The sequence below is a fragment of the Bos mutus genome, chromosome 4, assembly GCF_027580195.1.
Source record: "Bos mutus isolate GX-2022 chromosome 4, NWIPB_WYAK_1.1, whole genome shotgun sequence".
Taxonomy (NCBI): Eukaryota; Metazoa; Chordata; class Mammalia; order Artiodactyla; family Bovidae; genus Bos; species Bos mutus.
This window is the reverse complement of record NC_091620.1, coordinates 36,308,602-36,369,549: the sequence shown is the minus strand read 5'-3', so window position 1 is coordinate 36,369,549 and position 60,948 is coordinate 36,308,602. Positions and strand designations below refer to the sequence as shown.

General features: G+C 37.9%; 2 protein-coding genes across 7 annotated transcripts; both read left to right on the top strand.

The window, feature by feature from the left end:
• Positions 1 to 347: 347 nt before the first annotated feature.
• LSM8 (LSM8 homolog, U6 small nuclear RNA associated) lies at positions 348 to 37,812 on the top strand. Of its 6 annotated transcripts, XM_070369329.1 has the most exons (7): positions 348 to 483; positions 1,664 to 1,704; positions 4,663 to 4,790; positions 14,867 to 14,935; positions 26,751 to 26,879; positions 35,218 to 35,355; positions 36,376 to 37,812. In XM_070369329.1, the coding sequence occupies exons 1-6, from the start codon at positions 453 to 455 to the stop codon at positions 35,339 to 35,341; spliced, it is 522 nt and encodes a 173-aa protein (XP_070225430.1). In that variant the 5' UTR covers positions 348 to 452; the 3' UTR covers positions 35,342 to 35,355; positions 36,376 to 37,812. The 6 variants fall into 6 exon arrangements, with proteins under 6 accessions (XP_070225430.1, XP_070225431.1, XP_070225432.1 ...); XM_070369330.1 differs by lacking the exon at positions 35,218 to 35,355 and having other exon boundaries at positions 36,491 to 37,811; XM_070369331.1 differs by lacking the exon at positions 35,218 to 35,355 and having other exon boundaries at positions 36,376 to 37,811.
• On the top strand, positions 14,942 to 26,732 carry ANKRD7 (ankyrin repeat domain 7). Its single transcript, XM_070369335.1, has 4 exons — positions 14,942 to 16,928; positions 23,979 to 24,097; positions 24,258 to 24,427; positions 25,648 to 26,732. The coding sequence occupies exons 1-4, from the start codon at positions 16,696 to 16,698 to the stop codon at positions 25,762 to 25,764; spliced, it is 639 nt and encodes a 212-aa protein (XP_070225436.1). The 5' UTR covers positions 14,942 to 16,695; the 3' UTR covers positions 25,765 to 26,732.
• Positions 37,813 to 60,948: the final 23,136 nt, after the last annotated feature.

Here is a 60,948-nt window from a genome sequence, read left to right as displayed (position 1 = left end):
GCACTCATCTCTCTACTTCACTTGTGACAACAACACCTTATTCGGTTTTCTCCTGCCGTCCCCATCTTCTCTCAACATTTCCCCATAGTAACTTCTGCCACTAAAGCCTTCCATTCAGCTATGAAGCGCGCTCGCCCACCTTCTCCCCATCTTCAGGGAGCTTCTTTCTTTCTTCCACTGCCCACTCTCTTTAGTTCTCTCCGGCTTCCAATTCCACCCGCAAGAAAGACTGCAGAAACATACTGCACACGCGCATTAAGGTCGTCGTCGCTTTGCATCTCGGGAATGCTTGGCGGGTTTCTATCAGTCTCTGATTCGTGGAGCCTCCCTGCGGTAGTTCTCGCGGTATTTGCTGCCGCCAGTCTGCGGGAGAGGTTGCTGTTTCCTGGCGGTCCTTTCTAGCTCATCTGGTCGCCGCGGCTGTAGTGTTTCCAGTTGCCAGGTCGCGTATCATGACGTCCGCCTTGGAGAACTACATCAACCGTATCCTTCAGCCGGCTGCCGCGGGCATTAGCAAAGGCCTTGGTGAGGCCCACGTCTGCCCGGAGTGGACCAGTGCTGGAAAAGCCAGGGTTCGGGATCGGCGGAAGGTTGGGGCACCGGGCCACTGACGGGCTTGGGGCCCAGGGTGGGGATACAGAGATTAAGGATCTGAGACCCATCAGGCTCACCCCCGGGACTGGAACTCGCAGCTCCTGCGGGCCCAAGGCGTCTTTTAACTTGAGAGAAAAACCGAGCAAAACCGACATGATTATTCCGAACTTTTCCGTGTCTCTAGAAATCAATTATTGATTCACCCTTTCCATTTCCCTCGGGCCTATACGTTCACGTTTGGGAATAAGATAAACAGTTTTACCAGCTGCGGCGGTGGACTCGTAATCTATGTGTTTGTTTTATTCATAGGCTTTGCTCAGTCTTCGAGGATAGCAAAAACTTTACAGATAATGCAAAAATTGAATATCTGCCCCTTTACCAGTTGAAATCTCAACTTTATTGTTGATGGAATTAAACTAATGCTTGCTGTTGTAATAGTTCGCCTTATGGGGCAAATAACTTTAAAAAGCCCCTGTAATAGTACTGTATGCACCATTTTAAAGTCTCGGGACAGAAACATTACGTTGTGCTCTCATGTACAAATTTGGGACAAAAGTGGAATGCTAAAGCTTTTTCTTTTTAAATGATGCAAGCATTATTGGTACTTCTGACATTGATTATAGTTTCTTTTGAATTCCAGAAGGCAGGTCCTGGAAGACAGTGTCTTAACGTACATTAAATCATTTGACATGGAATAGTTTAGCACTGATCCAATTTTCGTTTCAGAGATGAATAAACAGGATTAAGAAAAGGAAAAATATCTTGCGCAGTTTTCATATTTGCAATATTCCCCCATTAAAAATGAGTACCAAACATCCCAGCTGTTTTAAGATAGAATACACTGTTCTCATAAAAAGGATGTTCTTTTTCTATTTTTCCTTTTTTTAGATTGTGTAGTTGTCACAGAGAATTAAGAACATACAGTTTTATGTTGTAAATGTTGCTGTGTTAAATAGTTGTATTTTAATTCTGTCACCTTTTTTCCTAGTAATTTAAACCATTTCCTTACCAGATTTTAAGTTTTCAGTTTGCATTCCCTCAGAAATGCTTTCCTTGATTCAGTTGTCAGGAACTGTTGCTGTCATTACTTCTGATGGGAGAATGATTGTGGTAAGTATTTGGCGTATTCATTCTCTGCTTTCTTTTAGGCTTTTCTGCCTGCAATGCTCAGTTGTCCCAGACTTTTTTGTGACCTCATGAAGTGTAGCCCGCCAGGCTCCTCTGTCCATGAACTTTTCCAGGCAAGAATACTGGAGTGGGTTGCCATTTCCTACTCCAGAGGATTGTCCCAACTCAGAGATCAAACCCGGATCTTCTGCGTCTCTTGCATTGGCAGGTGGATTCTTGACTGTGGTGCCAACTGGGAAGCCCACTCTTTTAGGCTTATTGGTTGTAAATTTTTATGTACAACCTCTGATCTTCAGTGCCTAGGCATCAGAGTACACCTGCATTGCAGTTTTCTTATGATTCAACTCTTTATCTCTTTGATAAATAGCTGCCAATCCGTTTTTGTTTTTTTTTTCATTAATAAACATTGACTGTAAGTTACATACAAGGCTTCTTCTGGAAGCTGGGATGAATAACAGAATCTGCCCTCAGAGAACTTCTGGTCTAGTCTGCAGATATCTGTCTATATTTTGTATTTATCTTCCTTCATCTTTTATTTCCTTCCCCATTCAGTGCTCTGACATCTACTACATGAATCATACGATTTTTTTTTTTTTAATTGTGTGTGTGTGCTTCATGGAAACTTTTTTTAAAGATTTAGGTACTACCTCTATAAAATGAACATTTAAGACATGTACAGTGTTAATCTTCAGATATTCTTAGGTTGTAGTATCTTGTGCTTCTGTAGAATAAATTATGATGAATATCTAAGTTTATTCATCTCATTTTTCCTTTTATCACTGTATCCCATTTTAATTCCAGGAAAGTCTTGGATTTTATTCCATGATTTTTGGCTGCTTAATTTCATTTATATTCATGATTGTTAACTTTCAAAAAAGTTTTAAGGCTGCTAAACTTTATTGTCTTATAGAATTTGTTCTTCTATCTTCCCACTCTGCAATTGCTGTTTTTGTTTTCTTTTTAATCCTTGTGATTTTTCTCGGTGGGTCCTTAAGTGGCAATTACCAAGTGTCAGACTTTGCCATTTATTAAACATATGTCATGTACCACGCATGTCACATGTGTTATATCACTTAATACTAGTACAACTCTGTGAAGAAGAATTAGCCCTGCATTCTAAGCTAAGTACCTGGATCAGAAAAAGAGTCACTTTCCCAAAGTCATATGAATGTATGTGGCAGAACCAAACTGGGATTTAAACTGGATTTGACTCCAAAGCCTAAGGCTAGTGGTCTTGCTTCCTTCTTAATCAATAGAGCTGTCATGGTTTTGTTTATTTTTTTAAGGTACCTCACATTGTATTTTGTCAAATTAAGAGAGTTTGAAATATGTTAATCTCATCTTTGAGAAGCCTATCGCTATTAAGAAATATTTGTAAATAGGTTTTTAGTTTGTGGAATACTCTATTTAAAAATTTTTTTTTTACAGGATAGATGATAAATTGGAAACTTGTTTTAACTTTATAGAAAGAAAGCCATTTAAAAAGAACATTTTGAGAACTAAAGTTCAGCAGTTCTGTATTCCTTTGACACATAGTTCACTTAATAGAATTTGTTGAGTTGCTAAGTTATGTCCGACTCTTTGTGACCCCATGGACTGTAGCCCACCAGGCTCCTCTGTCCATGGGATTTCCCAGGCAAGAATACTGGAGTAAGCTGCCATTTCCTTCTCCAGGGGATCTCCCCAACCCAGGAATTGAACCCACATATACTGCATTGGCAGGCAAATTCTTTGATGCTGAGCCACCGGGATAGCCCACTTGATAGAACGTGTGTGTCTACTCAGTTGTGTCCAATTCTTTGCAACCCCGTGGATTGTAGTCTACCAGACTCCTCTGTCCATTGAAACTTGATTAAATAGTTACTTGTAAGATGAAGCCAAGAAGCTATGTATGAGTGTGGTAACAACTATTTGCTAACTAGTTTAGTATAGTAAATACTCCACATTTTGCTTCTTTTCCAAATTTTAAGTTAACATTTTCTCTTTATCTTGGTCTAATTTTACATATTTTGAGTTTTAAAACATGAAACTGTAATAAGAGATTTAACCAACCAAAGCCATCAGTATAAGTTGATGTTCTTCAGAAACTGAAATAGCATGAGATACTATGTTGTAATATGCCCATGTCTTCCTTTATTAGGAGCCATGATTCTTCTGTAAAACTCTGACTATTTCCTTCAAGTTGTAGAACTTTCCAGTTGTTGTGATCATATTTGTGTCTACTGTTATTGTGTTATTAGGGGGATTAAATAAGTAAATCCATATGCAGCCCATAGAACACTTTGGCAAGTACTAAGTTCTCATCTAGCCTTAGCTATTACTACTACCAGTTGAAGCTTGTGTATGTTTATGGGATTGATTTGAATCTCTGAAAAGTGGTAAATTATATTTGTTTGTTCATAGTAGTGTAATGTAGAAGTTCAGTGGTCTGGCTTTGAAGCTAGCCTTTCATGGTTTGGATTCTAGCTCTGCTAATACATATAATATCTACTATAAAGGGTAGAGATTGGTTGAGATAATGTGTGTAGCATGTTTACTGGCATGTAACATGTGTGATACTGTTACATTACTATAGCTGTTGTGTATAGGAGTATTTCCCTTAAGTTTTCCTTGTTTTAGTTTGTATCTTTAGAATATTCGCTTCTGGACAGCCTGAAGTTTTATACTACTTCCTTGGAAGTAAACTAGTACATGGGGTCCTTTGTAATTCTCAACAGCTCTGAGCACTAGCAGAAGCTTGGTGCCCCCCTCCCCCTTAAAAAACCAAGAGGTAAGTTTTGTGCCAAGAGTACTCTTGGTCATAAAGAGATATTTTATAGTAAACTTGTATGTATATTTAAAATAGGTCCTCCTATTGGAATACCTGGCAGCTAAAATGGTGTGGTTGAATTTACACATTCAGATAATTTGTTTTTTTTCTCTTGAATATTTTCTTTACAGGGAACACTGAAAGGTTTTGACCAGACCATTAATTTGATACTGGATGAAAGCCATGAACGAGTGTTCAGCTCTTCACAGGGAGTAGAACAAGTGGTACTAGGGTTATACATCGTAAGAGGCGACAATGTGTAAGTAAAATGTCTTTTTTAAGGCAAGTAGCTCAGACTGTAAAAGCATCTACCTGCAATGCAGGAAACCTGGGTTCAATCCCAGAGTCAGGAAGATCCCCTGGAGAAGGAAATGGGAACCCACTCCAGTATTCTTGCCTGGAGAATTCCATGGATAGAGGAGCCTGGTGGGCTATAGCCCATGGGGTCGCAAAGAACTGGACACGACTGAGAGACTAACACACAGCAATATACAATAGATGCACTGCTTTGCTGTATGGAGAAGAGGTTTCTATTTACTGAGATTTGTCCATATTTCTCATAGTTAAATAGCCTGAATAGGGTCCAGAAAGAGCCCTGTCTTAACACTGGATACTTCACTGGAGGACGTTCTTAAAATGTTTTTCTAAAATATCCCTAATTTCAGAGGAACATAAATACACCTCCGGGCTAGAGTTTGAAAATGTCTTTGAAATCTCTTGTGTGAACAGTTTTAAATAATGCTTTATAACATAGCTGAATTTATCCATTTTTTCTTTTAATTGTTAGTGTAATTGGCACACACAAGCTGTCCCATGTTTATGTCGTGGCCTCTGTTAACTTGTGACACTGATAATGGCAGTTTGAGAAGATATATTGTAGTGGTGACAGTATAAGAAAAGTGCAACAGTGTAGAGCAATATTGTCCAGTACAGTTTTAGGGGATGATGGAATGTTACATATCTGTTGTATATCTGTATTGTCCACTGTAGTAGGTACTAACCAAGTGTGTGGCCACTGGGTACTTGAAAAGTAGCTGGTGTGACTGAAGAAATGAATTTTAGGTTTTACTTAATTGTACTTAATTTTAATAGTCACATGTGGCTAGAAGCTGCTGTATTTGTACAGTTATAGAGACTGGAAGATTGTTGAATCACTTTACTAGTGAGGACTGTTTAAAATTAAAACGGCTGGAAGGCAGCGAAAGATATATTAGCATCTCAGATTACTTTGTTGGACAAGTAGAATATGGAAGAAAATCACCTTTAGATGGATAAATTATTTGATCTTTAATCAAAACCAGAGGTTTATAAAATAATCCTATAGAGATAATATTTAGGTGAAGTGAGCTGTAAAGAATGGCAGGTAGAGCCCAGGTCTCCTGACCAGAACACACTGATTGTATTGGGACTCTGCATAATAATTGAGTTTAAGATGATTTCTCTTATTTTAATTTAAAAAAATTTTCCTTTTGAAGTTCATTTTTAAAAAATTTAAAACATTGTTGTAGACCCAGTGATACGCTAGAGCCATCTTATACTGCTCACCAAAGTAAATTTTTATATTTTGGAAAATTTTGCAAGCTGATTGATTGACATCTTGTTGGTAGCTTAAAATTGGTTGTAGTAGGATTATTTTGCACTATGGCTATCAGTCAACACTGTGGATCAGCCTACCCCTTTTCCTTGGAGAACTGGTTTTAAAACATTTTTCAGCACTGTACTCTCCATAAGGATTTTAAATGACACTAGATTTTTAAAGATGGAACTGAGGTCTTGATTTGTTTCATATTGAGGAAACTGAACATATTCTTCTACAGTTTGGTATTTCTCATTTATTAAAGAACTGAAGACTTTATATAGTTTCAAGCAAAATCAGGCAAATTCTGTGTAACATATTTATCTGTAGAACTTACTTTCAGGAAAGCCAGACAAATTTGAACAACCAGTCTCTTATGGAATAATGTTTCAAACACGTCCCCTGGTCTGAATGTAACAATACCTATATCCAGCTAGAGATATTGGTTACCTAGCATGGCATTATGAAATTAATGTTATACGTATTACGTTAGTATTGAATCAAGGAAAAAATTTGCTGACTTTTAACCCTAGTCAGTCACAAGTCATTCATATCAAAAATCATTTGTTAGATACCTAAATATCTGTTTTGTCATCTTTGTGTGCAAGAATTGCACTTCTTTTTATTGTTGGGTTTACACTGAGTAGATTGAGAAACCATGAAAGGGAAACTAATAGATATTATATTGATGGATTTAGTTCATTGAAGTTACTCAAATAATAGACACTTTTATTTGCTTATTTAGTAGTGATTTAGATTTTTGATCCTCCCCCAACCCTACTGCACCTCGCCCATTCCCAGAATAGTCCTTCAGTTCAGTTCAGTCACTCAGTCGTGTCTGACTCTTTGCGACTGCGTGAACTGCAGCATGCCAGGCTTCCGTGTCCATCACCAACTCCTGGAACTTGCTCAAACTCATGTCCATCGAGTCGTTGATGCCATCTAGCCATCTCATCCTCTGTCATCCCCTTCTCCAATAGTCCCTGGATTCAGTGAAAATCAGGATTGAAACTCTGGGGTTTTATACCATTATCTATCCCATATGTGTTTTTTTTTTTTCCTTTAAAGACTTGTGACTTTCCTTTAAAGAACAGTCACACTATGCAGTTCATCCTTTAATCTTCATTCCTGTAACAGTGTTGCCTTCAATTTGAGTTTTGTGACTTAAATATGAAAATGTTTTTTCACTTAACTAGTAGTTCTCTTTATTATCTCCTCTCAGTTTGTCAGAAATGAGATTGTTGTGATTTTTTTTTTTCCTTAACAGTGCAGTCATTGGAGAAATTGATGAAGAGACAGATTCTGCACTTGATTTGGGGAATATTCGAGCAGAACCTTTGAACTCTGTAGCACACTGAGGAAAAACTACATATTTCAGACAGCTGTAAATCTTTGTACAGAAACTGATTATTCTGAGATTGATGGTCAGAATTTTTAGGAATGTGTAATTGTGGATTTTGATTCCATGTTGATTCATTGTAATATGATATGTAAATTAAAATATTTCTACATTTTCTTGAAAAAAACTTTTTTTGGCCTAAATAATACACTTGGTAGCTTGGTTTTTATTTTTTATTAAATATTAATAGTAAAGAAATCAAATGATTATTTTGAGAACTTTTAGAAAAGATATTCTACTATTTTAATATTTATGGAAAATTAGTTGAAAAGAGAAATTCATGTACTATATAAATTAAACATACAAATCAATAGTGAAGGGTACATATTTTTTTCCCTGGTTTTTTAAGTCATGGAAAAGTAAATCTTGTCTTGTGCAGCTATCTGAACCATCCCTATTTATCACACTGCCCTGCTGGTTGCTCTGTAGCACTTTAGAAATGTGGATAAAAGTGTATTTGATTGAGAAAAGGAAAAATGCTAACACAGTTGTGTATATTACCTGACAAAAATTTATTCCATATAGTCTTAAAAACCATCTTACCTTTTGAGAATTGGGGAATTTCTAGTATTAAAGGAAATTTTTTGTTATTTATAAATGTGAGTAAATACATTTTGAGGCAGTGCTTGCTATTATTATCAACAGCTTTTCATGACTCCCTAGTTCCTTAAACCTATTTAAAAAAGATGTAAACATGTTTTCTCCAAGCTTGTCAGGCCTATTCTTTGGTTGATTCTTGGAGTGAGTCAATTAAATTGATAAATGTTCCTTCTTTGCTCAACTGGTTGTGTATACTTTTTAAAGGATCCCTAGAAACAGAGCTATAAGTGGTGTTTAGATACCTAAGCTAGTCTGCAAAAATTCTCAAGACATATGTAGGCCAAAGTGCATAACTTTGTGGTAAGAATAGAAAAGTATTTATTTTCTTGTAATTCAAAATTTCAGTAGTTTCTTTTTAATGAAAGTATTTAAAATAGAAGTTGCCAAGCCTTTTTTGTTAAGATGCAGGTAATATTTTAAGCTTTGAGGGCCATATGGTCTCTGTCACAGTTACTTAAGTTTGTTGTTACAGCATGAAGATAGCCAAAGATAATACATAATAGATGATAGTTGTAGCTGTGTTCCAATGTTTCAACAGAACTTTATTTACGATAACAGGTGGCAAGCTGGATTTGGCCTGTAGGCCACAGTTATTGACCCTTGGCTCAAAATGAAAAATACAGGCTCAATAGGAAGAGATGGTGACTGATTTGTATAAATTCTGGAAAAGGTTTCTGGAATGGATCCTTTCAGAGTTCAGAGGTGGATTTTATTGTATTTATTTTGTAATATTGAAATCCCTACTTATTAAATATGGTAGTTCTTTTGGTTCACAAATAAAACATTTTCCAGAGGAAAATATCTTCACATTTTCACAAAACCAAGACCTGTAAGGAGAGAACTGTTAGATAGTTTTCTTCCTTGGTCATGAAGCACCAATACCCAGAATAACTTGGTTGATGTTCTGATGTTCAGGGCTGTCTCTGGGAGGATTAGAGGAAGGTTAGGTAGTATTGGCTATCCATAGATATTTGGCTTTTGTAGTATAAGGTTTTATAATCAATTTAGTTATAAAATGAAAACAATGCAAAGTGGGTAAAGCAAATAGGCCACTTTAATTAGGGATTGTAAACCAGATGTTCTGTTTAAATATATAACGTATTTTAAATTGGTCAACTAATTCCAAAAGGAAGGAATACAGCTCATTCAATTGCTAAGTAAAATGTATTCTAAGTATAAATAATGTCCAGAATTTGATGCTTTCTCCACAAACTTGACCTAACACAAATAACACACATAATCCCTTTCCCTCATAGTAACAATTTTCCTCTATATGATGTGTCCTGGGGGTAGCAGGGGATAAGATGGTTAGATAGCATTACCGACTCAACATGAATTTGAGCAAACTCTGGGAGATAGTGAAGGATAGAGGAGTCTGGTATGCTGCAGTCTATGGGGTCACAAAGAGTCGGACACAGTGACTGAACAACAACCTTTTGAAATCTAAAATGCCTCATAAAGATGTATTTTCCTAATTGATGCCAGAATAATCATTCCCAAAATATAAATTGAATGTCTTTATTAATGCTTGGTAGGGGAGGTGAATGAAAACACAAAAGTGAAGTGAAGTCGCTCAGTCGTGTCCGACTCTTTGCGACCCCATGGACTGTAGCCTATCAGGCTCCTCCGTCCATGGGATTTTCCAGGCAAGAGTGCTGGAGTGGATTGCCATTTTCTTCTCCAGGGGATCTTTCCAACCCAGGAATCGAACCTGGGTCTCCCACATTGCGGGCAGACGCTTTACCGTCTGAGCCACCAGGGAAGCCCAAAACACAAAAGGGTACACGTAATTCTTCACTCCTGGGTGCACATGGTGGGCCTTTTATGTTCAACAAATTCAAGTTGGATTTCATATTGCATGAACATTGTAAGGGAGCCACAATTATGAGTGCCAACTTGATTAATATGTGGTGTCAAGTCTTACATTCATAAATAGGACTTTATAATTTCTTTATAAAAAGGCTGAAATCAATTTAACCTGCAATTGTCTCTGTGCTTTGACTCAGACTAAGTTGAACTTAATAATGAAACAAGGAAATTCCGGGCAAGATATTTTCACTGAAGTTTTTTGTAAAGGACAATTAACTGCAAAAAGAACTTGTTTTTTAACTGAAAAGATACCAACAGTTTAAAGTATAAAGGTAATCTTATTAATACTTGCTTTACTTAAACATGTATTTAGCACCTTTATAAAATTCTGGATTTTTAATGTGAAGTAGAAGTATGACAAAAACAGCTTATAAGTAGTATTCATTACACAAACGTAGGCTGTCTTTGTCAACATTTTTCTCAGATGTGTAACATGGAAGGTTTACCATGTAGATGAGAGAGTATAGTGTCCCTTTATAATGTGAATGTACTTGTAGTCACAGTTAAGAAGCAATCTGTAACTGGCAATATAGTGTATTCTGGGCCTTCACTTTTGAAATTAGTAGGGAGCATTTACTGAGTGCATAGCATGGACTAGGCATGATACCAAGTGTTTACATTACAGATCATTTTACATGTGGGGAAACAGACTCAACAGGGTTAAGTGTGTGAGGTCATACTTGTAATAGGCTTTTAATTGAAGCAGGTTTTTTGTATTCCTTATATACCCTCTCAGCAGCAAGTATAATCTCCAAGTCTCTGCTGTCTAGTATCTCTCAGAAGCCTGGAGGAAACATAAATATTTTCTGGAGGAAATAGCACCATTTTCATTTGGTTACATGGGATGCTTTAAGTACTCTTGGGCCCTACTCTCGCTGATTGTGGCTCAGTAGATCTGAAATGGGGCAAAAAGGAATACTAAAAAGCTAAATCATGAAATTGTGGTGGAATTAAAAGACCTACCACTTGTCATATGCCAGATGAATCCCCAGTTATACCTCAGAACCCTTACCTTGAAGACAGTGATAATACCTATCTTCCAGGATTGTGACAAGTGAAATTAGACTGCATTTAAAACACTTGGTATGATTTGCTAGCTATAACAGTACACTATTCTAGGTATCCAAAGACCAATGTGGAAAAGTTATAAACATGGGTCATATCACCTTAGTTTTTCAGAGTCCCACTGGCTATCATATCTCTATAAGAGATATCTCAGTATATAAATTAGGATTTCAGGTTTAATAATAATAATGTATAATAAATTTACATTATTTTAACACATATACAGGAAGATTGATTTGTTTTATGAGGAGCCCTATGCCAAAGAAAACCTTTTCCATTTAATTGCATTTTTTGTTTGTTTTTCAAGCCATTTAAAAAGCTATCCATTGATCTTTTATAATAGAATGTTGTAGCGTGACTTAACAGCCTTGAAAATTTAACAGAGGTTAAAGTAAGACAATATAGACATTACTCCCAAAGTAGAAGCATACGAAAATACAGAACACAATATTAAATGTATATTTAGGTAAGAAAAAGACTTTTTAAATACTCCAATATTAGAGCAATATCAGTACACCTAAAAGGCACAAGAATTATTTGTTAAGTTAGCGAATGAAAACTATGTTTTTCTTAGGAAAGGATTTTTGAAAAGCCACAGAAATTATGAGTACCTTGTTGACTAAAACTACATCTATTCCATGCTTCTATTTTTGACATATAATAAAATGCCTCATTTATGTAAGGGCATTTTATAAATTTATAAATTTTTAACTACTAATTTAACCTAATGGTGGCCTCAGGTCATGCATTACACAAGTTACCACCTTTAAGGGGAACCGTTTTCATTGCAGCATTTTTGCTTTTGTGACATATTTTTCTACTTCTATCAAAACTCTGAATTAGGTCCAGAGATGGGCTATTTGTAAACTATTATACAAACATAACTCCTCTGCTTGATGGCAGTTAAGTATCTTGTTCTAACAAAATCAGTAAACATTGTGGACTGGATCAGACACGACTGAGTGACTAAACCACCACCATGGACCGGATGGTGTGTCCCTCCAAAATTCATGTGTTGAAACCCTAATTTCAATGTGATGGTATTTGGAGGTGGGAACTTTGGGAAGTAATTAAATCATAGGAGCCCTCATGAATGGGTTTAGTGCTCTTATATGAAAAGGCCAGAGATAGCTTCCTCTTTCAGCCACATACGGACACAGCAAGTAAACCAGAAAGGGCTCTCACCAAGAACCCGCTCATGCAGATGCTCTGATCTTAGACTTCCAGTCTCTGGAATTGTTCTAACAAATGTTTATTGTTTGAGCTACCTAGTCTATAGTAATTTGTTACAGCAGTCTAAACTGATTAAGTAAATCATGATGATTAGCCAACAAACAGAAGAAAAGTATTTTCTTCTAAGAGGAGCAAAACATTCTCTTCAAATTATGAAAGAAAGATCGATAATAGATTAATATAACCACATATAAAATAACTTGTGATTCTCAAAAAAGAATTGCTTTAATAACATCTATACTGATTTTCAAAAGTAAATTAAAATGTAATATTAGTATACACCATCTAAACCTGACATTTCTTTTGCAGTTCATATAATTTTGTTTAAAGTCCCAGTTTAAAGAGACAGGTGTTTTTTTTACAAATAAATGACTATAAATTTTTATAAATGAGTATCATATAATAATCATTTATTAGAAATAATGTTATAAAAATAATGAACTCATTTTATAATAAATCCAAATTGTAATTATAGAGAAACAAATGACATACTTCTAGTTTGTACAAAGGTACCATATGGGTTTAATGAACTTAGTGAACTTTTGAAAAATATAAATCTCTCTTCAGACATTATTATTTTAGAATTTCAGTTACCTTCTTAAAGAATCACAAATTGTAGAATTTCAAGAAAGAAATGCTAATGACAAAATTTATATATTGATCTTTAAACAGCTCTTTTGTTATCAAAACTTTCATAAGCCCACTCTCTGTATCTTTGGCAGGACCACCAACAGAAAATCCACTATGAAAAGTCTTAACTTGATAGGTACATTTGAGATCAAGGATATTTGGATGTCTTTTATTATTTTTCCTAAGAAATTACATGGGGGTTGTTATATAGAAAAAATGATAAATAACATTGCTATTTTAATACCGATATAGGTACCAACCATGTTACATAATACTCATGTGTCTGATAATAGAAGAGACAGCAGCTCATAACCTATTGATAAAAATTATATAAAATTATATAAAATTCATATCCTTCAAATTTCTGAGCTCTGTTAGCTTTATCTTAACATTTAAGGGAAAAATTGTTCTCAAGTCATCCTGAATTGAAGGGGACACAGCTCATTAAATTAACCAGAGATAGCATGATATGAGAAGTGTCCTGAAGCTTATCAGTTCCTGTCCCAGTTCTAACACAAAGCTTTTTTCCTTGGTCAAGTAATGAAAATGAGAGAGATGATGTTGGCCTGGACTACAGTGATGGCCATGGTCAAATTCTGTATGTATTTGGAAGCACTTCATACAGTTTTTGCTAACTGATCATATGTGGCCTTTGAAAAAGAAGGAAATCAAGGATGACAGTAAAACTTTTGACCTGAGCAACATGAAGAATGGAATTACCTGCCCTTAAGTAAGAAAGACAGTGACAGATTGGAATGTCAGGAGAGCACTTGAAAAATGTTAAGTTTGAGATGCCTATAGAAGCTATAGACAACTGGATATATCAGTCTGGAGTTTAGCAGAGGGAACCAGACTAGAACTCCCAAATTTGGCGTTGACTGTCTAGATATGTTAAAGTTTTGGAACTGAATGAGATCAACCCAGAAGGGGATATAGATGGTGGAAGAAATCAAATGGATTCTGGACATATTGTGTAGTTAGACTTGACAGAATTTGCTGTTAGTTAAATGTAGGTGTAAAAGGTAAGATTCAAGAATGGCTCCAAGGGTTTGGAGGAAAAAAAATGAAGCTATGGATTGACTGATCCTGAGACTCTCCATTATTGGAGATAAAAAGGAATCAGGGAACTAAACAGTAGGACTGGTTAGAAAGGAAGGAATGAAACCAGAAATGGAAAATGTCTTGGAAACCAAGTGAAATGTGTTTTGAAGACTAAGCAATGAATTGACTTGGATTTACATGAAAAGTGAGAAATGACCCTTGGGTTTCATGTGATGAAGATCACAGTCAATCATATTTAAAGTAGTGCAGATTGAGCAAAATTGGAAAACAGGGTAACTATGGCAGTTGCTTTTAAGTGAGAACAGAGGAAGAAAAATTACAGAGATTACAAGATTATAGATGATTCTAAAGCTTTTGCTGTAAATGAGAGAAATGAGGCAATGATTGCAGGGGGACGTGTAGTCAGTTTTTTGTTTTTAGGATGGATACTAGCACGTATTTATGTCAATAATGTCATCAGAGAGAGAAACTAAAGACATGAGAAAGCAGGGGAAAGATTGATGAAGCAATACAGAAGATGGGGTTCTAGAAAATAAGAGAAGTACTGGCCTTTGCTAGAAACATGGACATATTAGCATATGAATAGAAGAGAAGGTAAAATATTTTTTTGGCAAGGTGTAGATAAGTGGATGGGCTTCCCAGGTGACTCAGTGGGATAAGAATCTGCCTGCCAATGCAGGAATCCCAGGAGACACGGGTTTGATCCCAGAGTCAGGAAGATCCCCTAGAGTAGGAAATGGCAACCCACTCCAGTATTCTTGCCAGGATAATTCCATGGACAAAAGAGCCTGGCGGACCACAGTTCACAGCATCACAAAGAGTCAGACACGACTGAGCAACACAGCACAGTGGAGAGATGTCCTGGTAGCCTATAGAATTGCTTTTCTGATTCTTTTCTCAGTGAATCAAAAGCCAGGTCATCAATGAAGAAGTTTGAAGACAGAGAAGATATGAAATATTCAAGGAAAGTGTAAGTATGAATGGGTGAGGGAAATACCTAAGAATTGCTGGGAAGTATAATCCATTTTGGAGAAGTCAATGGCAACCCACTCCAGTACTGTTGCCTGGAAAATCCCATGGATAGAGGAGCCTGGTAGGCTGCAGTCCATGGGGTCGCTAAGAGTCAGACACGACTGAGTGACTTCACTTTCACCTTCCACTTTCATGCATTGGAGAAGGAAATGGCAACCCACTCCAGTGTTCTTGCCTGGAGAATCCCATGGACGGAGAAGCCTGGTAGGCTGCAGTCCATGGGATCGCACAGAGTCGGACACGACTGAAGCAACTTAGCAGCAGCAGCAGCAGCATAATCCATTTCAAGTGAAATCCATTTCAGGGTTTTCATGAACTGAAAATGAGAAAAGACATCACAACCGTGTATTTTCCTTTAGTCACATCCAGTGACTCAGGGCTAGATAAATTTAGATAAGAATTTTACTATTTATTTATGCATGTATTTATGTATTTATTTGACATTAAATTTATGTATTTATTTATTGTTGCAGCATGTGGGATCTTTAGTTGCAGCATGCAGGATTTAATTACATGACCAGGTGTCCAGCCTCAGCTCCTTTCATTGGGAATGCAGAGTCTTAGCCACTGGACCACCAAGGAAGTCCCTAGATGGGAGTTTTGAATGTAACTAGGTCTATGATTCGGAGAAGGCAATGGCACCCCACTCCAGTACTCTTGCCTGGAAAATCCCATGGACAGCAGAGCCTGGTAGGCTGCAGTCCATGGGGTCTCTAGGAGTTGGAAACAACTGAGTGACTTCACTTTCACTTTTCACTTTCATGCATTGGAGAAGGAAATGGCAACTCACTCCAGTGTTCTTGCCTGGAGAATCCCAGGGACGGGGGAGCCTGGTGGGCTGCCGTTTATGGGGTCGCACAGAGTCGGACACGACTGAAGCGACTTAGCAGCAGCAGCAGCAGGTCTGATTTAGGCAGACAAGTAAGAAAAGGAATAGGGGCAAACTTATTGTAGGTGTATGCATGGGAGTGATAATCATTAACTGTGGAATTTAATCTAGTTATGCAGGGAAGTGAGAACACAGAGTGGGGTGGTCAAGGTCACTGAAAGGTGGCAGAATTAATGGGACTGTGGGTGTAAAGAATTAGAAGGATTTTTGGAGTTTTGTGATGAGTGAGTTGAAATGAGAGGTGGTGTTCAAAAGTATGTTTGAAATTGATATTAGGAAGGGATTTCAGTTATTATTAAAGGCTAGTTGTATCATGTGAATCATGTTGGTGAGAGGCAGGGTGTAGGCTGGAGGCAAGGTTTCTGGAGGAGGTTCATCTCCACCAGGAAGAAAGTAAATCTTGGTTTGTAAGAGTTCAAGCCATTAGGGTCTATCTTTCAAGGAAAAGGGATTATTTGTAAGGAAGTTGGTAGATTTCTACCCAAAGGCTCTCGATCTAATAGGAAGACTGGGAGTGTTTCAGTTAATCTAAGATCTTGGGGGAAGAATCTGGATTTGGGGAACACTGGGTGCCAAGGCCCTGCGTGTTGCTAGGCAACTGAGAAAAGCTGCCCAGCCTAGTTCTGGTCTTTGGTGCACTTCCTGCCTATGACACACTTTGGAGCTCTGGTCGCTTTGACTCCAGCGTTGTGGGGGAGGATCTGGCTAGAGGGGTCTGCAAGCCAGAGGCTCAGGGCCCAGAGGTAGGTGGGGAAGTTAGGAGTTCCAGGACTTCCTGGTCCCACTGAAGGGCTGCCTCCGGCACCGCCATGAAGAAGCTTTTTACCTTACCAAGAAGTAAGGATGAGCCCCACTGTTCTTGCTCACCCCTGCTTGTAGGCAGATGGGCCAGTATTGGTCTCTTTGCCCAATCAGGCTACATCCTTCGAGATAAGAATTTAAAGAAACTTGACAGAGCTGCCTCAGTTGGGGATTTAGAGAAGGTAAAGGAGTGTCTTCAGCTCAAGAAGCATGATGTGAACATGCAGGACAGAGAACTCAGGTGATCAGAGTGACTGAAGGGCAGCATGGTGGGGAAGCTGGGGCCACTGGGTCCTCTAACCAGAATCATGGCTTGTCTGGGCCCCCCAGTGCTTGTCACTCCATGTTTCCCACAGCAGAGAGGTCTGGTAACCATTGGCAAAGGGTCACACCCCCAACTTTCAGCTTCTTCTCTTTAGAAAGGCTCTTCTGGATATCTGAGGGCATTTGCTTTAATCTCCACTGCTTACTCCACCCTCTCTCTGACCTACAGTTTGTCCCTGTGGCACATCTTGTCCCTAGCCACTAAGATTTTCCATGTTCCTAACGTACTAATAGAAAAAGAGTAGAGGCAATGTTTCAGAAGAGTAGTTGTTAAGATTTTAAGACTCTGAAAGAGCAAAACTTTTTAATGTAGATATCCTATGAAAAAACTTTTTTTTTTGAGTTATAGAGGATCTTCAAAAAGCTCATCAGCAACCACTTACTGCAAAAACAAAACTAATTTTATAAAGAAATGAAGAAGTTATGTATTTGACATTAATAACAGAAAATGTGTTCTATATGTGCCACCCTTAAATCTTGTGGGGAGTTTTCAGGTCATTGAGTGTGTAAAATGTCATGTTTCATCACTATGGTTAGAGGATTTGTGTTAACTTATGGATAGGTTTACCTCCTCTTTTAATAAAATCAGAGTTATCTAATTTATCTGACTTTTATCCTGTACCACTGCTTTGAATTTCTTTACAAGGTCATGAATAACCTCAGCATGACTTTATTCAGTGGTCAGTTCTCAGTCTTACCTGGTAGGCATCTCAGCCAAGTGTCTTACTTCCTTATCAATAGTATTTGAAATACTGTATTGTCTTGCAGGACAACTGGTTCACCTGGCATTTGTCCTACTTTTGTGTTCAGTTCTTTTTAGACTCTTTTGCTGGTTTTGTTCATCTTCCTGACTGGTAAATATTTGAAGCCTCAGACCTTGAAATGATTCTCTTTCTCTTAATCCTCACTTGACTGGTGAAGAGAGATCATCTGTATCTGATTTCATGCTTCCCAACTTTTTATCTCCAGCTGGGTGTCTCCCTGAACCCTAGACTCAAATATACAAATGCCTACACTATCACTTGGATATCTAATAGACTGTGGTGTGTTTGTAAATGTTAAATAACAGGCTTTTGAGTCGGGGTAGGGGTGAGGAGAAGGGAAGAGAAGCCCTGATTTCAAGCTACAAATGTGATATCAATTGGCTTGAGTAATTCCTGAGAATTTAACAATCAGCTTGTGAGAGCCACTAGCTCCACTCCATCACTGCTTTGGGATCTCACATATCCCCATACTGCACTCCTGTTACTTCTCAGATCTGCTCTTCTCTTCCTATAAATGCCAAATCCTTTCTTTCAGTCGTTTAGACCAGAACCCCTAGAGTCATTCTTGACTAATCTCATTCTTTCACATCCTCCATTTCTTTCGACAGGAAATCTTGGTTTTACTCTCAAAATAGATCTAAAATCTAGCCATTTCTTGCCAGCTTCACAGTTACCACCCTAATCAAAGCCACCATCATACTTCACCACAGTGGCCTCGCAGGTAGTCTTCTGTCTTCTAACATTTCCAGTTTATTCTCCACACATTAGCCAGAATGATCCTCTAAAGTGTAAGTGAAGTGATGCTTTCCTTGCCTATACAACATCCACTGGCTTTTCTTCTCATTAGGGGTAAAAGCCAAAGTCCTTCCCAGGCTCATAAGCCCTACACAACATTCACCCCGACTTCTTGGTATCTCTCTGATCTTGCCTCCCACAACTCTCCCTTTCATTCATCTCCAGTTCCCCCTTGCCTTTTTAGTGTTCCACAGAAATGCCAGACATGTAGTTAGAGCCTTTGGTTCCTTTATCTGGGGTACTTTTCCCTCCCAGATAGTCACATGGCTTGGTCTCACTTCCTTCGGGTTTGTCACCATATCAATGAAGGCTTCCCTGGCTACACTACCTGCAATTGAATGCCCTCTCCATGCTGACATTTTCTGTTCCTCTTCCCTGCCTGATTTTTCCCTTTAGCACTTAATACTGTCTGTTGTACCTTGTATTTTTTTTTGTTGACCTCTTCCACTAGCCAGGTATGATTCATAAGGTCAGGTATTTTTGTTTTGTTTGCTGCTGTGTCTTTATCACCTACAACCTTGCCTAAGCCATAGTAAGTATTTAATAAATATTTTTGATGAATGAATACATATATATATATGTATCTATGCAGATAAATATAACTTAAAGATATTACTCAGCAATAAAATGATATTGATATAAGAAATGAAATTACTGATACATGCAGCAACATGGATGAATCTCAAAAGTGTCATGCTAAGTCAAAGAAATCAGATAATAAAGACTATATATCAAGTGACTCCTTTTCTATGAAATTCTCAAAAGGCAAAAGTATAGCCAAGGAAAGCAAATCAGTAGTTACCAGGTGCTTCATACAGGGACTGGAGGAACGAGATTGATTATAAAGGGATATGAGTGATAGAAATGTTCTTTATCATGTTTATAGTGGCAGTTATATGACTATATATTGGTCAAAACTCATAAAATTGTACATTTAAACTTTTTGTATATTATACCTGAATAATGCTGAAAAAAAGTCTCAAACTAAATATTCTATTTGAATATTTGTGTGTGTGTAGAAAGACTGAGAATGGGATAAAGTATGAGTGGATACATACTAAACTTAAAATCACTATTTCTGAAGAGTAGATGAGATTTGGATAGGGGAAGTAGAGAGAGTAAGAATGGTTATGGGAGACATGCCTTGTGCTGTTCAATTTTTTTAAGTGATTTATAGTTATTTATATAATGCTGCATTAACTCATTTTAGAAGCATGCTAAAGGTCTCTGATGCCTCATGTAGGTATATGTACGTATAAATAATGGCCTTAGGAGGTAATATTCTATATATGTTTTCTCCTAAACATAATGATACTAAAAGTGGAAGTTTCTGGTTAGGAGAGAACAAGAGAAACACCATGACAGTTAATGAGCAGGTTGTTCTGAAGGCCATAGTAACCCAGTAGGAAGAACTTTGTTTTGGGAAAAAAATTCTGAATGTGAAGCCTGTCCTGCGTTTGTATGACCTTGACCCTAAATCTCATCTTGTCAAATCAGAATTATTACTAGATAAGTGTTTTTTAAACCAAGATCTGCAAGCCTTGTTGCAAACTATTTCTTATTAAACCAGAAGAGCTCCTTATGAATGTCCTTTGTTTATTTGGCTTATATTTATGTTTTAATTTTAAAAGCAATGTACCTAATAAGTATAAAAATGAATGGAAGATGTCTAATATCTCTCCCAGCAATAAAATTAAATTACCTTCTGTGTTTTTTTTTTTTTTTTTTTAAAGTCCCTCAGATCTGTAGATAGCCTGGTCAGTGAAGGCTCAATTCCAAATGAACACTTTCTACCATACTACTCAAACCCAGATTAGATCTAAAGTGCTGGTTTACAGTTGAAAGTAGTGATCTAGTGTGAGGTAGCTTCCTTGGTTACTTCTTCACTCACCCTGAATTCTAAGTTATCATCAAGAGCCCAAGTCAGTTGATAAGGGGGGTGTTCTCACGATGACCTAGTTTAAGACAGCAGCTGTATTCTGGTCTTGCACCCTGTGCATCAGGTAGCACTTCTCTTCAGTTTCTGGAATAGTGACTCTTCATACCCATCTGAGTCACTCCTTTTGCTAAAGTTCAGTTAAAGATTTCTGGGATCTGATAATTCTTCATTTGGCCACAATCTCTGCTGACAGTTCTTTCACTGGTATATGAGAGAGTGAGAGACTGGGAGGAAACAAAACTTGAATCAAACAGTAGGATACCAGCTTACCTAAAACCGTAGAAACCAGCACTAGGCCTTGCAGGGATTTAAATTTCTTGTAAGTACCATGAGTTAAAAGGTAACAATATAAATCAGAGTCTTCACTTCGCAATATGGTACACTAATAAGAGTTGTGTATTTTTGAGAAATGGAATAATACACTTGGTTTTAAAGTGTGTAGCTAAGATATTTGTAAATACATGTTTTGCATTCAGCTATTTCAAAAAATAGGATGGTTTTTGACATTAGGTGAAAAAGTATTGATATTGTAGAAGCTCTTGTATGTGTAAACATTTGGTAAATGATCATAACAAAGGCATTACTTGCTGCATATTTCAATATTCCATATTCTTAATTATCTGAAATTAAGACTAGTTAATCTAAAACTTGAAATGGAGGCAATCTGTATATTCTTGAGACTTTTTGTCTTTTCAAGCCAGGATGACTCATTTGAAAGGACTCCAAATATTCTGAGAAAAAAATCTTTTTAAGACTATTTTGAAGGTTGATTAATATTATAACCTTTGTAAGGTTTCATGCCTACTCAGGATAGATTAGTCTTGTTTTCAAATTTTGTGTAGAAGACCATAGGACTATATTTCGCTCAATGCTTCCTTAAGAAACTGAAGCTTTCATAGCTATTTTATTTTATTGACTCTGTGGTTGATTTCCTGTGTTCCTTGGGGCATATAGATGTGCTCTGTGATCTTTATAAAAGTTTCATTGTCATGTAGGGTTTAGACTTAAATTGGAAGAGTGAAATATTCAGCAGGCATGCATCAGCTACTTTTGGAAAACCTACTGGGAATTACCCAAATGCCATTTACTTTTCTCTCAGAGAAAGAGAAATTGGCATTGTTTTTGCTTGTTTTCATGAAAAAAGGAAATCAGAGCTGGAGAGAGAGGTAGATCTAAAGGCTGAGTAAAAAGCACCTAAGTTCCTTGAGACTAAATTTTTGAAATAGGTGTAACAGTAGGTGAAAGAGACAGATCAATATATCTGTTAAGATTTGCTATGCTATCACAAGGAGTTATTTTAGGTCAGCTTAAAGCCTTTTGGCCCTATATATTTGGGTTGAAGACTGGAGAAATTTCCTATTACATAAGAAAGTTTACCATTAAGCCAAATTATGGATGGCAACAAAAAGGCTGATCAGTGCTTTTACTGTTTTGTAATTTCTGAGAAATCAAATTAGTTATCAGAAGTTTGTTTGGTAAGGATGGAATCACAGCAAACAAGGTAGATCATTTTGAGGGATATTTTCATCTAGATCATGACGTCTGAGGAATCATTTTTGTTCTACACAAAAACAAAGTAATCCTTTCCAATGACTGGGAAATGTGGGTTCCTTAAATTCACATTTTCTTTACCATGGAGGATGTTAATCACGAATAACTTCTGGTTTCCGTCTATTACCTAGCTGACTATCCTCTTTCTGATTATAGTCTTTCTTCAGATAGGATAATATAATTGGTTAGGTTTCTGTTCTTTTGTATTATACTTAGTCTTGCCTTCCAGAGATTATATTCAGATAACTTTGATTGGAGTTTGTGTATTTCCAAATTGTTCAAAATTATTTTTATATTTTTTTATTTTCTCCCATAAATGGTAAAGTATAACATCATCTATAGATTTTATGTCTAACTCTTTGGAAGTTACCTTATTTTCAAGTCCTTATGGGCTACCTTTTGCTCCTCTTAGTATAAATACAAGTACTGTTTAGGTACATACCCATAAAGTACTTTTGAGAATCTAAAATAAAGTGGAAAATGGTGTCTAAAATCTTTTGTTTAGGACCTGAGCTATCTATATATAGATTTTATATTATAAAATTATCTTTGCTGCTGCTGCTGCCAAGTCGCTTCAGTTGTGTCAGACTCTGTGCGACCCCATAGACGGCAGCCCACCAGGCTCCCCCGTCCCTGGGATTCTCCAGGCAAGAACACTGGAGTGGGTTGCCATTTCCTTCTCCAATGCATAAAAGTGGAAAGTGAAGTCATTCAGTCATGTTTGACTCTTCGTGACCCCATGGACTATAGCCTACCAGGCTCCTCTCTCCATGGGATTTTCAAGGCAAGAGTACTGGAGTTGGGTGCCATCGCCTTCTCCAAAAAGTACCTTTAGTAAGAATATAATGATATCACCGTCACAAATAAATAAAAGATTATTGACGTCCAGTTCAGGCTAAAAACTACAAATTTTAAAAGGAGTCATTAGTACCTGTTATGTTATACTTCATGAATATGTGCTTGATTTCTTGGAGGCCACATAGAATATGGCTTTTTGAGAAGAAAAAAATATTTTAATAATTAAAAATTAGGCTGAGATCTACAACTTAAAGAGAACCCTTAGGCTTTTCACCTTTGTGTTTACTTCTTAGAGCAAATATCAACTTTAATAGCTAAGCAAAGAGAAATACACACAACTTAGGTGTAGCATGCTGTGGAACAGGGGTTCCAAGCATAGGCAATGTCCCTTCTTCCTATTAGCTGGAACAAATATCTTAGGTTTTAGAGATCATTTCTAGATTTTTTTTGGATATCTAATTTTATCATTCATTCCAAGGCTTAGACTCACTTTGGTGTTTGAAAAAAGCTATTTTTTTTTCAACATAAATTCTCTTGGAAGTGAAACCAGTTAAATAAGTATCTTCAGGGCATTTATATGGGCCTTTTAATTCAGTAAAAATTAATTATAATTAATATGAATTTTATGTAAATATAAGTAAGCATATGAAGCAAATACCTTAACAATATATGATCCAGCATGTTCTTGGGCATAGTAGGTAACTTATCAAACTAAGACTTATCTCTACTTCTGTAAAAAGTAGTTATAATTAATATGAATTTGGTGTAAATATAAGTAAGCATATGAAGCAAATCAGTCAGCTCAGTTGCTAAGTCATGTCCGATTCTTTGCGACCTCATGGACCCCTCACTAGGCCTCCTTGCCAATCACCAACTCCTGGAGCTTGCCCAAGCTCATGTCCATCAAGTTGGTAATGCCATTCAACTATCTCATTCTCTGTCGTCCCTTTCTTCTCCTGCCTTCAGTCTTTCCCAGCATCAGGGTCTTTTCTAGTGAGTCATCTGAATGTATATGAAGCAAATACCTTAACAATATATGATCTGGCATGTTCTTTGGCATAGTAGGTAACTTCTCAAACTAAGCCTTATCTCTAACTTGTGCTTCATTATGTCGATACAGAACACCTTTGCACCTGGTCTGTGCTAATGGATATTCAAATACTGTCTCTCTTTTAACTGAGAAACAGTGCAAAGTAAATGTCTGGGATGGTGAAAACAGATCTCCATTGACTAAGGGGTGTTGATTTTTCTTTTTTGATTGAATTGCATTTGAATTCTTCTCCTAGTTAACCTTTGTTATATTTCATATTTTAAAACATAGTATTAAATATTAGTTTAATATATCAGATCCTAAGTAGTAAATTTGTTGGCCATCTATCGCTTTTGTGTTGACAGGCAGTACCATGTGACAAGGAGAGTTGTGCTACTGTTCTTCTAGAACACAGTGCAGACCCCAATCTGGTGGATTTAGATGGCAACACTGCTCTTCATTATGCTTTCTGTTGTCGAAGTGTCTCATTAGCTGAAAAACTGCTGAAACACAAAGCTAACCTTGAGGCTCAAAATAAGGTAGCCTTCTATTAAAAATGATACATGATATTTTAGAAAGCAGTAAAAGACGATATTCATTGCAGATAATTTATATCAGTTGAGACATATGTTATATAAGGCATGAGTTTTACAAAATGAAATTAGGGAGAAGGGGAGGAAAATGAGATTATCAAATACTGACAAGTTTTCTTTTTATAAAAAACGTTCTCTATTTCATTTTAGATTATAATCCTGACCTCCAAAGCAACATTATGTTTAACAATTAAAATTGTTCAAAGGACCACATCAAATGAGAAATACTTGATTTCACTATAAATGAACATTGATTAGAAATCATAAAGACAATATCTTTTTCTATTTATATGCTCATGAATAATTATAAGAATAGAGTAAAATTAGAAAGGCACTTGTTATACTAAAAGTAATCCAAGTCCCCTATTAAGATATTATGGATAATTGATGAGCATACCTTTTTAAGCTTCCTAACACTTCAGTTCACTGATATTTTATCCTCATGAGAGGCCAAAATAAGTGCCAGCCTTGCAAGTTTAAAAGAAACCCTAGCAAACCAACTGTGTATTGTGAATTAATGTTTTGTAATATTTATATATATTCTAGGTGCTCATTAATTAAATGTTCCATACTGGTCTGCCCACAATTTGAATTAAGCCTGAAGTAGAAACTTTAATTTTATTTTTTAACTGGTTAGCAATATTTTATGTTTTTATTATTTTATTTATTTGTGTGTGTATGTGTTAGTAGCTCAGTTGTGTCTGACTCTTTGCGACCCCATGGACTATAGCCCACCAGGCTCCTCTGTCCATGGAATTCTCCAGGCAAGAATACTAGAGTGGGTTGCCATGCCCTCTTCCAGGGGATCTTTCCAACCCAGGGATCAAACCCACATATTTTACATCTCCCGCATTGGCAGGCAGATTTTTTAGTACTAGTGCTTCTTGAGAAGCCCTGGCATATATATTTATAAATATATTCATGTATGTATGTGTTAGTCCCTCAGTTGTTTCTGACTCTTTGCAACCCATACACTGTAGCCCACCAGACTCCTCTGTCTATGTATATATTCTTTTCTAGATTCTTTTTCATTTTAAGCTTTTCATTATAAGATATGACAGAGGTTTCTTATAAGCACACTAATTTTTTTAAATTGAACTTAAATCTAAAAGGCATGTAATGTTGGTACAGTATTTAAAGTAATCATTTTGAAATAGTTTTTCCAGGATGGGTTTATTCCACTTCTACTTGCCATTACTGAAAATAATGCAGAAATGGTAGAATTTCTTTTGAAGAGTGGGGCAGATGTGAATGCTTCAGATAAGAATCGAAGGTATAATTAATGCTAAATAAGATCATTTAACCATAGTTCAGAGAAGGCAATGGCAAGCCACTCCAGTACTCTTGCCTGGAAAATCTCATGAACAGAGGAGCTTGGTAGGCTGCAGTCCATGGGGTCTCTACGAGTCAGACACAACTGAGGGACTTCACTTTCACTTTTCACTTTCACACATTGGAGGAGGAAATGGCAACCCACTCCAGTGTTCTTGCCTGGAGAATCCCAGGGATGGTGGAGCCTGATGGGCTGCCATCTATGGGGTCGCACAGATTCGGACACGACTGAAGCGACTCAGCAGCAGCAGCAGCAGCAGCAGCAGCAACCATAGTCATCTAATAGGAATACACACACACACACACACACACACACACACGTGTGTGTGTGTGTTAAATGCTAGGTGTTCATTTCTTAAATATACCAGGCTGCTCTTGTCCACAATTTGAATTAAGCCTATATTATATATGTATATATGACATATATCTGATATTGAAAAGATTTGGCCATAGGATTTTGGACAAATTATCTAGATTCCAGGATCTATCTTTCTATCTGTAAAATCATACAGTTGGGCCAGATTTTTAGGTTATTGTTACTCTTTTTTTAAAAAGTAACGTTAGAATCTTCTACAGAAACCCTATCTATAAATCCCATATGCTACAGTTAAATGGAGATGGGGACTCAGAGTCCCAGACACTCCTCTCCATAGAATTTTTGACACATTTTCTGGAAAACATTACAGTTCTCTGGAGCAGGGATTGAAAACCACTAAACTAGTTGCTTCTAGGGACTCTTATTTTCAGACTCCATAATATGTATGGTCTGTGATTACCACACATTTTTGAGAAGATTTGCCCCACATTTTACATTCTTGCCCTCTTTTCCTGATCATACATTTGAACAGTAAATTTAGAAGACTAACTTAAAAAAAAATAAAAAACATTGTTAAGATTCATAAATGGACATATATTTATATCTCTTCCTCCAGAACAGCCCTTATGATTGCTCCAGTGATGAACCCACAAGTTTAGTCAGTCTTCTTCCGCAAGAAGTGGACCTATCTTGCCAAGATATTTATGGATTCATAGCTGAGGAATATGCGTCTTTCAATGGTTTTACTATGTAAGTGATATTGTGTATCTTTTAACAATTGTGTGGAATTTGAGCATAAGGAAAGAAACAGTAGCCCCAAAGTACAAAGCCCACAGTAGGGGTAAACACATGATGAACTCTGGACACAAGCATCCGGGGATGCTTGATTTCCCCATCAGTGTAAGAACCACAGGTTCTTCTATTGAGGGGAATAGAGACTTCTCTCTTAAAGGGCACACACAAAATCTCACACTCTCCAGGACCCAGGGCAGAAGCTGTAACTTGAAAGGAGCTTAAGTCAGACCAACTGCTGTTCTTGGAGAACCTCCAGGAGAGGCAGGAGGCAATCAGAGGTCACCGTGGGGACACAGACACTGGGGCAATCATTTTGGGGAGCTCATTCTATCACCTGGACACTGGTGCTGGCAAGCACCATTTTGGAATTCTCCCTCTGGCTTATTAGCCCCAGGACCAGGGCAGCCCTGGCCCAGTGGTCTGCAGGCACCAGTGCTGGATGCCTCAGGTCAAGCAACTAACTGGGCCGGGACACAGCCCCACCCACACCAGACAGGCTACTTTAAGGCCTCCAGATATATAGATGCAGATATACCATATCGATTACAGTGTATAAGCAAACTCTTCTTTCTTGAGATTTTAACAAAATAACTTATTCATATATTCCTTATGGAATAAATAATTAAAATGAACAAGAGAAAAAAAAAAAAAGCCAAAGACACCCCTGAGCCCACAGCTGCCCCTAGACAGGGCCATGCCCACAGAAAGCACAGACTCAGACCCACACTCCAGTGAATAGGTACTAGACCTGGGATTCTCCAGAGCCCTCCAGCCAGAGATCCTGGGACCCAGCTCCACCCACCAGTGGGTAGACACCAGCTGCAAGACAGCACCAGCCCTGCAGCCTGCAGCCCAGGTCCACCTACTAGCCAGCATGCTCTAGCTTCGGGACAGACCTCACCCATCAGCATGCAGACAACAGCCATAAGACAACCTCAGCCCTGCAGCCTATCAATCTGGCCCCTCTATCTGCAGGTTAACAGAAGCCTGAGGACAACCTGGGCCCTGTGGCCAACTATGTCAGGAAGTGGCCCCACCCACCACCCATCATAAGCCGAGTGATTTAATACCAGCTCTGGGACTCCTGGACCCTGCAACCAGGCCCCAGGATCCAACTCTGCCCACCAGTAGACTGGCACTTGCCCCAGGATCTGGCTTTACCCACCAGCAGGCAGGCAAGAGCCCTGGGGTCTTCTGAACCCTGACTTTACCCGCAGGGCCCCCCAGAGTTCATTAGTCAGCTACCTCATAGCATGGCCCTGCCAACTAATGAGGCAGGGCCTGGCGACTAACCAGGCCAGGAGCCAACCAAGTCCACCAGACTGCCCATAGTAATCAGTCTGCCACAACAGAAGGACCCATACACTCCACATTGGGGGAGGGGCTACCCCTAGAGCATAAGCAGCTCTGGTGCTAAGAGGGGAGTGCACTGCTGGGGTGCACAGGCCTACAAAAGGCCACTTATCAAAAGAAATGTAACCAAACTACCAAATACATAAAAACAAAAACAGCAAGTTATGCAAAATGAGGTAAAGGAACATATTCCAAGTGAAGGAACAGGATAAAACCTCAGAAGAGGAACTACGTGAAGTAGACGGGGAATCTACCTGAGAAAGAGTTCAGGGTAGTGATCGTAACAGTGATCCAAGAACCTAGGAGAAGGATGCATGGACTAGGCAGTTAGAAGTTTTTAACAAGGAGTTAGAAAATACAGAACAACCAAACAGAGCTGAAGAATACAGTGAATAAATTTAAAAATCCAGTAGAAGGAAATAATAGTAGACTAAATGTTGCAGGTCAGTGAGCTGGAAAATAGAGTTGAAGAAATCACTGATTCTGAACAGGAAAAAAAGAGAGAGAGAGAAAAGAAATGACAATTTTAAGAGATCTCTGGGAGAATATTAAGCACACTAATATTCACATTAAAGGGGTGCCAGAAAGAGAAGAGAGAGAGACTAAGAGGCTGAGAACATATTTGAAGACATAATAGCTTAAAACTTACCTAACCTGGGAAAGGAAACAGCATCCAAGTCAAGGAAGGGCAGAGTGTCCCATACAGGATTAACCCAAACAGGAACATACCAAAACAGCTTAGTGAAAATCATTTAGTTGTGTCTGACTCTTTGCGACCCCATGGACTATACAGTCCATGGAATTCTCCAGGCCAGAATACTGGAGTGGGTAGCCTTTCCCTTCTTCAGGGGATCTTCCCAACGCAGGGATCAAACCCAGATCTCCCACATTGCAGGCGGATTCTTTACCAGCTGAGCCACAAGGGAAGCTCCAAGACAGACTATAATTAAAATGGCAAAACTAAAGATAAAGGATAGTGGTGGTTGTTTAGTTGCTAAGTCGTGACTGACTTTTGTAAACCCATAGACTGTAGCCTGCCAGGCTCCTCTGTCCATGGGATTCTCCAGGCAAGAACACTGGAGTGGTTTGCCATTTCCTTCTCCAGGGTATCTTTCTGACCCAGGGATTGAACCTGCATCTCCTGCATTGCAGGTAGATTCTACCTCTGAGCCACCAGGGAAGCCCAAAGATAAAGAATATTTAAAAAACAGCAAGGGAATAGCAACAAATTATATACCAGGGGACTCCCATAAGGTTATCAAATGACTATTCAGCAGAAACTCTGCAGGCCAGAAGGGAGTGGCACAATATATTTAAAGTGATGAAAGGGAAAAATCTACAACCAAGATTACACAGTAAGGCTCTCATTCAGATTTGATGGAGAGATCAAAAGTTTTATAAACAAGCAAAAGGTAGAAGAATTCAGCACCACTAAACAGTTTTACAAGAAATGTTAAAGGAGCTTCTCTAAATGAAAAAAAAGAGGCTGCAACTAGAAACATGAAAACTATGAAAGGAAAAAGAACATCAGTAATTTAAGTGTAAATAAATGACAATGGAATTTTTATCATCTCAATACTACTTTATTATTTTTAGTGTTGAAAATTATAAAAGCATTATATTATTGTTCTTTTTCCAAAAAGGTAAGAGAGGAGAGAGATAACTTCCTAATGACTAAGCAGTTACCTTTAGGATATGAGAACTATCAAAATCTATTAAAAAATGCAAATAACTTTAAACTTCAATCTAATGCCTCTATCCTCTTTTTTGTTTATGCCTTTCTTTTGTGATGGGAACTAAGCTTTTTGTAATTGTGACTTCTGCTGGGTAACAGCTATTGCCTATCTACAGTCTCTGCTTTTTATTATCATTTGTTAGCTCGCTTTCCTGGTATATCAGTTCAGTTCAGTTCACTCGCTCAGTCATGTCTGACTCTTTGCGACCCCATGAACCGCAGCACGCCAGGCCTCCCTGTCCATCACCAACTCCTGCTGCTGCCGATGCTAAGTCGTTTCAGTCATGTCCGACTCTGTGCGACCCTATAGACGGCACCCCACCAGGCTCCCCCGTCCCTGGGATTCTCCAGGCAAGAACACTGGAGTGGGTTGCCATTTCCTTCTCCAATACATGAAGGTGAAAAGTGAAAGTGAAGTCGTTCAGTCGTGTCCGACTCTTAGCAACCTCATGGACTGCAGCCTACCAGGCTCCTCCGTCCATGGGATTTTCCAGGCAAGGGTACTGGAGTGGGGTGCCACCAACTCCTGGGGTCCACCCAAACCCATGTCCATCGAGTTGGTGATGCCATCCAACCATCTTATCCTCTGTCATCCCCTTCTCTGGCCTTCAATCTTTCCTGGTACATAGGGTCTATTATTTGGTAAGAGTGGAAGCCTAGAATAGGCTTTTTAAAAAATAAAGGAAACCATCTCCTTTATCCCTTTATACAAATATAAAGGGAATTATATTTAGATATTTGTTTTACAGTTAGCTTTAACCCATACATTGCCTCATTCCTTTCACTGAAATTCCGAAATCATATGCCTATTAATGAGTGGCTAGAATGGGCTCTTTTCAGGCATGGAGACAATGTTTCTTCTTTGCTAGATATGGTTTATTGGGGTGGGCCCTAATCCTATCTGACTGGTATCCTTATAGAAGGAGATTAGGAATGCAGAGACACACAGAGGACAGTTATCTACTAGCCAAGGAGAGAGGCCTGTAACTGTTACAGCCTTCCTGTGTGGCCCTCAGGAAACCAACCCTGCTGACACCTTGGTCTTGGACTTCCAGTCTCCAGAATTGTGAGAAAATAAATTTCTGTTGTTTAAGCTACCCAGTCTGTGGTATTTTGTTACAACAGCCCTAAAATCTATATACCAACCTATATACCAAGTATAACCTAAAGCCCCTTTTTCTACCTTGTGAGTGTTTTTTTGTGGTTACAGGAATAAAAGAAGTGCCAAGAATGGGAATATCTAAAACAAAAATGGTGTCTATTGATGCAGTTGACTTGAGAGGAGGTTGTGGTCAGCAGTTGAGTGTGTGATGTAATTGGGAAGGCATTATTAGCTAACATCCATGGTTTTCACTTGGGAATTATGTATTATGAATTGAACTGAATATTTATGAACGTTGGAATTCATATATTTAATATATTTTCTCTTTATGGCGAGATATCATCAATTAATTGTTAATAATGAAAAGGAAAAAAAAGTTAAACAGATATCTAACTCTATGAACACAACTTTGGGCACTATATTTGATACAGAAGAGCTGCAGGAAGGTAAGAAAATACAAATTGAACAAGTAGTTTTCCTTGTTGATTTTTATTTGTTTGGTTTTTAGGAAGGGACACTGCTTTTGCAAATAATATATAAATTTGAAATTTTCTCCTATTTTGAAATGCTAAATATTTTAAACACTATCCTTAAGAATATTAGTGATTAAAACATTCTGACACTGTTGAGTGAAATGTAATATAAAAACATACTGAATGATTAAGACATTTTTATTCATTGTCTTGAATAGTTAAAAAAAACACATTTTTGCAGGCAATGGCAACCCACTCCGGTACTCTTGCCTGGAAAATCCCATGGACGGAGAAGCCTTGTAGGCTGTAGTCCACGGGGTCCCTAAGAGTCCGACACGACTGAGCGACTTCACTTTCACTTTTCACTTTCATGCATTGGAGAAGGAAATGGCATCCCACTCCAGTGTTCTTGCTTGGAGAATCCCAGGGACGGGGGAGTCTGGTGGGCTGCCGTCTATGGGATCGCAGAGTCGGACACCACTGAAGCAACTTAGCAGCAGCAGAGATTTCCAAAGATAAAAAACTATTAGTGTATTTTTTATTTTATTCTAAAATTACTTCACATAAATACATTTGCTATCAATTAATGGGATTGCAAGGAGTTTGTCACGACTCAGTGACTAAAATACTACTAATATAACATATCATGAACTCCTTATTGCCAAATTCAGACTGAAATTGAAGAAAGTAGGGAAAACCACTAGACCATTCAGGTATGACCTAAATCAAATCCCTTATGATTATACAGTGGAAGTGAGAAATAGATTTAAGGGACTAGATCTGATAGATAGAGTGCCTGATGAACTATAGATGGCGGTTCGTGACATTGTACAGGAGACAGGGATCAAGACCATTCTCATGGAAAAGAAATGCAAAATAGCAAAATGGCTATCTGGGGAGGCCTTATAAATAGCTGTAAAAAGAAGAGAAGAGAAAAGCAAAGGAGAAAAGGAAAGATATAAGCATCTGAATGCAGAGTTCCAAAGAATAGCAAGAAGAAATAAGAAAGCCTTCTTCAGCGATCAATGCAAAGAAATAGAGGAAAACAACAGAATGGGAAAGACTAGGGATCTCTTCAAGAAAATCAGAGATACCAAAGGAACATTTCATGCAAAGATGAGCTTGATAAAGGACAGAAATGGTATGGACCTAACAGAAGCAGAAGATATTAAGAAGAGGTGGCAAGAATACACAGAAGAACTGTACAAAAAAGATCTTTGTGACCCAGATAATCACGATGGTGTGATCATTCATCTAGAGCCAGACATCCTGGAATGTGAAGTCAAGTGGGCCTTAGAAAGCATCACTATGAACAAAGGTAGTGGAGGTGATGGAATTCCAGTTGAGCTATTCCAAATCCTGAAAGATGATGCTGCGAAATGCTGCACTCAATATGCCAGCAAATTTGGAAAACTCCACAGTGGCCACTGGACTGGAAAAGGTCAGTTTTCATTCCAATCCCAAAGAAAGGCAATGCCAAAGAATGCTCAAACTACTGCACAATTGCACTCATCTCACACACTAGTAAAGTAATGCTCAAAATTCTCCAAGCCAGGCTTCAGCAATACGTGAACTGTGAACTTCCAGATGTTCAAGCTGGTTTTAGAAAACACAGAGGAACCAGTGATCAAATTGCCAACATCTGCTGGATCATGGAAAAAGCAAGAGAGTTCCAGAAAAGCATCTATTTCTGCTTTATTGACTATGCCAAAGCCTTTGACTGTGTGGATCACAATCAACTGTGGAAAATTCTGGAAGAGATGGAATACCAGACCACCTGACCTGCCTCTTGAGAAACCTGTATGCAGGTCAGGAAGCAACAGTTAGAACTGGACGTGGAATAACAGACTGGTTCCAAATAGGAAAAGGAATTCGTCAAGGCTGTATATTGTCACCCTGTTTATTTAACTTATATGCAGAGTACATCATGAGAAACGCTGGACTGGAAGAAGCACAAGCTGGAATCAAGATTGCTGGGAGAAATATCAATAACCTCAGATATGCAGATGACACTACCCTATGGCAGAAAGTGAAGAGGAACTCAAAAGCATCTTGATGAAAGTGAAAGAGGAGATTGAAAAAGTTGGCTTAAAGCTCAGCATTCAGAAAACAAAGATCATGGCATCTGGTCCCATCACTTCATGACAAATAGATGGGGAAACAGTGGAAACAGTGTCAGACTTTATTTTTTGGGGCTCCAAAATCACTGCAGATGGTGAGTACAGCCATGAAATTAAAAGATGGTTACTCATTGGAAGGAAAGTTATGACCAACCTAGAGAGCATATTCAAAAGCAGAGACATTACTTTGCCAACAAAGGTTCGTCTAGTCAAGGCTATGGTTTTTCCAGTAGTCATGTATGGATGTGAAAGTTGGACTGTGAAGAAAGCTGAGTGCCGAAGAATTGATGCTTTTGAAGTGTGGTGTTGGAGAAGACTCTTGAGAGTCCCTTGGACTACAAGGAAATCCAAGCAGTCCATTCTGAAGGAGATCAGCCCTGGATTTCTTTGGAGGCAATGATGCTGAAGCTGAAACTCCAGTACTTTGGCCACCTCATGCGAAGAGCTGACTCATTGGAAAAGACTCTGATGCCGGGAGGGATAGGGGACAGGAGGAAAAAGGGACGACAGAGGATGAGATGGCTGGATGGCATCACTGACCCGATGGACGTGAGTCTGAGTGAACTCCAGGAGTTGGTGATGGACAGGGAGGCCTGGCGTGCTGCGATTCATGGGGTCGCAAAGAGTTGGACAGGACTGAGCAACTGAACTGAACGAACTGAATCATCTTTTTGCGTTTTGTCTAGTCTTCTATTGTTAAAAGAGTTACTTCCTATGCTCATTGATTCCACTCATAGCCCATCTGGTCCTTAGTGTTTCAACTTTTCTTAATACTACATTCCTGAATTACCATCACAGAACACAAACTATAGGAACTTTTGCAAGAATCTTAATCTTAACATTTCTGAACTTGTTTCCTCATCTGAAAAAGTTACTGTGAAAGTAAATGAGAATGAAAGTATTCAGCACAGTAGCTGATAAAGAGTTGTTGCTGATAAAAATGTTAGTTTACTTTCCTTTTACTTTGGGTTGAATAAATAAAGCTGTAACCTTTTTTTTTTTTTTTCCTCCTGCTGCTGGTTTTCATATTTTCCTGGGCTTACTTTTCCAGTTCTGTGCAGACCTTAATATAAAACTCACTATACACTCTGGCTTTCACCAAATTTCATGTGATATCAGATTTTTCATTATTTTCCTACTTTGACTATAGTTCTATAGCATATTATGTAGTAGATTGTAGAGCTTCCCTGGTGGCTCAGTGGTAAAGAATCCGCCTGCCAATACAGGAGACTCACATTTGATTCCGGGTCAGGATCCCTAGAGAAGGGAATGACAACGTAATTCAGTATTCTTGCTTGGGAAATTCCATGGACAGAGGAGCCTGGTGGAATATAGTATGGGGTTGCAAAAAGAGTTGGACACAATTTAGCAACTAAACAAGCAATAGTAGATTGTAATATTGTTCAGCAAATATCCACTGTTTCTCCCTGACCCTATTTCCTTTCAAACTGACTTGGTTTGACCATGTGACTTCCATGGATGGGAATGACAGGTTGCCTTTTTCTTGCAGAAGCCCATCACCCTCTTTCACTCTTATCATCCTCCATCAGAACATCATGATTAGACAGCAGTTACCTCTTCAGCCTGGGTCCCAGCATGAGACACAGTGCGGATCTGCACTAAAGCCTAGCTGATGCCAGGAACCCAGGTAGGCCCAGTAGGGCCACAGCCAACATTCAGAAGTGAGAAATAACTGTTCATTTTTCAGGCCACTGGGACTTTGGGATTATTTATTATCCCAGAAAAAAGTTGACTAATAAACCATAGGGAAAGGGTCATAACATGTAGCTCCTGGCGTTTCATTCACACAGGCCCCAGGACATGTACTCTGTGTCCTATTCCTGGATTCCACATCCCGTCTCCCCCAGTTGTCCCATAGAAACTCAGTCTTGCATCCCCTCATTGATCTCTTTTATTACGCAGGATTATTTTTTCTTGCCAGTGAAACTTGGAAAAGACTTGTTACTTCCACAGTGTATATCCCTAGGAAAGACTGAAGGCACAAAGAGAAGGGGGTGGCAGAGGATGAGATGGTTGGTTGGCATCATCAACTTAATGGGCATGAATTTGAGCAAACTCTGGGAGATAGTGGAGGACAGAGGAGCCTGGTGTGCGGCAGTCCATGGGGTCGCACAGAGTCGGACACGACTTAGTGACTGAACTACAATAGCAATGTGCTTATCCAACTAGGTGTGTGTTGCATGCTAAGTTGCTTCAGTCGTGTTTGACTCTGTGTAACCCTTGGACTGCAGCCTGCCAGGCTCCTCTGTCCATGGGATTCTCCAGGCTAGAGTACTGGAGTGGGTTGTCATGCCCTCCTCTTTCAAGGGATCATGTCAACCCAGGGATCAAACCTGTGTCTTTTACGTCTCCTGCATTGGCAGGCGGGTTCTTTACCCCTCGTGGTCCAGGCCTTTCTCCACAAGCAATTATTTTACCAGTTACAAGGAATTTCCACTATGTGTAACGTCAGATGAATGCTTTTATCTTGCAATCTTTTCTGAGATACAAGTGAATCTTACTCAGGTTTAGGTAATTACCATCTCGCTTTAAAATAAATACCGGACATTTCTTTTCTAAGGAGTTGTATTAATTTCTTATTGTTGCAGCAAATTACCACAAACACAGTGGCTTAAAACACCACAGGTTTTTTTTTTTTGTCCTACAGTTCTGGAGGTCCGAAGTCCAGACGGATTTCACGAGGCTAAAAGCAAGGCAACAGAATGTACTCCTTCCTGGAGGTTTGAGCGGAGAATCTGTTCCCTTGTCTTTCTACCTTTCAGGTGCTGCCCACGTTTCTTGGTTCCTGACTGCCAGAAATCGAATTAATCTGTCCTCTGCTTATATCTCACATCTGACTCTCCTGCCTCCCTGTATGAACCTGTGTATTTGCTTTGGGTCCAGTCTTGTGGAGAACTACTTTTTGATGATAGCCATTCTAACAGTTGTGAAGTGATATCTCATTTTGATCTGCATTTTCCTGATTCTTAATGATATAAAGCCTCTCCTCATGTACCTGATGGCCATTGATATGTTCTTTGAAAAACTGTCTATTCAGTTCTTGTGCCCATTTTTTACTCAGGTTGTTAGGTTTTTTACTGTTGAGTTGGATAAGTTCTTCATCTGTTAACTCATCAGATATATGATTTATAAATATATTGTCCCATTCATTTTGTCGATCATTTATTTTGCTGTGCAGAAGATTTTTCGTTTGGTGCATTCCCACTTGTTTATTGATTTGCATGAATATCTGAAATATGAAGACCACTGACTGATTATTTGTCACTGTATTGCATATATGCAGAGTATGCAGATACTTTTAATTTGTTTCAATGGATCTTATGTCAGTGATTCTTTGTAGTAATTGACTCTACCCCTAATAATATATTAATCCTTCACTGAACTATTGTTATTTGAATATTTCCTCTTATGATCATTGATATTTCCCCTGTATGCAAAGTTTTTACTTATAAAGTAATTCTAGTGTTTTAAAATCTAGACAATTTTACTCATAGCGGGGCTCATGTACATTTCTATTTTATTTATTACTACTTCAAAGATTAATAATTATGAACTTATTGCTTAGTCCCCATGACTGGGAAACATTTCCTTTATATAACCATTCTATTTATTTTTGTTTGTTTCTGATTCATAAATAATTATAAGGGAATAGGAATTTGGAAGGATTTTTTTCCTGGATAAAAATTTTAGGTGGTTTTAGGATATTTTATTTTGTACTTACTTCATTTTTAAGACACAGAAACTCTGTCTTTTGTTTATAATAAGATATATAATTTTAAAGGAAATCAACCCTGAATATTCATTGAAAGGACTGATGCTAAAGCTAAAGTTCCAACACTTTGGCCAGGTGATGCAAAGAGCCAACTCACTGGAAAAGACCTTGATGCTGGGAAAGACTGAAAGCAAAAGGAGAAGGCTGCAGGAGAGGATGAGATGGTTAAATAGCATAATCAACACGAGGGACATGAATCTGAGCAAACACCAGGAGATAGTGAAGGACAGGGGAGCCTGGTGTGCTGCAGTCCATGGGTTCACAAAGAGTCCGACAAGACAATGACTGAAAACAACAATAAAGATAATTTTATAAAATCTGTTTTCTGTTGTCTATCTCTTCATAAAATTGTTTGCCATCTAGTGGACAATCTAAATACTGCTTAGTTTTGTAAGACAGGATTCTATGTAGAGTATCTAGAGAGAGAGAGAAGGAAATTAATCAGAGGTATTCTGTGGCAAAATCTCAATAAATGAAAAGATGTAATATGTTTATAGATGGAAAGACTCAACATAGTAAAAATGAAAGTTCTCTTGAAGTAGATGCAGGTTTAGTGCAATCTAAGCAATATCCAAGTGAGGTTTTTTTTTGTTTTTTGTTTTTTTAATTTTTTTAATTCTCTTTATTATTTTTTAAAAAAAAAATCACATGCTCCCCATCCTGAACCCTCCTCCCTCCCAACCTCCCATACCATCCCCTGGGCCTTCCCAGCGCACCAGCCCCAAGCATCCAGCATCGTGCACTGAACCTGGACTGGCATCTCGTTTTTTACATGACATTTCACATGTTTCAATGACATTCTCCCAAATCTTCCCACCCTCTCCCACAGAGTCCATAAGACTGTTCTATACATCAGTGTCTCTTTTGCTGTCTCGTACACAGGGTTATCGTTACCATCTTTCTAAATTCCATATACATGCGTTAGTATACTGTATTTATGTTTTTCCTTCTGGCTTACTTCACTCTGTATAATAGTCTCCAGTTTCATCCACCTCATTAGAACTGATTCAAATGTATTCTTTTTAATGGCTGAGTAATACTCCATTGTGTATATGTACCACAGCTTTCTTATCCATTCATCTGCTGATGGGCATCTAGGTTGCTTCCATGTCCTGGCTATTATAAACAGTGCTGCGATGAACATTGGGGTACACGTGTCTCTTTCCCTTCTGGTTTCCTCAGTGTGTATGCCCAGCAGTGGGATTGCTGGATCATAAGGCAGTTCTATTTCCAGTTTTTTAAGGAATCTCCACACTGTTCTCCATAGTGGCTGTACTAATTTGCATTCCCACCAACAGTGTAAGAGGGTTCCCTTTTCTCCACACCCTCTCCAGCATTTATTATTTGTAGACTTTTGGATCAAAGAGCCATTCTGACTGGTGTGAAATGGTACTCATAGTGGTTTTGATTTGCATTTCTCTGATAAAGAGTGATGTTGAACATCTTTTCAAGTGTTTGTTAGCCATCTGTATGTCTTCTTTGGAGAAATGTCTATTTAAATCTTTGGCCCATTTTTTGATTGGGTCATTTATTTTTCTGGAGTTGAGCTGTAGGAGTTGCTTGTATATTTTTGAGATTAGTTGTTTGTCGGTTGCTTCATTTGCTATTATTTTCTCCCATTCTGAAGGCTGTCTTTTCACCTTGCTAATAGTTTCCTTTGATGTGCAGAAGCTTTTAAGTTTAATTAGGTCCCATTTGTTTATTTTTGCTTTTATTTCCAATATTCTGGGAGGTGGGTCATAGAGGATCCTGCTGTGATGTATGTCAGAGAGTGTTTTGCCTATGTTCTCCTCTAGGAGTTTTATAGTTTCTGGTCTTATGTTGAGATCTTTAATCCATTTTGAGTTTATTTTTGTATATGGTGTTAGAAAGTGTTCTAGTTTCATTCTTTTACAAGTGGTTGACCAGATTTCCCAGCACCACTTGTTAAAGAGATTGTCTTTAATCCACTGTATATTCTTGCCTCCTTTGTCAAAGATAAGGTGTCCATATGTGGTGGATTTATCTCTGGGCTTTTGGACAAATTCTTAGAAAAGTACAACTTTATCTCTGGGCTTTTGACAAATTCTTAGAAAAGTACAACTTTCCAAAACTCGACCAGGAAGAAATAGAAAACCTTAACAGACCCATCACAAGCATGGAAATTGAAACTGTAATCAAAAATCTTCCAGCAAACAAAAGCCCAGGTCCAGACGGCTTCACAGCTGAATTCTACCAAAAATTTAGAGAAGAGCTAACACCTATCCTGCTCAAACTCTTCCAGAAAATTGCAGAGGAAGGTAAACTTCCAAACTCATTCTATGAGGCCACCATCACCCTAATACCAAAACCTGACAAAGATGCCACAAAAAAGAAAACTATAGGCCAATATCACTGATGAACATAGATGCAAAAATCCTAAACAAAATTCTAGCAATCAGAATCCAACAACACATTAAAAAGATCATACACCATGACCAAGTGGGCTTTATCCCAGGGATGCAAGGATTCTTCAATATCCGCAAATCAATCAATGTAATACACCACATTAACAAATTGAAAACAAAAACCATATGATTATCTCAATAGATGCAGAGAAAGCCTTTGACAAAATTCAACACCCATTTATGATAAAAACTCTCCAGAAAGCAGGAATAGAAGGAACATACCTCAACATAATAAAAGCTATATATGACAAACCCACAGCAAACATTATCCTCAATGGTGAAAAATTGAAAGCTTTTCCTCTAAAGTCAGGAACAAAACAAGGGTGCCCACTTTCACCATTACTATTCAACATAGTTTTGGAAGTTTTGGCTACAGCAATCAGAGCAGAAAAAGAAATAAAAGGAATCCAAATTGGAAAAGAAGAAGTAAAACTTTCACTATTTGCAGATGACATGATCCTCTACATAGAAAACCCTAAAGACTCCACCAGAAAATTACTAGAACTAATCAATGATTATAGTAAAGTTGCAGGATATAAAATCAACACACAGAAATCCCTTGCATTCCTATACACTAATAATGAGAAAACAGAAAGAGAAATTAAGGAAACAATTCCATTCACCATTGCAACGAAGAGAATAAAATACTTAGGAATATATCTACCTAAAGAAACTAAAGACCTATATATAAAAACTATAAAACACTGGTGAAAGAAATCAAAGAGGACACTAATAGATGGAGAAATATACCATGTTCATGGATTGGAAGAATCAATATAGTGAAAATGAGTATACTACCCAAAGCAATTTATAGATTCAATGCAATCCCTATCAAGCTACCAACAGTATTCTTCACAGAGCTAGAACAAATAATTTCACAATTTGTATGGAAATACAAAAAAACCTCGAATAGCCAAAGAGATCTTGAGAAAGAAAAATGGAACTGGAGGAATCAACCTACCTGACTTCAGGCTCTACTACAAAGCCACAGTTATCAAGACAGTATGGTACTGGCACAAAGACAGAAATATAGATCAATGGAACAAAATAGAAAGCCCAAGTGAGGTTTTTTTATAGGTATAGACAAGATTCTAAAATTTATATGGAAAGGCAAAGGAAGTAGAATAGCTAAAACAATTTTTCCAGAAGAATAAAATGTGAAGAATCAGTCCACCTGATTTAAGGACTTTTTATATAGCTACAGTAATCAAGAATCTGTGGTACTGATGGAGAGAGAAATACAGAGCAATGGAAGAGAAGAGAGAACAGAAATATAGACCCACACGAATATGGTTGACTTTTGACAAAGTTGTAAAAGCAATGCAATGGATAACCTTTTAAAAAAATGGTACTGGAGCAACTGGACATCCATAGGCAAAAAAATAAATACTGCCTTAAGTTTCACACTTTATATGAAAATAAACTAAAAAATAGGTAATGGATTAAATATAAGATGTAAAGCATAAACATTTTAGGAGAAAAAAAAAAGAGGAGAAAAACTTTGTTCTCTAGGACTAGATAGAATTCTTAGACCTGACACCAAAAGCATGGTATATAAAAGGAAAAATTGATAAATTAGACTTCGTAAAAGTTTCAAACTTTTGCTCTGTGTAAGACTCTTCTTTAATCTCTGTTTAGGACTAAAGTAAGCTACGATCTGGAGGAAAATATTTACAAACTTCATATCTGACAAAACACTATTGTGTCTAGAATTTATATAGAACTCCTATATCTCTACAGTTTTTTTTTTAAGAAAAGCAATTCAGTCAGAAAAAGGATGAAATACATGAAAAAAAAAAAAAACTCACTAAAGAGGAGATACAGATGGGAAGTAAACACATGAAAATATTTTCGACATTGTTGCTGCTGCTGCTGCTAAGTCACTTCAGTCGTGTCCGACTCTGTGTGACCCCATAGACGGCAGCCCACCAGGCTCCCCCGTCCCTGGGATTCTCCAGGCAAGATCACTGGAGTGGGTTGCCATTTCCTTCTTCAATGCATGAAAGTGAAAAGTGTTAGGGAAATGCAAATTTAAACTACAATGAGATACCATTACACATGTATCCGAATGGCTAAAATAAAAAACAGTCAATGTCAAGCGCTGGTTAGGATACAGAGAAATTGGATCACTCATACATTGCTACTGGGAATGTAGAATGGAAGAGCCATTCTGGAAAATAACTTAGTTGTTTCCTTAAATACTAAACATGTAACTACTATACAAACCAGCAATAGCACTCCTGGGCATTTATCCCAGAGAAGTTGAAACTTATGTTCACACCAAAATCTGTACACAAATGTTCATACAGCTTTATTTGTGATAGCTCCAAACTGGGAACAACCTAGGTGTCCTTCAAGGGGTAGGGTGAATGGTTAAATAAATTGTGATACATCCATATCAAGGGATACTATTCAGTGGTAAAACAGAATGAACTGTTGACATATGTATATACTACAATCTGGGTGAATTTCCAGAGAATTATGCTGACTGAAAAAGCCAGTCCTCCAAGATTGCATACTGTATGATTCCATTTATATAACATTCTTTAAATGCAAACTTATACAAATAAAGAACAGGTTGCAAGAAGTTAAGGAGATACTGGGGGCATGTGAAGAAAGTGGGTGTGGATTTTTATAGTCACATTTTTATATGCTACATAAGGTATCTGTGATGATGAAAATGTTTTATACCTTGCTGATATCAATGTCTTGGTTATTAAAGTATAGTTTTGCATGTGGGAAACCAGAGTACAGGATAAATAAGACCTCTCTATTATTTTTTACAACTGCATTATTTTTTATGAATGATGATGATCTGCAAATTAAAAGTTTAATTAAAATATATACATATAAAAATAATTCCTAGGGCAAAATGCACTATTTTGAAGGTATGAGTACTTAAGGAATCATTGTTTATTTCTTAAGGAATCAAGATCTCTTCTTATCTCATATAAATTTGATTCACTGAAGTTTTTATGTCCTTGAAACCTCTAACTATTCTATACACTTGAAGAGTTGGGCTCTGTTCAGTATGTACAATATTCACATTTCTCCACAGACATATAATTGTTACTAACATAATATCCTTAGTCAGAATAGAATTCTGACAAAGATGTATTTATTTTTCTAAACAATAGGTGGCATATGAGTTTTGCAAATAAAACTGATGATTCATCCTCTTCTAGCAGGAAATGTAATTTTATCTTTCAAACTAATTTAAGTTTAATTTACACACAGGTACACCTCAGAGATATTGGGGATTCAGTTCCAGACCACCTCAACAAAGCAAATATTGCAATTAAGCAAATCACACAACTTAATTTCCCAGTATAGAAAAAATTAAATTTATACTTTACTCTATGAAGAGTACAATAGCATTATGTCTAAAAAAATGTATGTACCTTAATTTAAAAAATAATTTATTGCTAAAAAAAATGCTAACCATCATCTGAGCCTTCAGTACATCAAAGACCACTGATCACAGGTCACGATAATGAGTAAAATGATAATGAAAAAGCTTGAAATATTGTGAGAATTACCTAAATGTGATGCAGATACATGAAGTGAGCAAATGTTGTTGGAAAAATGGTTCCAATAGATTTGACAGAGGGTTGACATAAACCTTTCATTTAAAAAATGAATCATCTGCAAAGTATAAGAAAAGAGGTATCCCCCAAATATGCTAAAAAATCACTAATTATTAGAGAAATACAAATCAAAACTACAATGAGGTATCACCTCACACTGGTCAGAATCAGTATAGTTCAGTTGACTCTTTGCAACCCCATGGACTGCAGCATGCCAGGCTTTCCTGTCCATCACCAACTCCTGGAGCTTGTTCAAACCAATGTCCATTGAGTGCATGATGCCACCCAACCATCTTGTCCTCTGTTGTCCCCTTCTCCTCCTGCCTTCAATCTTTCCCAGTATCAGGGTCTTTTCCAATGAGTCAGCCTTTCACATCAGGTGGCAAAAATATTGGAGCTTCAGCATCAATATTTCCAATGAATATTCAGGACTGATTTCCTTTAGGATTGACTGGTTTGATCTCCTTGCTGTCCAGAGGACTCTCAAGAGTCTTCTCCAACACCACACTTCAAAAGCATCAATTCTTCTGTGCTCAGCTTTCTTTATGATCCACCTCTCATGTCCAAACATGACTACTGGAAAAAACATAACTTTGACTAGATGGAACTTTGTCAGCAAAGTAATGTCTCTGCTTTTTAATATGCTGTCTAGGTCATAACTTTTCTTTCAAGGAGCAAGTGTCTTTTAAATTCATGGCTGCAGTCACCATATGAAGTAATTTTGGAGACCAAGAAAAAGTCTGTCACTGTTTCCATTGTTTCTCCATCTATTTGCCATGAAGTGATGGGACCAGATGCCATGATCTTTGTTTTTTGAATGTTGAGTTTTAATCCAGCTTTTTCTCTCTCCTCTTTCACTTTCATCAAGAGGCTCTTTAGTTCTTCTTTGCTTTCTGTCATAAGGATGGTGTCATCTGCATATCTAAGGTTATTTATATTTCTCCTGGCAATCTTGATTGCAGCTTGTGCTTCATCCACTCCAGAATTTCACATGATGTAATCTGCATACAAGTTAAATAAACAGGGTGACAATATACAGCTTTGGTGTACTCCTTTCCCAGGTTGGAACCAGTTTGTTGTTCCATGTCCAGTTCTAACTGCTGCTTCTTGACCTGCATACAGATTTCTCAGGAGGCAGGTAAGGTGGTCTGGCATTCCCATCTCTTTAGGAATTTTCCACAGTTTGTTGTGATCCACACAGTCAAAGGCTTTAGTGTAGTCAGTGAAACAGATGTTTTTCTGGAATGCTCTTGCTGTTTCTATGATCTAAATAGTCGGAATGGCCATCATCAAAAATCTACAAACAATAAATACTGGATAGGGTATGAAGAAAAGGGAACCCTCCTATGCCTATTGGTTGGAATGCTAACTGGCACAGTCACTATGGAGAACATAGTGGAGGTTCCTTAAACAACTAAGAATAGAAGTACCATATTATCCAGCAATTCCATTTCTGAGCATATACCTGGAGAAAAGCATAATTAAAAAGGATACATGCACCCCAATATTCTTGCAGCACTATTTACAATGGCCAGGACATGAAAGCAATCTAAATGTCCACTGATAGATGATTGACTAAAGAAGATGTGGTACATATATACAGTGGAATATTATTCAGCCATAAAAAGAAGGAAATAATACCTTTTGCAGCAACATGAATGGATATGGAGATTATCATACTGAGTGAAGTAAGTCAGACAAAGGCAAATATCATATGGTATCACTTATATGTGGAATCCAATAAAAGGGTACAAATGACCTTCTCTATAAAGCAGAAATAGTTACAGATGTAGAAAATCACAAACATGGGGGTAAGCAGGTGGACAGAGGAAGGGATAAATTGAAACATTGGGATTGACATACACTATTATATATAAAATTAATAACTAATAATGACCTACTGTATAGCACAGGGAATCTACTCAATACTCTGTAATGGTGTCTATGGGAAAAGAATCTTAAAAAAAGAGTGGATATATGAATATGCATAGCTGATTAACTTTGCTATACACTTGAAACTAACACTACATTGTAAATCAACTACACTCCAATAACATTTTTTTTTAGATTGCTAAAAGCACAATAAAAAATGGGTATGCTAGTACATAGTTCTCCTCATAGCTTATAATACACTTAAAAATATCAGTTAACTGACTGAAAGAAGACACCTATTTTTTCCAAAATTAATTCTGGGAATTTTGCTACTTCTTTGGGGAAAAATATGAAAATAACCTCTAGACTTCATAATGCAATATTCTGTTCCTTTGAATATATTATAGTTTATACATTGTATGAGAATACTCTTTTTCTCTCAAAATCATACTGGAAGTTTTAACTAAAGTCTAGTAAATTCTAATGCATATCAAATGTTAACTTTTCTAATTGTAGTTAATATTATTCAGATATATAGAAAAATTTCAAGCAAGTATTCAATATATGAATAATACATCAATTTATTTTCTAATAAAATTTACATTATGAACTTTGACTACTTTGTTATATCGTAGGCAGCAAATGTTTTCTTCCCTTAGGAGTTGAAACTTACTTGGGGGCTATTTTAAGCCTGAGGAACCACTGGTAGGTGAGATTAATCATTTCCTACTGCTTTCAGGTGTTCAGTATTCGGCTACTTATACTCCAGTTAAAAAAAAAGCCTAGCGGCCTCTTTGTTATTTGTTAGCTATAAACTCACAGATGTATTGAGAGCTGTCAACTTTATTCTTTCCTAAGAACCCCAGCCTATATTGTTCTAAATATATTTGTATTTTATGTTGTCATTCTTTCATGGTACGTGCTTGCACATAACCATTCATGGGAGGCCACGGAGAAAGTCACCTTCCAGCCTCACCATGAGTATTTGGGTCCTGGCCTTCAGCATAACAGGATAAAAGCCTAAACCCTGACAATGAGAGGTAGAAGCGATCTGAGGTTTTCCACTGAGAGACTGGGTTTAAATGCATGTCCTTCCATTTTTGAGCTCTGAAACCAAGATTAGGTCTCTAAAGCTAAGCCTCAATTTCATCTACAACAAGATCTGTTGTAAGAATTAAAGTTAAGTAACATATACATAAGCTATTCTATAACAGGAGCCTTATTTTTTGATGTTCATTAGAAAATAAAAAATTTTTAAATGAATTCAACTTATAAACTCAAGCTATTTATAGAGGAGTATTAACTATAAATTTATAGTAATATGTAGCTAGCAGTTGTCAATTACAGGAAATTTAAAAAGAACGGCACAAAAAAGGTGGAAGAAAAAAATTTTTTTTCCCACTTTAGAAGTTAGTGCTCCAGGTAGAACATGTTCTGTATTGTCACCCTGCCTGATCCAAATATTGCTGTAAGATCTCTGAGTTGCGAAAAGCAGAGGCTGTCATGAAGAGGGCTTATTTTCCCAAGAGAAGGTGGAGACAGACTTCAGGAGAGATAAGCAGTGATGGAAGGGCTTTGGCATTCTGGGCAGTGTGTTGAGGGAGAGGGCCTATCAATACTTCAAGGATGTGAATGCATGACTTAAAAAGTTAAACTGAGACATCATCTCACAGCAATACACTATCATATCATAGTCAAATAGTGTCAGTTATTTAATCATTTTTGAGGGGTTATATGAATACATCATATCTCTGGAAGGACAGCTTTTTGAATAGTGGTGTTTTATATTTTAATGTCTCATAGAGTCTCTAGTACTATAACATAAAATATGATTCTATAATAGGTAATATATAATGACTGAAACTAGCCTTCTCATCTGTAAAAATAAATTCTTAAACTATGCATCTAGATTACAAAATGGTTTTTATTTAACTCTGAAGTTCTATTTTATTTCAGGTTTTACTTTTATGTCCTTTAAGAATTTATTGTCACTAAAACTTTTATCGAGTTATTTGTTTTCTATAAATTCAATGCAGTATAATACAAAGATAGGGAGACCCCTAACTGTATTTTCTACTTGAGGTGGCTGGTATCTTTAAGATATATTTGTAGAGGGGGTGGTCCCAAGATGGCGGAGTAATAGGACGGGGAGACCACTTTCTCCCCCACAAATTCATCAAAAGATCATTTGAATGCTAAGCAACTTCCACAAAACAACTTCTGAACACTGGCAGAGGACACTAGGCACCCAGTACTATAGCCCATTCTCTTTGAAAGGAGGTAGGACAAAATATAAAAGACAAAAAGAGAGACAAAAGAATTAGGGATGGAGTCCCATCCTGGGAAGGGAGTCGTGAAGGAGGAGAAGTTTCTAAACAGCAGGAAACCCTCTCACTGGCAGGTCTGTGGAGAGGTTTGGAATCTCAGAGGGCAACATAACCAGGGGTGGGGGTGTGGGGGTGTGGTGTGGAAACCCACAGAATATGTGCCTAACTGCAACCCCTAGTGGAGAAGTAGCCCAGACACTCATGTCTGCCACCAGGGGATGGACAGAGAGGCGAGAGAGAACTTTCCTGCAAAAGGTTCTAACCTAACATGTAGCCTGGCCTGCTCACAGAACAAAGGATTGAAAGAAAACCAAAGGAGAACTAACTGGCTGCATACAGGGCCCTCCCCCGCACTGGAGGCAGAGAGGCATGCATGCGACAGCCAGAGATGGCAGGCAAGGGGCAATCTCAGCCCCAGAGACTGGCATCCTCCACCAAACTGTGAGCAGGCTCCCAGTTGCTAACCTCATCTTCCTGGGATCCTGGCTGGTCAGCCTGAGATCAGCTCCCTAGAGGAGACACAAGGTACACCTGAGACGGTGCTCTCGTGGCCTCCTGGGAAACTGAACAGCCAGGATTGGGGAGGTGATTAAGACACACGGTCCACCTGGGACCGTGCGCTTGCCAAGCACCTGGTCGCCTGAGCTGGGAAGGACACAAAACGCATGCCCCACTTAGTCTGTGCCCCATGAGGAGTGCCTGAGAACATGAACGTGAGCACCTTAGAACCGGGAAGTGCACAAAATGCAGGGCCCACTTTGGACAGTACCCCTACAGAACAACCTGGAGTCTGAGCAGTGTAGATATGGAAAGCACATGCTGCTGTGAGCTGGGGCAAACCCAGTGTGGACCATACACTGTGAGCACTCCCCGCACATGCCAGTGATATTTGCTTGCAGTATTCCTTCTGCCCCACAACATAACTGAACAAGTGAGTCTAAATAAGTGACTACCTTTGCCCCTTTTTGTGAGGGCAGAAATTAGACACTAGAGAGACTTGCAAACAGAGGAAGCCAAAATTAACAAAGAAGAGGAAATGTTCTGGAAGTGACAAGTGCAACAGATTAAAACCCTGTAGTTAACATTGACTAAGCATTTGAAGGGGCTTATAGACCTTGAGAAGAAGTACAAGCTGGAACAAGGAACTATCTGAAACTAAACTGACCCCACACTGCCCACAACAGCTCCAGAGAAATTCCTAGATATATCTTTAGTATTATCATTTTAAATTTTTAAAAGTTCTTTATTACTCCTTTAATTTTCATTTTTATAACCTATTATTACCTTGCAAAAAAAAAAAGACCCTATTTTTAAAGCAAATTTCACATATATACTTTTTATAATTTTTGTGATTGATTTTGTTTTGTATTTTTAGTATTGTATTTTTGAGAGTCAAACCTCTACTCTAGATTTTTAATCTTTGCTTTTTGGTATTTTGTTATCAATTTTGTACCTTTAAGAATCTAATCTTCAGTATCCATGTTCACTTAGGTGTGTGATTACTGGCTTGATTGCTCTCTCCCCTTTTGACTCCCCCTCTTCTCCTTCTGGTAACCTCTATCTCCCTCCTCCCTCTTTTCTTCTCCATGTAACTCTGTGAACCTCTCTGGGTGTCCCACACTGTAGAGAATCTTTTCACCATTAACCTAGATGTTTTATCATCTGTGCTATATGGATGGAGAAGTCTTGAGGCTACTGTAAGGACAAGACTGAAAGCCAGAGGCAGGAAGCTTAAATCCAAAACTTGAGAACACTAGAGAACTCCTGATTCCCGGGAACATTAGTAGACAAGAACTCATCCAAAAGCCTCCATACCTACACGAAACTAAGCTCCATCCAAGAGCCAACAAGTTCCAGAACAAGACATACCATGCTAATTCTCCAGCAATGCAGGAACACAGCCCTGAGCATTAAAATACAGGCTGCCCAAAGCCATAGAAAACTCATAGACACCTCAAAACTCATTACTGGACATTTCATTGCACTCCAGAGAGAAAAGATCCAGCTCCACACACCAGAACACAAATGCAAGCTTGCCTAACCAGGAAACCTTGACATGCCACTAATACAACCCCACCCACAGGAAGCAAGCTCCACAATAAAAAGGATTCACAAACTTCCAGCCTACAGAAAGACCACCCCAAACACAGCAATCAAACAAAATGAAAAGGCAGAGAAATATTCAGCAGGTAATGGAACATGATAAATGCCCATCAAACCAAACAAAAGAGGTGGATATAGGGAGTTTACCTGAAAAATAATTCAGAATAATGATAGTAAAGATGATCCAAAATCTTGAAAACAAATTGGAGTTACAGATAAATAAACTAGAGACAAGGATTGAGAAGATGCAAGAAATGTTTAACAAGGACCTAGAAGAAATAAAAAGGAGTCAATCAATCATGAATAATGCAATAAATGAGATCAAAAACACTCCGGAGGGAACCAACAGTACAATAACTGAGGCAGAAGATAGGATAAGTGAGGTGGGAGATAGAATGGTGGAAATAAATGAAGCAGAGAGGGAAAAAGAAACACGAATGAAAGGAAATGAGGACAACATCAGAGACCTTTGGGACAATGTTAAATGCCCCCAACATTCGGATCATAGGAGTCCCAGAAGACAAAAGAAAGGGCATGAGAACATATTTGAGGAGATAATAGTTAAAAACTTCCCTATAATGGGGAAGAAAATAGCCACCCAAGTCCAAGAAACCCAGAGAATCCCAAACAGGATAAACCCAATGTGAAACTCCCCAAGACACATATTAATCAAATTAATGAAGATCAAACACAAATGACAAATATTAAAAACAGCAAGGGAAAAACAACAAATAACACACAAGGGGATTCCCATAAGGATAACAGCTGATCTTTCAATAGAAACTCTTCAGGCCAGAAGGGAATGGCAGGACATACTTAAAGTGATGAAAGAAAATAACCTACAACCCAGGTTACTATATCCAGCAAGGATCTCATTCAAATATGAAGGAGAAATCAAAAGCTTTATAGACAAGCAAAAGCTGAGAGAATTCAGCACCACCAAACCAGTTCTTCAACAAATGCTAAAGGATCTTCTCTAGACAGGAAACACAGGAAATGTTTATAAACTCAAACCCAAAGCAACAAAGGAAATGGCAATGGGACCATACTTATTAATAATTACCTTAAATGTAAATGGGTTGAATGCCCCAACCAAAAGACATAGACTGGGTGAATGGATAGAAAAACAAGACCCCTATATATGCTGTCTACAAGAGACCCACCTCAAACACAGCAATCAATGTTTAACCAGTGTGGACCATACACTGTGAGCACTCCCCGCACACGCCAGTGATATTTGTTTGCAGTGTTCCTTCTGCCCCACAACATAACTGAACAAGTGAGTCTAAATAAGTGACCACCTTTGCCCCCTTTTGTCAGGGCAGAAATTAGACGCTGAAGAGACTTGCAAACAGAGGAAGCCAAAATTAACAAAGAAGAGGAAATGCAGACTGAAAGTGATGGGCTGGAAAAATATATTTCATGCAAATGGAGACCAGAAGAAAGCAGGAGTACCAATACTCATATCAGATAAAATAGACTTTGAAATAAAGGCTGTGAAAAGAGACAAGAAGGACACTACTTAATGATCAAAGGATCAATTTAAGAAGAAGATATAACAATTTAAAATATATATGCACCCAACATAGGAGCACCTCAATACATAAGGCAAATGCTAACAAGTATGGAAGGGGAAATTAACAGTAACACAATAATAGTGGGAGACTTTAATATCCCACTCACACCTATGGATAGATCAACCAAACAGAAAATTAGCAAGGAAACACAAACTTTAAATGATACAATGGACCAGTTAGACCTAATGATATCTATAGGACATTTCACCCCCAAACAATGAATTTCACCTTTTTCTCAAGTGCATACAGAACGTTCTCCAGGATAGATCACATCCTGGGCCATAAATCTAACCTTGGTAAATTTTAAAAAATTGAAATCATTTCAAGCATCTTTTCTGATCACAATGTGGTAAGATTAGATGTCAACTATTGGAAAAAAAAACTATTAAAAATACAAACATATGGAGGCTAAACAACATGCTTATGAATAATCAACAAATCACAGAAGAAATAAAAAAGGAAATCAAAATATGCATAGAAACAAATGAAAATGAAAACATGACAACCCAAAGCCTATGGGATTCAGTAAAAGCAATGCTAAGGGGAAGGTTCATAGCAATACAAGCTTACCTCAAGAAACAAGAGAAAAATCAAATAAATAACTTTACACCTAAAGCAACTAGAAAAATGAGAAATGAACCCCAGGGTTAGTAGAAGGAAAGAAATCATAAAAACTAGGGCACAAATACATGAAAAAGAAACAAATGAGACTATAGTAAAAATCAACAAAACTAAAACGTGGTTCTTTGAGAAGATAAATAAAATAGACAAACCACAATCAAGACTCATCAAGAAAAAAATTAATGAAAATGGAGAAATCACAACAGATGACACAGAAATACAAAGGATCATAAGAGACTACTATCAGCAACTATATGACAATAAAACGGACAACGTGGAAGAAATGGACGAATTCTTAGAAAAGTATAACCTTCCAAAACTGAACTAGGAAGAAATGTAAAATCTTAACAGACCCATCACAAGCACAGAAATCAGACTGTAATCAAAAATTTCCAACAAACAAAAGCCCAGGACCAGATGACTTCACAGGTGAATTCTACCAAAAATTTAGAGAAGAGCTAAAGCCTATCCTACTCAAACTCTTCCAGAAAATTGCAGAGGAAGGTAAACTACCAAACTCATTCTATGAGGCCACCATCACCTTAATACCAAAACCAAATACCTAATACCAAAAGATGCCACACACACAAAAAAGAAAATTACAGGCCAATATCACTGATGTGGGGGTGAACATAGATGCAAAAATCCTCAATGAAATTCTAGCAAACAGAATCCAACAACATATTAAAAAGACCATACATAATGACCAAGTGGGCTTTATCCCAGGAATGCAGGGATTCTTCAGTATCCACAAATCAATCAATGTGATACACCTCAAGAAACAAGGTTAACAAATTGAAAGATAACAAATTGAAAGACAAAACCAAAAAAAGATATGATTATCTCAATAGATGCAGAGAAAACCTTTGACAAAATTCAACATCCATTCATGATAAAAACCCTCCAGAAAGCAGCCATAGGAGGAACATACCTCAATAGAATCAAAGCCTTATATGATAAACCCACAGTAAACATTATCCTCAATGGTGAAAATGGAAAACACTTCCCCTAAAGTCAGGAACAAGACAAGGGTGCCCACTCTCACCTCTACTATTCAACATAGTTTTGAAGTAATCAGAGAAGACAAAGAAATAAAAGGAATGCAGATTGGAAAAGAAGAAGTAAAAGTTTCACTGTTTGCAGATGACATGATCCTCTACATAGCAAACCCTAAAGACTCCACCAGAAAATTACTAAAGCTAATCAATGAATATAGTAAAGTTGCAAGATACAAAATTAATACATGGAAATCCCTTGCATTCCTATATACTAACAATGAGAAAACAAAGAGAAATTAAGGAAACAATTCCATTCACCATTGCAACGAAAAGAATAAAACACTTAGGAATAAATCTACCTAAAGAAACAAAAGACCTATATATCAGTTCAGTTCAGTCACTCAGTCGTGTCCGACTCTTTGTGACCCCATGAATCACAGCACGCCAGGCCTCCCTGTCCATCAATAACTCCCGGAGTTCACTCAAACTCATGTCCATCGACTCAGTGATGCCATCCAGCCATCTCATCCTCTGTCGTCCCCTTCTCGTCCTGCCCCCAATCCCTCCCAGCATCAGGGTCTTTTCCAATGAGTCAGCTCTTTGCATCAAGTGGCCAAAGTATTGGAGTTTCAGCTTCAGCATCAATCCTTTCAAAGAACACCCAGGACTGATCTCTTAGGATGGAGTGGTTGGATCTCCTTGCAGTCCAAGGGACTCTCAAGAGTCTTCTCCAACACCACAGTTCAAAAGCATCAATTCTTTGCTGCTCCAATTTCTTCACAGTCCAACTCTCACATCCATACCTATATATAGAAAACTATAAAACACTGATGAAAGAAATCAAAGATGACACAAATAGTTGGAGAAATATACTGTGTTCATGGATCAGAAGAATCAATATAGTGAAAATGAGTATACTACCCAAAGAAATATATAGATTCAATGCAATCCCTTTCAAGCTACTAACGGTATTTTTCATAGAACTAGAACAAATAATTTCACAGTTTGTATAGAAATAAAAAAACCTCGAATAGCCAAAGCAATCTTGAGAAAGAAGAATGGAACTGGAGGAATCAACCTGCTTGACTTCAGACTATACTACAAAGCTACAGTCATCAAGACAGTATGGTACTGGCACAAAGACAGAAATATAGATCAATGAAACAAAATAGAAAGCCCAGAGATAACTACATGAACCTATAGACACTTTATCTTTGACAAAGGAAGCAAGAATATACAATAGAGAAAAGATAATCTCTTTAACAAATGGTGCTGGGAAAACTGGTCAACCACGAGTAAAAGAATGAAACTAGAACACTTTATAACACCATACACAAAAATAAACTCAAAATGGATTAAAGATCTAAACGTAAGACCAGAAACTATAAAACTCCCAGAGGAAAACATAGGCAAAACACTCTCTGATATAAATCACAGCAGGATCCTCTATGACTCACCTCCCAGAGTAATAGAAATAAAAGCAAAATAGGACCTAATTAAACTTAAAAGCTTTTGCACAATGAAGGAAACTATAAGCAAGGTGAAAAGACAGCCTTCAGAATGGGAGAAAATACTAGTAAATGAAACAACTGACAAAGAATTAATCTCAAAAATATACAAGCAGCTCATGAAGCTCAATACCAGAAAAATAAACGACCCAATCAAAAAAATGGGCTAAAGAACTAAACGGACAGTTCTCCAAAGTAGATATACAGATGGCTAACAAACACATGAAAAGATGCTCAGCATCACTCATTATCAGAGAAATGCAAATCAAAACCACAATGATGTACCATCTCATGCCAGTCAGAATGGCTGCTTATCAAAAAGTCTACAAACAATAAATGCTGGAGAAGGTGTGGAGAAAAGGGAACCCTCTTATACTGTTGGTGGGAATGCAAACTAGTACAGCCACCTTGGAGAACAGTGTGGAGATTCCTTAAAATGACCCAGTAATCCCACTGCTCGGCATATACACTGAGGAAACCAGAATTGAAAGAGATATCGCAATGTTCATTGCAGCACCATTTACAATAGCTAGGACATGGAAGCAACCTAGATGTCCATCAGCAGATGAATGGATAAGAAAGTTGTGGTACATATACACAATGGAATGTTACTCAGCTATTAAAAAGAACTCATTTGAATCAGTTCTAATGAGGTGGATGAAACTGGAGCCTATTATACAGAATGAAGTAAGTCAGAAAGAAAAACACCAATACAGTATATTAACGCATATATATGGAATTTAGAAAGATGGTAACGATGACCCCATATGTGAGACAGCAAAAGAGACACAGACTTTTGGACTCTGTGGGAGAAGGTGAGGGTGGGATGATTTGAGAGAATAGCATTGAAACATGTATATTACCATATGTGAAATAGATTGCCAGTCCAGGCTCAATGCATGAGACAGGGAGCTCAGGCCTGGTGCACTGGGATGACCCAGAGGGATGGGATGGGGAGGGAGGTGGGAGAGGGGTTCAGGATGGGGGACACATGTACACCCATGGCTGATTCATATCAACATATGGCAAAAACCACTACAATATTATAAATTAATTAGCTTCCAATTAAAATAAATAAGTTAATAAAAATGAAAATATATTTGTAGATGCCAGATCTAGATAATGAAGTGAATATTTTGTCTAAGACCTTGCACATAACTAGCATATAAGTGAAAAAAATCCTTAAAGCAGTGGAGGTAATACAATTACTTTTTTGAGCAGTCTCTCAGAATTTACTATGAATTTGACTTATGTAAGACAAATTTTAAGTTCCATAAGGAGTCATGTCTCAACAATTTTAAATTTTACTCTGAAAGTATGTGTCTATATTATCAATAGATACTTACAAATGATAATAAATAGTATGCAGACTTTTAAAAAAGTAAGCCACATTAACTTGTTTAAAATTTGGATTTCATACCAAAGGGGTTGTGTAAGTCTTTTTTGCCCTAAGGTGGTGACAAAACTCCACACTGGAGAGAACATGGTTGAAACTTAAATATATGGATTGCTCATAATATGATTCTTTTTTCTTGACTTACTTTTGCAGGCACTATAGTTGTAATTAACCAAATCAGATTAAACCTACTGAATTTAGAGCAAAGATGACCTTTGTGCTCAGAGCTGAAAGGTTCATTCACCAACTGTCAGCAAATTCTATGAACATTCAATTCCCCTGCCATGTGTGTAGCAGAACCTTTCTCCACCGCGTGGATGCTCAGGAGGAGAGGAGTCACAGAGGAGGGCACTGTCATGGCCTGTCACTTTTTATTTATAGCAACACGGTTCCCATCTCATCTGCAGTGTGTAAGAATGCAGTAGCACATTGCAAACGCATTTACTGTTCACTTATCTGTGGAAAATTGTTTACATGAGCAAATTTAAATAAGTAAGAAATATGCTTAGATTTTTTTCTGTAGAACAAACGCTGCCCTCATACAATATTTCTTTCAGCTTGCTAACACTGCTGAGATCAGCATAACCTGTGGGTGCAGAAAACTGTCTAATAAATCTTCATCCCTGCTATATATTGAAAATACCACAGTGATATGACAGACACATCAGGAGTGGAAATGACTGTTCAAATGAAATGATCTAGCGCTAAGATTAGTTTAATTCTATTGGCATTAGCGAACGTTCTATATTACAGAAAGTTTTAAGGAGATTTTGTTATTCATGTTTCCTATTAATCTTTGTGATATGGAAGGTAATCCTTTAACTGCTAAACTGTAGCTGCTTTAGTGTTTTTGAGGTGGGTGGCAGTGAGTTATCTCCTTTACTGGTCCTCTTCTGATAAGCACTGTTTATGCAGAATTTCATCTACTATCAGAACTTGAAAAGAATGATTGGAGTGATTTAAAAAACACATGTAATATGTGTAATGTGTAGAACATTCATTGTTACAATCAAGGTTCCAGAAAGATCAAACTCAGATGATGTAAGAGACTTTAATGAATAAAGAATTTAAGGCATTATTAAATTCCAAGATTAAGGAAAGATTAAGAAAATAAGCAGGATTAAGGAAATCAACAAATGTAGGAGTTTAGGGATTAGCAATATAGAAATGCCATTGCTACACCAATGAAACTGGAGTTTGTAGACAAGGAGTACAAAAAAGAAACTAGTTGTAGAGGAATTCAAAACACTATCAGAAACACATCTTAGAGAACTTGGGAATGGGTAATACACAAACCTCTTTATCCTTGCAGCTTCTAATTTCCCCATGTCTCCAACTGGCTGAATACAAATGGGAGCCAGTTGGCAATGTGCAGCCCATGGGGCTGGACATCTTGGAATACAGAGCAGGGCACAAAGAAAGGCTAAGAATGAATCTAGGGCAAGGTCGGTGGACAAAAGGTGAATAACTGACAAAAATGTTAAAATAACCTTCTGTAGTGGCTACAGTCCCAGTGATTGCAAACGTGGTGCTGCTTTTGTCCACTTTTTAAAAAGTGGAGTATAATTGCTTTACAGTGTTGTGTTAGTTTTTGCTATACAACAAAGCGAAGCAGCTATATGTACACTTTGATTTAGTGGATTTCCAGCTTCACTAGGCAACAGTTTCTGAAGTGCAACAGCAAAGAAAATGATGGTGGAATTCCAGATTCCACTCTAGAGCTCAGTTATCACTATTGTGCGACGGTGAAATCAGTTCTGACTTGTTAACACGGGCACACACAGGATTGGAGTTCTTTGACCAAGACTGACTGTCCCATAGCCTCTCAGGTGGTTAATTCTAACACTGAGATTTGAATGTTGATATGACTATATCTTCATTTACCACTTGGTGGCGCTTTTACACTGAAGTTGTAGCTCTTACTGATAAACTATGTATAAAAAGATACCTGGTTATGTAGATAGCATCACTGACACAATGACATGAATCCAGACGTAGTGGAGGACAGAGGAGCCTGGCGTGCTGCAGTCCATGGGCTCACAAAGAGTCAGACACAACTTAGCGGGACTGCAGAACAATGTATTAAAAAAAAAATCTACTAAAATGTGTTCTCCCTATAGTTTTCCTTTCTTCTCGGTGTAAGCAGGTTACTAAGCTTGATCATATCCTGCCTTAGAAACTGCAGAAATTGGAAAGCAGAAGAGTCTGAATGCAAAGCCTATTCTCTCTTTGACAACAGCTTAAGTTGTTTGAAGAGGAAACTTTTAGAGGGAGAAGGATACTTAACACAGAGAGATGGGAATATTTCTCAGGGATTGGGAGGGGCAGATGTCTGTGGGTTTGGGAATGGTTCATTTTTCCATGTGGGGATTGCAGAGAGGCATCAGGTCCTTATGACTAGGGTTCCCATCATCCCTGAAGGTTCCCAAATCCCAAATGTGGTGTGGATGAAGCAGAGGCCAGAGGAGTAGGCTAACTGGAAGAATAATTATCAATACAGGTTAATTGATAAATGACCAATGGCCTATGTGCACCTCTGTACAACCTTGCAGTGAGGAAGGAGGACCACTATAATTGGGTTGAATTTCTTATCAGCAAGGTCAACAGGTTTCCAGAGTTGAATTAGCTTACATAAAATGTTGAAATAGTTTTTGCAGTGTTGAGTGTGTGGACTGAGATTCCTTAACCTTACCAATGATTCCTATTACAAGGGCTTTTTCCTATCAGTTTCTCACAAATCTTTTTGATTAGAATCTGGTTAAAAGTTTTAGCCATGTGGCAAGGGAGTCAGTCTTCTTTGTTCTTGTCCAAGTTGGATTCCTCTTTTTTTCTACCGCGGGTCATAGGATTCTTCATGTCATTGTTTAGGACCTTTGCTCTCAGTTTCCACATATTCACCTACAAAAACATGTCGCTAATCAAAGCCTTTATCTAGTGATTCTTATGAAACCTTGCCTACTTAGTATACTCTGGAAAAATGCTGAGTATCCGCTCTACTTGTTTACTTGAGGTCCAATCCCAGTCTATATCTGAAAGTTTTCAATAAATAGCTCCTCCTGTGGCTACTTAACTATGGTAAAACTCACTACAGCCACCTTTTCTTTGGCTCAATGGAATCCTCATTCTACCCTGTACTCCACACCTCTCCTCCCATTGCTGCCTAACCTTTCCATGATTCTTAACTGTATTTGCTTTGCATCTTCTTTGAATTTCTCATTGTTCATTTATTTGAATTTGGAAGTACAATTCTAGGCTTCTTTTTCTGAGATGCAAGACATAATGGGACTCAACCTCACACTGCAATTCAAGGCTATAGTAAACAAAACAGTATGGTATTGGCATGCTGCTGCTGCTGCTAAGTCACTTCAGCTGTGTCCAACTCTGTGCAACCCCATAGACGGCAGCCCACCAGGCTCTGCCATCCCTGGGATTCTCCAGGCAAGAACACTGGAGTGGGTTACCATTTCCTTCTCCAATGCATGAAAGTGAAAAGTGAAAGTGAAGTCGCTCAGTCGTGTCCCACTCTTAGCGACCCCATGGACTGCAGCCTACCAGGCTCCTCCAGGGATTTTCCAGGCAGGAGTACTGGAGTGGGTTGCCATTGCCTTCTCCGTAGTATTGGCATAAGACACAGATATCAATGGAACAGAATACAGAGCTTACAAATAAACAATAAACCCATGTATATAACATCATTTACAATAAAGGCACCAATAATATGCAGTAGGTAAAGGATAGTATCTTCAATAAATAGTGTTGGGAAAACTGGATAGTCACATGCAAAGAATGAAATTTGACCCCTATCTTGCAACATACACAACAAAAACCAACTCAAAAGGGAATAAAGATTTGAATCTAAGAGCTGAAGCTATAAAACTCCTAGAAGAAAACAGTGTGGATTAGCTCCTGATATTGGTCTTGGCAATGATGTTTTGGATTTGGCATCAAAAGCACAAAAGTAAAAATAAACAAGCAGAATTACCTTAGGCTAAAAATGTTCAGCACAGCAAAGGAAACCAACAAAAAGGTAAGCTTTAGAACTTGAGAAAATATTTGCAAACCATGTGCTTGATAAGGAGTTAAAATCCAAAATATATAAGGAACTCATATAAATCAATACAAAAAAAAAAAAAAACAATTTAAAAATGGGAAAAAGAATTGAATAGAAATTTTTCCAAAGAAGACATACAAATGGCCAAATGATGAAATGGTACATGAAAAGATGCTCAACATTACTAATCATCAGGGAAATGTAAATCAAATTCACAATGATCAAAAATGTTAGTATGCTGCTGCTGCTGCTAAGTCGCTTCAGTCATGTCCGACCCTGTGCGACCCCATAGACGGCAGCCCACCAGGCTCCCTCATCCCTGGGATTCTCCAGGCATGAACACTGGCGTGGGTTGCCATTTCCTTCTCCAATGCATTAAAGTGAAAGGTGAAAGTGAAGTCGCTCAGTCGTGACCAACTCTTAGTGACCCCAGGGACTGCAGCCTACCAGGCTCCTCTGTCCATGGGATTCTCCAGGCAAGAGTACTGGAGTGGGATGCCATTGCCTTCTCCAAAATGTTAGTATGGTTATTATCAAAAAGAAAAGAGATAAATGCTGGCAAGGATATGTTAACTGGAAAATTCATTATGAAAAATAGTATGGAGGTTCCTCAAGAAATTAAAAATAGAACTCACCATATGATCCAGGAGTCCCACTTCTGTAGATACATATGTATATCTCAAGAAAATGAAATCATTGTCTCAAAGAGATGTCTGTATATACCTATATTCATTGAACCATTATTCACAATAGACAAGGTATGGAAACAACCTAAATGTCTGTCAACAGATGAATGGATAAAGTGTGAGGTATAACTCATAGATATAATGCATTTTTGAATACTATTTAACCCTAACAAGGAAAAAAATCCTGCCATTTACAACAACATGAATAAGTCTGGAGGACATGTTCCTAAGTGAACTAAGTTAGAGAAAGACAAATACTGCTTGGTATCACTTATATGTGTAAAATATTAAAAAGA

What these genes read in the sequence shown, in the direction of transcription:
- LSM8 (XM_070369329.1), top strand. Translation starts at nt 453, where the DNA reads ATGACGTCCGCCTTGGAGAACTACATCAACC. An exon ending in CTGATGGGAGAATGATTGTG is followed by an intron (nt 1,705 to 4,662) that starts GTAAGTATTTGG and finishes TTTTCTTTACAG; the next exon opens with GGAACACTGAAAGGTTTTGA. An exon ending in TCTTTCAATGGTTTTACTAT is followed by an intron (nt 26,880 to 35,217) that starts GTAAGTGATATT and finishes TTTTTCTTGCAG; the next exon opens with AAGCCCATCACCCTCTTTCA.
- ANKRD7 (XM_070369335.1), top strand. Translation starts at nt 16,696, where the DNA reads ATGAAGAAGCTTTTTACCTTACCAAGAAGTAAGGATGAGCCCCACTGT. An exon ending in ATGCAGGACAGAGAACTCAG is followed by an intron (nt 16,929 to 23,978) that starts GTGATCAGAGTG and finishes ATGTCGATACAG; the next exon opens with AACACCTTTGCACCTGGTCT. An exon ending in ACCTTGAGGCTCAAAATAAG is followed by an intron (nt 24,428 to 25,647) that starts GTAGCCTTCTAT and finishes TAGTTTTTCCAG; the next exon opens with GATGGGTTTATTCCACTTCT.